Source organism: Anser brachyrhynchus, assembly GCF_964034855.1.
Source record: "Anser brachyrhynchus genome assembly, chromosome: 18".
In the NCBI taxonomy this organism is placed as follows: Eukaryota; Metazoa; Chordata; class Aves; order Anseriformes; family Anatidae; genus Anser; species Anser brachyrhynchus.
In genome coordinates, this window is record NC_137711.1 from 2287436 (window position 1) to 2359524 (window position 72089).

The 72089-nt window shown below is 40.6% G+C and overlaps 3 long non-coding RNA genes across 3 annotated transcripts; 1 reads left to right on the plus strand and 2 right to left on the minus strand.

Moving 5' to 3' along the window:
* Positions 1–12267: 12267 nt before the first annotated feature.
* On the minus strand, positions 12268–13762 carry LOC308179980. The gene is made up of 2 exons (XR_013940699.1): positions 13652–13762; positions 12268–13005 (listed from the first exon to the last, which is right to left on the minus strand). It is a non-coding gene; the product is annotated as an uncharacterized lncRNA (long non-coding RNA).
* A 12952-nt stretch (positions 13763–26714) lies between these two features.
* Positions 26715–29103, minus strand: LOC308179846. The gene is made up of 2 exons (XR_013940630.1): positions 28978–29103; positions 26715–27298 (listed from the first exon to the last, which is right to left on the minus strand). It is a non-coding gene; the product is annotated as an uncharacterized lncRNA (long non-coding RNA).
* A 94-nt stretch (positions 29104–29197) lies between these two features.
* On the plus strand, positions 29198–53762 carry LOC308179843. The gene is made up of 2 exons (XR_013940625.1): positions 29198–29339; positions 52052–53762. It is a non-coding gene; the product is annotated as an uncharacterized lncRNA (long non-coding RNA).
* The last annotated feature ends 18327 nt before the right edge of the window (positions 53763–72089 follow it).

Below are 72089 nucleotides of genomic sequence, written 5' to 3' on the forward strand. Positions count from 1 at the left end.
GGCGGTGAGCAGAGGACTTGGAGCCAGGCACTGGAAACACGTCCACAGCGTGCCCGGTATGATTGATGAAGCAGTTGTTGATTTGGACAGATTCTGCTCAGGGGGAGGTGGCAAATCAAGGAATTTATCATAGAAAGCTGTAAAGCAGGACATTAAAACAGACATTGGGTTTAAATATACAACAAAAAAGAGGTTAATTTGTTTTCATCTGCTGGTTACATTCCAAAAGGTGAAGTTTGTTTTTTCCTCTTGAACTAGCTTTAGAGAGGAGATACGCACCATATGCCACCGGTTGCTCTTGCAGACAGAGCTGAAGCAAGATGTTTGCCAGAGGTTTGAACTCTGGTGAGCATGGCCTTTACCTCCCAACATTCATTTCCAGCTGTTTATTTGAATGTGACTTCAGGCTGGTGAAAACGTGCTGGATTAACAGGCCTTAAAAAGTAAAGGCTTTTGAGCCAGGCAGCAGGTAAAGCAGAGGCAGCTGTCTCTCTGGCATCCTAAGGTGGTAAATATTTGGAGGCCAGTGGGTGACCATGGTTTGTAACACAGCTGAGGCTTTTTTGCCTGGCTTTTGTTGTAGGAACTTGCACTCAGTGCACATGCCCATGTAAGACAGCAAAATATTTCCACATTCAAAGATTTGTGCAACTCAAGGCCAGAGGGAGTGTGGTGTTAATGTAGTTAAGCCTCTGACACCTATACAGGCCAAACAATTTAGCCTGATGGCTTCTTCAGTAAAGGTATTTGTTCAGTCTCTGGTAGCAGCAGAGCCCTGAGTACATAAAAACGTGCCTGAAGGAGACCAGGCCCCCTGTAAAACCATGCCTTGTTTTTAAACTATTGGGATCCTTGACATCTTCATGAGTTCAAAAGCTCCTGAGATGTGGTCACTCCGATGCTGGTGGGGATGCAGTCAAACTTGTCAAAGGCTGCCTGCTTGAAGAGGAAGCCAAATCTGAACAGGACAATACCGCAAAACATAGCACGGACGTGTGCAGCAAGGCTGGGTCTGTCACTCTCTATCAGTCAATATGTACAATCGCTCAACTGCCCCTTTACTGCTTTGTGTTTTCTAATATGTCCCACTCTGAATTCCACCAATAGGCATAAAACGTCCCATCATACCAGTCACAGAGACAATTATATAAGAAAGTTTTGTTTTGTTCTCTCCCTCTCTCTTGATTGCAGTTTAGAGAAACAAAGAGGTCCATTCATTCAATTTGCAGCTGAGTCTCTCAGGTTATGTAAATTGTTAAATCATCCATGGTCTTTCTTTTTAACCATATTGCGAGCAGTGAATTTCCATACCCAGTTTAAACTTCAATTGATCTACCCCAGCAAACACAGAGTGAGATTCATTTTTTCCCCCTTCCTTTCTTCTTGTTAAGCAATATGTTATATTTCTACTGAGAATAATAAAAAGAAATCTAAAGTCTTTCATGAAAACTAAGTGGAATAAAACATTGTGATATAATTAGGAGATGCCTGTGGACTTCCTTTGAGTTTTATTCATTTACATCAAGGCTTAACCTAAAGCAGAGTGTTCAAAGCACAGCCAAGCTTCCATTCTTACTTTCTTGATTTTTTTTTAATTATTACAATTTTTACCTTATAATTTAAATTAAATAGAAGTTTCAGATTACAATATCCCTGTGAAAACTGCTTCTTCTGCTCAATTATTGATGCTTACATTGATTTGTTAAGATTGTTGTAGGATTTCTCTTCAGCAGGAAATTATAGTAACATTAGAATTACTCTTCCTCACTTAACGGAGGCATTTTGTTTTAGTTTGCGCACACCTCAGTTCCCCCACAACTTCCTGTAGCTCAGTTTCAAAAAGGAAAAAAACATTACAAAATCTGTCCAAGGCAGGACATTTATACTTAGTTTTTGGCCAAGGAGCATAACTTTTTGCACAGGATCAGCAAGCTTTCCTGTCCTCCTGGCTAAGCAAAGCCACAGTCCTCTGCACTGCTGTCCCTGCTGAGACCCTACCCTTTGACTTCTAAAGGCCTGGCCAAGAAGTAGGCCAAATAGCTCTGCACTGAGGCTTCTGTTCAGGAAAGAACACGTATCTAGTGTAAGCTAATAAAAGAACGTTTTTGAATAGCACAATAGTTATAGATAAGTTTCATTTCAACTAGCTTTAGATAGAGATTTCTTCTGGTTAAAACAATCAAAGTGTCTACCTGCACAGATGAAAAAGGCAACAGCTAAAAAATAGGAAGTAAGGTACAGAGTTAGGCAGACAACCGATGGGAAGTATATAAACACCTAGACTGAAAAACAGAGTAGAAAATAATCCCATTAATGCCCATGCACCTTTTGCCTTTGGTGAGACAGAAGCACTGAAGTCTGAATGTGTTAAAACGAGGACTCTGGCACTGCATACTCTGGGTGGGCTTGAGAAGTCTGGTATCCATTAGGGCCCAACATTCTGCCGAACCAAAAGATTAATTCTCTTGCAGGGACCTGGGCAAACCAATAGCAGCAGAAAGTTAATCAAGCAGTGATCCTCCCAATCCACTTAATCACAGCCAGCTGCTACTTAAAGCCCACGAAGAGCAACATCCCCAGGGCAGCCCTTCTGGGGGAGGGGGGAAACACAGTGGGGAGAGCACCCTGGACTGGAGAAGGGCATTAGAAAGCTAATAAAATAAAAGTTAATTCCCTCAATCAAGGACCTAGAGAATAGTTCTGGGAAGTTCTAAAGCTTCCAATATTAATTTCTTCCCACCTTCCCAGCTGCTTATCCCTGGAAGGCATTTGATTTGTACTAAAATATTTGCTCATAACCCAAGTTTCCTCCTGGAGCGTATGCAGACTGTGCAATGCCTGAGACTTGGCTGTGGTTTTTTTCCCTCTTTCATTCCAAGTGTCTCTAAAATCTTAAAAACACGCACCACGCCAATACGGTTTACATTGGCTGGATAATCTTGTCTTCATTTTCTTTTGAGGTATGTATGGTCTCTTGGCCATGTCATCCTCTTAATATAAAATTTTGCCTGTTTTAACAAATGTGTTATTCCCCATTTGAACTTTATTGGACTGGAACATTTTGAGGGGTTCTGACAGGATTTTAGGTGTTTAAGCTTCCATATAGGAAATCCCTAAGTACATCGTAGAGGCCTCTTTGCAAAACACTTGAACACTTCGTGTGATGTAAGAAAATGCTTTTCTTCCTGAATTCACATTGGGGAATCTGAGATACTGATGGATTAAGTGACCTGATAAAATCACCTGGCGTGTCTGTGACAGAGTTTAATTCACCATCTCTTAGTACAGGGTTGAAGCCAGTGCACTGAGGAGGCCCCGTATCCCAGTCAAAGATCGTGACACTTAATGGTGGAGTCAAGAGAGCATTTTACGGTCTAAGCTTGTGGAAAGTCATTTCATTAAGAAGAAAACTGCATTAAAATTTCAGTTTGGTCAAACAAGAATGTAGGAAACCAATGCACTGAAAACAGGATCTGGATACTGTCTACCTGACTATTAAGATCGTTTTTTGAGTGATGTATATGTAATATGGTAACAAAAACAACAGATCTCGGCAGTGGTAAAATTGGTTTGTCCAGAAGCTGGAACTTTACTGGACAAGTGTAAAGTCCTGCATCCACAAGAGCTCTCACGCCAGAAACAGCTGATGTTCCTCTGTCCTGGAGGACACATATGGGCATCTGATGGTGTTGGCATGGACACAAGCACCTCCAGTAGGAATGGACCAAGTGACTTGATAAAATGACCTGGGGTGCACTGTCTTCAGGATCTCCGTGTGGATGGGAATCCTGTGTCAGCATGGCAAAGCCTGGGGCAAATTACAGCTGTTGGCAAATTTCCTGTGTAATTACAGTATGAAACAAAACCCCACTCGGTTCACCATTTTAACTTGAGTCTGCTATAACTGGGTTGTTTTTTGTAAGGAAAGAAAGTTGTCATCAGAAGGAGCTCCATTTAGTTTCACTGGTTTCCCTCTTTTTCACGAATCTGCACAACATTTTTAAAATGCAAAGTATTGGTCAGCAGTTTCATAATGTCGGTTATTATCTTTGCCATGGCAAATACATTCCATAATGCTTCCCCTAATATTTAGTTTTCTAAAAAGTTTTCCACCAGAGAAATATTCCTGCATAATAAAAACACAGCATACTGGACATACCACAGACTTTCACTTTTTTTCTTAGAACAGGAAATGTCAAAATTTTAAACAAATATTTGTGTGTATATATATATATATATATACACCTACAAATGCACAAACACACATATGAAATCTCAGTGTACCCTGATAAGAAAAAAACAACTAAAAAAAAACCATCAGCATCCTGTTAAAAAAACATTGCTCTTTTGAAGGTACATAGCTCACCTTATAAAAATCAATGGGAATTTGTGTTCTATTCTAAAGACATTTCCATCACTTCTGATTTTTTTTGGTAAGCCATCAGCAAATATTCCCACTCTTCTGTTGGCAAAATAATTTAACTAGAACAGTCTTTGGAGGTATGGGGGTCTCCACTAATTTCTGCAATTTTCTGTAATATAACTTGACTGACCTTCTTAAATTAATGCAGATAGAATGTGGCTAAAGAAAAATCTATTTAAAGTTGGGATTTCTGTGTATTGTTTTTGTGTTTAGCAATTGCCGTCTAATAAGTGTACTTTCAAATTATTTTGTTTTGTTGCCACTGGTTACGTTGCTGCCCTCCCCAGCTGTGTGCACTGCAGCAGTTCTGTGCTCCAGATGTGTTGTGCTCAGCATCCCCTGCAAGCTCACTCTCAGAGGGGCTCATTTCCAGCAGTTGGACACCAGTGAGGGACAGCACGGTGAAAAGGCAGTCTGGATTTCTGAGGAGAAGTTCTGTCATCAGTCACCAAACACCAGGATTCCCCCCCATCATTAAAAGCCAAATGGAAGAGAACAGTTTCAAGGAGCTGAATAGAGTTTTCATACATCATTAATGGGATGATTTAGGTTGAGGAACATTAAGGAGATCGAGCGATGCTCAGGAGAGACCTCAAACATTAACGGATGCAGCTTAATTTAAAACTCCCTTCCTATGGCCATTTCAAAAGTGATTTATTATCATCAGACACCTGAAAGTGTCTGCAAGGCATTGCATTCCTGTAGCCAGATTCAGAAAAGCCATTAAGCACATGCTCAAATAAACTCATTAACCCAGCACTGCCTAACTCTTTGAGCAGGGGAATCATTAACGAATCCCTCATGCTATTTTAAACCTGGCTGTATTTTCTGTAGCAATACTCAGTCCAGCCCTCGTGTTATCCATTTTCTGCCTCCATCTTCTTGCATATACCCCTGTAATTAGTAAACGACTCCAACCCAAAGTGGTGAAGAAAGTTTGTGGACTATTTTAAAAATAGTGTCCTTTGCTAGAATTACTAGAGTTAATAATGACAGTTAGGCTGGGAGAGGTAGCAGAAGAAACTCGCACATCAGGTAGGGGACAAGCCCTGGCTGCAGTATGTGTCTGGTGCTCGGTCAGGGAGGTGCCAGCACAGACAAGGACCCCCGGGAGCCCCAGTGTGGGGCCCTGAGCTCTCAGCCAAGGAGGGCAGCCCCATCCCTCGTGGGGATGACATCGTTCTGCAGTGTGAGAGCTCCATGAGATCAGATGGAAAAGTTTAACACTACCCTCGCAAGGTTTTGGTGCATGAAGGATGGAAAAAAAAAAACCCTGAAGAACATCCTTAAAATGTAAAACATCTTGCTCTTTTAATAATCCCATGCGGTATGTTTTCACTTTAGCAATAATTGTATTTTCTTTTTGCGTATTTTATTTAACAACATTGCAGGGCGCAGCTAATCTGTTCCATCTGGTGAGGGAGCTAACAATGTGCTGAGCACAGAAACCACTGCCTTTATCAGGCTGCCGTGGTTTGCAGAAGCAATCTAACACCCCGAATTATTCCCCGGGAGAGCTCGCACTCTCACCTACTGTGGACACTGCCCTCATTGCTGCTATCAGTAACCATACTGTAAGTGCAGGTGTAACAGAGGTTCAGAAGTGTTCGGTTATAACACATCAGTGTAACAGCAATTGCATGGAGATAGATGAAAGTCCTACAATGAAAAAGAAAAAAAAAGAAAGTGGCTTTTCTAAAGCTGATGTGACGATTTCTAGTGGCACGTTTATACTTTATATTACAATTTTCAAATCAAACAAAGCATCCTAACCAGATTAAGAGGTGTGACAGCTAACGTTTAACAGTCACGCTGTAGCATCTTCCTTAATCCATCCGGTGCGTGATGCTAAACAGGGAAAGAAATACAGCAGCAGAAAAAATCCTCTGCTCTACTGCACATTTTGATTCATCTCAGAGCAACTCTCCTATGGCAAGATCCCTCCCGGCTACCTCCACTGTGCAAAGGATGGTGTCGAAGTGTCTGGTCACTCTGCAGTCTACAGACAGGGAGTGAGCCCAGCTTGGTGCCGTGCTGGGATGGGCTGGATCCTCCTGGGCAGGTGCTTTGAGCCTGCAGAGGGGGCGTGGTGCCCACCAAGCCCACCCGGCCAGCCCTGCCTTGGCAGAGCCAGCCCAGGTTGCTCTGGTCCTTCTGCAGTGTCAGCGAGAGAAAGCAGCTGTCAAACAACCTGTTCAATTAGCTTAAAAGCTGCTTTCTATTTCCTGAGTGGCACAAACCAGTCCAGGTGCGAATCCAGCTTTCATGAGCATGCCTCCAAACTTCTTCGAGCCCTGCGAAGCTCCGTGGAAAAAGTAGAAGTCGCTGATGAAATGCAGCACTTTCTGGAAAGGATCATCCCCCACTGTTTACTGTGCAGTGACACAGGGGCTTAGCACAAATATGTGGAGATAAAATCTGGGACGGTGAAAGCCAGACAAACAGGAGAGATGGAGCTGCCCCAGCTGACGGGCAGCCCTCCGAGCTGAACAGTTGCGGGCAGGCTCAGGCTTCAGATCGCAGCTTTTAGCTGACAATGATGCAAAACCGAGCCTGGACTGTTGTGTGCCTCAGGAGAATCTGGGGGTGGAAAAGGAGCAGAAAAATCAAATATTTACAGGAGAAAAGAGGAGACTCTTATAGTAGCAACTTAATTTTAAATCATCCAGCAGCTTGAATGCACGCAGCAGACAGTATTATTGCGCCAAGTCCAGGGAGGGGGGGCTGTTGTGGAAGAGTGCTAGTGAGGCATTCGTGTTCAGTGTTATTTCATTTTTGATATTGTTTGGCAGTTTATTCCTAGACTATCTCATCTGCATACATAGTATAGATATGTCACTCTTCTTTTTCCCTGGCATATCTAAAGTATCATGTTTGATTTCCTCTTCTTTATCATTTTTTGTGTAACTGCAGAATTCCCACACTTCACATCAGAAGCAGCTTGAATTAAAAAATAAATATATAAATAATAAGGAGAAAAAAAAAAAAAAAGATTGAAAAGAAAACAACCATAAATGGAAGCCACAGCTTTGGACACTCAAGTTCTCGGTCTCTGCTGACGCCGACAGAGCTGCACACATTTATTTGGATCGAGGACACACTGCTTGGTGTGTAGTGTTTGTTTCTCCACCAAAAGCCTTTCTGATGTTCCAGTGTGGACCATTTTGAGGGGAGCAGTGAGGTGGTGATATAGCCAGTGCCAAAGACTCAACTTTCCAGTTGAGCAACAAATTCTGATGACTGGAGCACAGGAAAGAGAAGGCCCCCTTTCACCCCCAGATACACATCTGGCCTTGGGCAACCTTGCTCCTACAGAAGAACGGCCATTCTGTCCTATATACTGAGGCAGATCAAGGGGGAGAGATTCCTCATATATAGAGAGATCCTTCTGAACATACAAGGGAAAAAAGTGCCAACTTGGGCAAATGCAGGAGAGAAGTATGGTTTTCTTCAACAAGCTAAATAAAATGGTGAAAAAAAATGTATTGCTGGGCATGCCTGCAACCATGACAAAATCCACCTACTCTCTCCCTACCCGGCCCCCCGAGAGAAGAAATTGATTTCATATCACATTTCACACTTCATTTATTCTGCCTCCCCCAGAGAAAGGCCCCCACACAATGACACAAAAGACATCAGTTTTATTTACTGCCCATCTACTTGTGTCTTTGTGTCCCGTTGAGTTGCAGGAAAGCAAACCAGTGTGGGAACCTGGAGGATTGAGATTGTTCAATGAAGCTTGCCCAGTGGATGCTAGCACAGTAAATCATGCCTGACAGACTATTGTTGTAAGGGGGGCTTTTGTTTTGTTTTGTTTTTCTGGAGTGGTGTTGGTTTTTCCCTAGGATGGCTTTGTAGTCCTGGAGCAAGGGTGGGTGCTGGGGCTGGGAGAGGGGCACGGGAGGCATGTGCACTGCAGCGTGGGGGGGAAGCCCTGGCACAGGGCCCGCCGCATGACAAAGTGCTTTGAATGTTCACATTCCCCTTTTTGTTTTCCTTTCTGATTATCCTCTGGCTCTAAATATGCTAATGAGTTTGGCATCTCCTTCAGTATGACTCAGTAGGGCAAGAGCTAAGATAGCTCATGGGCCTCCAGCTCACCCAGAAACCTTTACAAAGGAGCTTATGAAGGGTTTCATCCCTGTTCCTCCCTGGGTGTTCCTGTATGTGGCCCACTGCCCTGGGCTCCCCCATGTCTCATGCACACATCTTTTAGGGTGAAACTTGGACCTCATACTTAAACATTTGAAAGATCTGGGCTTGATAACACCAGACTGGTACATCACGTCTGAAAGAAAAAGAGTTACCCATAGAAAGAAATGCTCTAAGAAATCATTTGACACCTAGGAAGAGACAGATTGTAACTCCTTTTGTTGTATGTCAGGTCTTCCTGAAGTTATACAATGACAGCGGAGAATAATTATCCTTCACAAAGTTAATATACTTACACTTACGAAGGCAGAAAAAGCATCTCTCAGAAGAGAGCTGGCATACATTTGTGTCCTGCAGATCTTATTCCGCTTTGAGTGGTTCTCATACATGTCAGGCCATTCATTGCTACATAGAAGTTCAAATAGTAGAAAATTTTTAAATAGCAAAAATATCAGGTATATATGTTCATAATAAAATCACAATAGTTAAAAAAAAAAAAAACCTAGGACAGAAAAATATTACGAGGTCTTGTGCAGCAATGTTCCAGAGGTGGATGCATCTTTGGAGATTTAAAATGGCTGTTTAGCAGTGCAAAAAGCAGGTTACAGAATGACCAATAACTATTAAATACAGGGAATAAACACCATTAACTGGCGGAATAAAAGAAACTAAATAAATGTGCCCTTCCTGTGTGGGATCATTATCTATGACCATAAGTGTTGCACTAATTGTACTGGTGCTGAAGTAAAGGAATTTAGCATTGCTCCCACAGGGGATGGGGCAGCAAACACTCCTGGAAAATAACTGTGTGTAGCAGTGGGAGAGGATGAAGGAAGGGTCAATTAAATAATGGTCAGACACCATTAAAGATGGTCAGACACCAAAAAACATTATGAAGAAAAACTGTGGAATGTCCATCCTCGGACTTATTCAAAATTCAGCTGGAGATGACCCAGAGAAACCCGATTTAGCTTTGAAGCTGCACGTGACCGATGATGGCTGTGCCTGAAGGTGCAGGCAGAGCAGACAGACTCTCCCAACCAATATAATCCAACAGTTCTGTGGTCTCTCTAGGTTTGACTGAATGGGCTTCTTTCATGGGCTGTCTTTCTCAGACCTGTATATCACCATTTGAACATTAGAGTGAGGTTCATGAAACTGTTTTGCTAGGTCCCAGTACCTTCCTTGTAGAAATGTCTGAATCAGCCTGCAAAAAATTTCAAAATCTTTGCTGAGAGTGAGGGATGAATGACTGGCTCTTAGCAGGAATGTTTAATGCATACGATCAGAATTAATCTGCTTCCCAGCCTATGAACTCAGATCCCTAAGATATAGCTGAATTCAACTGGAAATCCCAGATGGAAATTCCTCTGTTTTTTTCCTAAACACCTAGCTCTGGTTGCATGGTTTGAAACAACATCGTCCTTTATGACAGAACAAGCTGAAACCCTACTTCCAGAGTGCCTGGCTGCCCTGGACAGGTTGGTCCCTTGGCTTCCCATGCCCACTGAGTCTGCTCGATTCCACTCTTCATCTAGATTACGAAATGTACTTTCACCCCACAGTGAAAGCTTTCCTTTTTAAGTCGCCAGACTCACAAAACCAACCCGTTTCTGTGAATGGGCTCTATTTTGATGAATCAGCATTTCCCAGCAGTAAGCTTTCCATCTGAAAATTCCTGGCCATCCTGAGCCAGACGTCTGATCCCAATATTTTTTCTGTTCTTCAGAGCCCATGGGGAACTCCGAGGCAGTGGCTTGCCCATTTCCCCCCAGCCAGAACAATTCAGCAGTGACACAAAACAGAGTGCCCAGCAAACACAGCCCATTGCAGCTGTCACCTACTGTCACTTCTTTTTATTCTCTCACATAAAGGCAAATTCTTCTGAGCAGGGAAAACATTGGAGATTTAGAAACAACTGTTATGAGGTAATGCCTGGAAACACACTTACAGGGCAGGATTCCTCCTGCAAGTTTTTTGTTCAAGCAAAAAAAGCCTAGCTGACAATACCATGCTTAGCACTTGGGTCGACAGGCATGGAAAGTCAGTGATCCTGTGAAACTGCAAGGTGCCAAACATGCCACTTAGACAACCCATTGTCTTTTTGGCCTGAAAGAAAAAGGTCTGCCACTTGAAGCGTGGACAGAAGCAATGCTCCACCAGCCAGCTGAGCACACCCTTTACAGTGCCTTCTCAGTTTGAAGGGTCCAAGGTCTTGGCTTTCTTTTGCTCTTCACTGTCTTTGTCTGCATCCCATCTGATATAGGTTTTTCTTGCCTGCTCTCTTGGCTTGGATCTCTTCGCTTCAGCTGTGTGTCCTTCCTCTAGGCCTGATGCCAAAGTCACAGATGTGCAAGATGGGAGAGGAAGACCAGGACATGGAGAAGCTTGTGATTGAATTTATCAACAAGCACTTGACATCCCCATGGTGCTGTTTATTTCACTAAAATCCCACCTGTGCACTGGAGATCTTTCAGCCAAGCCCAGCTGGGAGTAAAGCTAACGGCTGAGGAGAGCTGTGCAGGCTTTTACACCTTTCAAGTGCTCTTCTGTAACTACAGCCTGACATAAACAAATGTATTTGTTTCCCTTTCTTTTTTATGATCTTCTACGTGAGACAGTCACAAGATATTTGAAGCTGATGGGTAGTAGAAGGGGTCTGCATTGTCTGCCCAATAAACTGAAGAAGCTCAAGAGAGATTAGGAGATCATGAAGACCAAGATGGTAAAGCTTTGATAGCATGGATGTGCTTTTTCACGTGGCATTTTGTGTCCTCTTGGGACTTCTTCCAATGTCAAATCACCTCCAAGCATGCAGATCTTATCTCTCGGGTGAAACTGAGCAAATATTTAGGTACATGAAATGCACATGAAGATAAACTAAATAAACTGCTGATTTTCAGCTGATGACAGTTAGAGTTTCTGCAGATGTCTAAACAATCCACCTGTGTCCTTTCCAAAGTAAGTCATTTTCAGGATTTCCCATGTTCATGATGGAAAAGAAAAGCAACAGATTTCATAGCAAGTTGGTACTCGCAAAAAGAAGCCTAAATTTTCTTTTTGTTTTTGACAGGAAAATTTCTCTGTCTAGAGAACCAATGGTACAGCCTGCCTCCTGCAGTTTTTCTGGTAGAGCATCACCAAATCCAAGGAGATACCCAAGAGCTTTGCTTTCTCAAGGAAACATTTGTTAGTGGCAGAAGACCAGGCCTGAAGTAAATAGCACCTAAGTCTTAACAGACATTTAAAGGCCATGTTCTGCTAGTAGTTATGGTAGTAGAAATGTAAAACAATGACATTAAATAGATTTGTATGATTTTTTTTTACTTGTTTGTAGTAGTGTGACAAATACAAGAGTTTTCCAATATAAATTAGACACTGCCCATAAAACTAATACTTACTTAAGGATATTTCTTTGTATCATAATACTTGCCAGAAAAGCCACCAGTTTTTCCAGGTATGTCCTTTTACAGCTATGGATGATAGGGCATTGCCTTTAGGAAGTAGCATGAAGGAAAACTTATGGAGTAATATCAGTGAGGAACAGAGAAAAATAATGAGTTATAAAAAAATAAAGACAAAAAGAAATGAAGCCTCTGTGGTGGGCTGTGCAAAATATTTCCAACCTTCTTTCTTGAACAGGAAGAAAATAGCTTTTCAATCAGCTGAAATCGTTTATGAATATCTATAAACAAAATTTGTTTTGTTTCCTCCTGCTTTTCCTAATTTTTATTTTTTTTTAAAAAGTTTAAAATGTCAACTAAAAGATAAGTTAAACTATTCGCAATCTCCATATTACTTCTATTTTCAGCAACAACAAGAATTATGGCTTTGTGACAACAGATCAGTAATTTCATGGGGAAAAAATAAAAAGCACAGGCAAAACATTCTGACCATCTTTGGCATGAACAAGCATAGACCATGCTCGGAGTCTCACTGTGGGAACAACTGTCTTGGACAAACCATATCTGTCTGCAGTCATCAGTATCCTTCTTGTCAAAACAAATGTGTTTATCTCCTTTGTAAATGCTTTGAAACATGCTGTATAAGAAATTTTATACACAAGGCTAAAATCACACAAATCTAATCACATTTTTACTGAAACAGAAAGACAAGAAAAATGTACGTCAAAAAAAAAAAATTTGTTCAGCTGGATTTTTTGAAGGGGGAGAAAAACAAAGCATTTGGTAGCAATTAATATGCCCCCTACATTTGCAGTTTTAATTCCTGTGCAGATGCGTAGTGTTGTTATTCTAATAACTTCCTGTGGTGCTCTCTTTCTCTGTAAACCTCAACGCCAATTAAAATGTGATCCATCACCGAATGCTTCCGAAACAAAGGGGAATGTCCAACTTTCTGATACAGCCATGAAAAATCCCAGTCAGTCAAAAGAAGGCCCAGAAAAAAAAAGCATTCAAGTCTTCCCATTTCTGTAAGAAAGAGTGGAAGAAAATGTTCTTTTGTGTAAGTCTTGTAATAGAAACAGACTGAGGGATTTAAACTATACTAGGAGAGGCCAGCCAGACTTCCACTCAGCAAAAAGGTTGATTAATAAATGCATCCAGATTCTTGTGCTGAAATGACAATGTCTGGATATTCACCCTCTGGGGGAAACGTCCAGGATTGGATGGTACAAGCAGATGTATCTATGGTTTCGCGAATAGCTGAAGGCAGCTTTCAGGCAGGAGCAAGTGAATGCCTTCCTTTCTTTGTCTGCAATGAGGAGAGGCAATGTTGTAATTGTGCAGAGATACACAATCGTGCCGCCAAATTGAGGCTCCGAGCCTTACAGTAAATAAAAGGTGGGCAGCTCGTTGGTGGCTCACCAGCTTATTAAAAAGGTCTGATTTGCTTTTTCTTTCCACCCTCGATGTTGCAGCTTCCTCTGTAATGCAAATCAGCATCAAACAGAGGGCCTGAGCACTCCTGTTTGTATGCAGGACACAACTTTGCCACCAAGGACAGTTTTTTTCATGGTTCACATTTCCGGGCAGCATCCCAACATACCCTATGGTCAACATTAAGTAGGATTTGCTCAATGGGCCTAAACTGGCTTCTCCTGGGGAATGCTGAGACCTTTCTTGTCCTCTTTACTACTCTAAGAGCACACAAGTCACCACCTCATGATGGACACTCAGGACCTTGAGAGGCACTTGGTGTTCTCCAGCAGCACTCTCACTGACTGCTGTATCAGTGCTGCACCCATGTAGTATGGAGCTTGCTAAGGTTTAGCTTTAAGTTATACCAGCTGTAAAAATCTTTTGCTGGTTCTCCAGGAGGAGTCTCAGCAGCTGTGGAGAACATGGGGGAGCTCTCTCTAACTCTGTGGTGAAAACAAGCTTGCAGGACATTGTGCTCCCAGCTGTCCTTACACCATCATATTTAGTTGCATGTATAAACAGCAGGGAAATGTAAGTTTAGGGTGCATGATATTTCAGGACTATACTCAGAAACCTGGAGCTTGTCTCTAAAATAAAAGACAAAGAATCAATTTGCAATGGAAACACATTCTCATTCACACCTGAGCTTTTCAGCTTAATCCCGGGACTTTAATTCAGAGGTTATGGCAGAATGAACATCTCCCCTTTGCATAGCTGCTGAGTGCATGCTCTGCCCCCCATTCAGAGGCAGGACTGTAATAAAGAGATGCAAATGATTTGCCTTTCTCAGTGTGAAACTAAGAAGTCACCACAGCCAAATTGCAAAGGACCAGACAGATGTCCTCCTGGAGTTCAAGGGAGAGGAGGGACTGCAGAAGGAAAGGACGGTTTTTGTTGATTTGTTTATACCTTCCCTGAGCCTATTTTCTCTGGGCGAGGATCCTTGCCAAGTCTGTTTACGAAGTTCAGCCCGGGGATCGTGAGAATTGCAGCTCGCGTGCAGCCCGCGGTCCGGTGCTCCGCATCCGCCCTGCCCCAGATGTGCTCTTCTTCCTTCTGCTCTGCACTGGACCTTTAATCCCATTTCAGGGGAGGGAGGCAAAGATGAGAGGGACACAGGAAGAATACATAGTAGTGAAAATATGTGCTAGTAAAGTATGCTAAAATCCTAGTGTCTTAATTGCTACCTGTCATTCAGATTCCTACAATGTATTTCTTATCCTTTACATATTTATTCATGTGAAAATTCATATAATTTACAGAGTTGAATAGTAAACTCTTTCTGAGGGCCATGGACATGAATCTAGATTACTATTTTGCCTTAAAAGCACTGTTTTTCTGGCTGTGATACCTGTTTCTATGTTTCACTGTCATGTTGCTGGCATCAAACTCTAGTTCACGAACCAGATCTGGAAGCAACATAAAATGATGCAACTCTGAGGACCTCACAAGAAATAGGCTACTTAATCCTGTTTAAATCTGCCATATATATGCTCATTAGCTGGTTAGCCAGGAGTGTGAGAAGCCTAAATTGTCTTTCAGGAAAGTCTTTGAAATTAATGGCTTAATTTTAATGTAATCCAGGCATGAATTATTGGGAGACCAAACTCATGATCTCTTTGCAGGAAAAACCACGTCATCTTTCTCCTTTGTGATTTAAATATACTTTTTAGTGTAAAAGTTAATTTAGAAACAAGAATGGCATTCCTTAATCATCCCAATGTGTTTGCATATGCTGTTCTCTTGGACCTGGTGGAGGCTTTTTCCTTGATCTGATTCATTGGGGTAGGTCCTCTGCTATTTATCAAGAGCTGCAGACTTTAAAATCTCTGATGAGGAAAATCTTAAAGGCATCAAGGCTCCTAGCAGTCTCAAGGATGACTTAAGTGGCTAAATATGCATGTGACTAAGATGACAGTGATGAAAGCAGTATTTAATGTTAATGATTGTGTTTATTTTTGATATTGTACCATTATTGAAGAGTAGAGCACAACCGTTACTCAGCTATACCACCCTATGTCTCCACAGGCATTCAGGCACATGGAGATTTCCTCTCAACGGATGACAGTAGTGGAGCTGAGCACCCAGTTGCTGCATGGGGCTTCCCAGAGACCAGCAGAAACCAACCCAACATCGTAGTGCTCACAGCTATGGGGATGAGACCCACCTGGCAGCACCCAAGGCATTTATGGCATGTCTTCAGCAGAAGCATCAGTATATTGTTGAGGAAATGAAACAGGGGACAACTGACGGTAACAGAAAGACAGGATGCTTGGTGGTTTCCTATCATTTTCCCTTCCTGATCTCTTCTTCCCACTGAATTAAGCAGGTGCTTAGCTCCTGTTAACACTTAGCCATCACTGACTCGGATTGAAACACAAAGCAACACAAAACAAGAAACAGCAACCCCCAGGTCTGATACTCTCTGCAAGAAGTAGTGGGGCAAACACTAGGGAAAAATAAATTACTCCAGTCTGTACTGGCAGGAGCTTTTTGAAAAAGCACATCTGAAAACTCTTACACTATCTATATCACGCAATCTATGTGGTTATAGAAATAGAATAGAAACAAAACAATTCTTACATATACAAAGAGCTCCTCCTTCAGCCTTACATCAATCAACATCTTAGATCTGGATATCTATTCCTGTAACACTATTTTGAAGCAATGCTAGTGCAATTGTTCTCAATCAGACATGTCTTCCCTGTTTTTATCATATTCTTTTCTTCATGTTATTATAGGTAAAAAGAAATGGTGGTTCTGGTCGCCTCTAAGAGTAGTGGAGCATTTGTGTATATAGATAGAAGAAGGAATTTATATTCATTCTTGTTCGTTCACAACAAATTTTTTAACAGAAACATCATATCATAGTCTCCCACATGTGGGTTAGGAGATTCATTGTGCAAAAACAAATCCCGAATTTATTGTGTTAGGGTGCATGATATGGAAATGTCATCAGCAGAAGATGAGAAAAATGCTAGCAGTTTGTGTAACATTTTTGCCCTAGTTATCCTTCGGTGTCATGTCTTCTATTCCTTTCTAGAACTGACATCCAGGTTTACTAAGGAAGTACCCTATTAAATCCTCTTTCTTAGAGGAAAATGGTGTGCTTGCCTCAGATTCTGTAGCCTGTACAAGATGGAGCTTCAAACACAAGAATTGATTTTCCTCCTGTCATAGGACAAGTTGAGAACAGCAACTTCTTCCATGCAAATAGTAGGAGGGCTTCTAAAATGTGTTTCTTGAGGAATCAGTCCAAATCCATCACATGGGGCTTACAAATAAGTTGATTTTTTTCAACATCTGATCATGAATCACTCAGAAGTCATTCTCAAGCATATTCATCAGTACACAGAAGAGCAAAATTTCTTGCCCCAGACAAAAAGGAAAATGCTTTCTGTTTAAGGAGATAAAGCAGAGCTTCAGGGATTTGCAACAAGTCCCTTCTGAAATCTCCCCCAACGTCCTGTAAAATCACCCTTCCCCAGTAAAAAGCAAAACCAAGGAGATTCTGGGGAGCTGTTGAATTGCCTAATTTAGCCTGGTGTATACACCATGAAAATATAACTAACCTAAGAAAAGGCCTTTCACAGAATCCATTTACAGGCACAACATGAGGTCAAGTTGTAAATTGTTCGGCCGGGTTTGTTTAGCACAGCCTTGATGGATCAGGAATTGCTGACGTTTTCTGCAAGGTCCGTATTTGCTCAGATGGTTCTGGAAAGGTAAGCAGTGATTTCCATTGCAAAGGGAAAGGTTTTAAAGGGTATGGCTGCTTGGGCTTATCCGTCCGAGCGAGGAGCACAGGCATGCATGCGCTGCCTACCCCGAGAACGCTAAGTGAACCTGAAAGCCTCCCAACATCTGGCTGCAGCTTGCCTTTGTTTGCTTTAGGCTTTCCACACAGACGACCACCCTGGCTGAGAGCACAGGGATGAACAGGGCTTCTTCACGCATGGCTGGCGAGATGTGTGGAGTTTGTGTACCAGCCATGTCTTCGGGGATGGGGAGAGAGGCTCCGGCTTCTGAGCTTGTGCGCACGTTATCCTTCCAAAACGTGTTCCTGGCTGTGTGAGGGAGCTGCTCTCATGGTGATTTATCTCCCTCTTTCTCTAGGGGGTCACCTACCCTGATACACTTCAGGGTGCATTAAGGTTACTTAAGGACCCTTCCAGATACACCGTGACCTTCAGATATCAGGGTTCTCCTTGGACATTTCAGCTGGAAATGAACTTTTATGTGCCTAAGCCATTTGCTCGAATTTGGAGGATGGTGCCAGGAAGGAATCGCCTTGTCTCATTTCAGGAGTTCTGCTTCTAGTTTTGGTTGACAAGAGAGACAGGAAGAGAAAAGGAAAAAAAAAATAATAAGTTGTTTCAAAATTAGACTACCAAACACCAGCTGTTTTCTGGAAAGCAGTATCTGTTCCTCTGAGATTTGGTGCTGTTTTTCTGTCATCTCAGGATTCAGATTAATATAAAATTTCATAGTTTGGCAGCTGTTATTATATTTGGTTTGTTGTTTTTTAGAAGAAAGATGTTGAATGGTATTTTGTTTGTTTGTTTGGTATCTTACTGCTCCATGGAAATAGATAATACCAAGGAGTTGTACAAACGATGAAGCCACCTAACTTGTACTAATAACAACAAGGACCTGCCATAGGGGACTTTCCAGATTCTCTTTATGCCATGTAAAACAACATTGTGAGAAGTAGTAGCTTTTATTATACCCTGATACAGGTTGCAGAAGAAAACCTTTCAGAGTCCTAGCACAAGCCTTTCTCAGGTTTAATATAAAAGTAGCAATCTTCAAGATTTGTGCAAGGCTTTACCTACCCCAAGATTTCTACCCCTTCTCCTTAATCTGTTTTAGTTGTTGGGCTAAAAACTATCATCTTGTAAACTTAGTACATATCATGTAAACTTTTTGTATATTTTGAGGTGATTGTAGCCCTAACTGTGTCATGACTTCTTTTCCCATAGACAAATTTCCTGATCTTGCTGGCATCAAGGCTGCCTAGTGAATCGTTGAGAGTTCAAGATGGCATAATACTGAAATATGAATTTATGTTGCTTCCTATTGTGTTCTTTCTGACTGAGATGCAGTTTTCACTGTAATAATGGCATTTTAAGCAGTTTCTATTAATGTTAACGGAGCTCCCTCATGTGGATGAAGAGGAGCTTTTGCTCCGTGCTTCCAGCTCACGGGCAGCTTTTGCTGTCCTTCAGCGGGTCAGCTCTTGCGAGTACTTCCCCATCGGCTGACTGGCTGATAAACAACAGGGAAACAAGAAAAAAAAAGTAGTTGAATTTAATGCTTACCTACCGACCTTTTTTTCATGTTATATTACAACATGCAGCTTTTGTTCAAATATCCTTCAGATCACCTCAGTGTTGGAAAGTCAGCTTATTCCTTTCACTTGGAAGGTCACATTCCTTGATGACAAATGAAATATTCTCATTTTCCAAGGACTTGCTCTGCCATATAATAATTTACACAAGTCTCAATTTGAGATGCTCGACAGTCTGCATGAACTAATATTGCATCATACAACAGAAACCTGTTCTGCTCACAGGTAGAGAGCATAACCCCCGCTTTGAATGTGACATTTCCCTCTGCTTAGGCCTCCTTCATCTGAAATGGTCTCTGCCAAATGCAACGAGTATTTTCAGGGGTGTTACGTGTTGTGCAAGCTCCACGGGAGATAAATAAAATTCACAGGATGCTTTGGGATAGAATTAATTTTTCCATCACAAATACTTTCTTTTCAAACAGAAAAGACACATAATGTCTTAAATTAAAGATAAATGCAAAATCATGGCTTTTTAATGTATGCCCATGCATGAATCCTATTATACACTGCTGAAAGTGAGCTCCATTCACATGTTTGAGAGAAGTCCTGACTTGAAACCGGTCAGGAAGTTCTCATGACAATATGATGGCATTTTCTCAGCAAATATCATGTTCTTTTATAATGAGCGATATAGAAAGGCATGAATCCTTACTTCATTTTGATAAAAAATTAAACCTATCCCTGGAGGATGAAATAAACTATGGTAAAATAAAATTAAAATAAATTAAAATAAATTAAAATATTAAAATAAAATAAAATAAAATAAAATAAAATAAAATAAAATAAAATAAAATAAAATAAAATAAAATAAAATAAAATAAAATAAAATAAAATAAAATAAGATTAAAATAAAATAAAATAAAATAAAATAAAATAAAATAAAATAAAATAAAATAAAATAAAATAAAATAAAATAAAATAAAATAGAAAATTTGTATCCAGGGCCAGAGAGGAAATAGAGCACCCTGAGGTCGTTGCCCCTGTGCATGCCTCTTCCAACAGCTCCGAGGACAACAAGGGTTCGTGCAAACCACTCTGGCAAAAGGCACTTTGGAGGAGCAGGATCCAGGTATGCCAGGTCCCGGTTCGACGCACGGTGGCAGTAAGGGACTGGCTCTGCAAGGGCTGCGAACCCCAGCACAGGGCAGCGCTGCCCTCAGCACAAGGACAAGCGGCCTCCTGAAGAAGAAGAAAAAAAAAAAAAAAAAAAAAGTTTTCCTTTTTACATAAGATCACGGAGCAAAGATGTTCTGTTCTGAGATGTGACTCTGCAGAAAGGCATCCCAGCAATGTCTCTTTTCTCTCCCATGCCCTCAGCGCTGCGGGCCTGGCTGCCGCCTTTCCTTTTTACACCGTACCAGCGCTTGTCGAGCTGGGGGCTACTGCACAGGTTGTTCTGTCTTCAAACTCATCTGAGTAGCCCCAGTGCTGGCAAATCAGCTCTTGTACATTCTCACGGAGTCCCTGTGCTTTCTCTGTATTAAGGACTTGAACTATGAAAGGACAGAGTTATATAATCCATGGGTGTTAAGCTGTATCCTTGGAAATGTTCCTGTCTTACATGAGAATCCACATCACAAGGCTGGGTCACCAGTTTGCACCTGCTCCATCCCCCTAGCTGAAGGACTGCTATATTATGATCTCTGCAGTGCAACAACATCGTCAGGAAATACAGCTCAGCGCTACGGCGTTGCCCCAGTGCTGCTGGTACAGATGAATCCCTGCGAGGCAGCAGGAAGGATGCAGAAATGGGCATGGTGACCAGCAACCCATGACAGGGGCAGGGCATGGCCAACTGCTGTGTTCAAAAAGAACAAAGTCACCACACCCTGCTTTTAAAGGGGAAAAAGAGAGAGAGAGAAAGAGGAAAAAAAGCAGCAGATGACACCAAGGGGAAGGATGCGAGCCCTGCTCTGAGGCAGGTGTTTAAATCCCCGAGGTACGGCCATCTCATCAACGTTTCCTCTTGGTTAGCCTAGATAGTGCTACACAGCGGCTGTGGGATGCTCCCCTGGAGGAATGGAGGGTGAATGCCAGGAGGTGACACCTCCGAACATGGTGTGGTGACGGTGAGATTCACAACATCCACCTTTCTGTGAGGCTCCAACCAAAGGCTGTCTTCCTTTGATACCCATGGGTGGCATTTACCCAGTAACATTTAATTCCTTTAACCTACTATTGCAGAAGGGATGAGTGGAATCAATCAGTTTATTATTCCCTCCATACCATGCTTTAAAGCCTATACAATAGATTCACTTTTTATCCTAATTTCTGCATTGCTTTCACCAACATTTTATGTCAATAAGCTGCCCCGATTTATAATTGCTAATTGAAAATTAATGCAAAATACTTCTGGTAGCTCACACTCCACTTATCTTCCCTTAACCAGTTCTGCCTTGCTTGCATCAGCCACCACATACCCAGAGAAAGAGTGGAAATCCTCACTTTAATCAAAGAGAATAAATAAATAAATAAAATAAGGCATTTTGTTTGTTTGTTTTTACAGTCCAGTGGGATGGGGATACTTTTTTTTCCAAGATCACCAAATGCCTTTCAGTACAGTCCCGATAATTAACGGGTGATTCCAGCTGCCAAAGAACAAATCTTCTGATTCAGAAAGTCAGCCAAAGTCATGGCAATAGTGTAGGAACCTGAAGGTTTCTGTTCTCAGGTGTTTGGTGCCACTTCTCAGTATTTCTCTATCTGATTGCTCAGCCCAGCACGCATTCCAAATCTGTGTGTGCTGTTGTGACCAGAACTGCTGAGTTTGGGCCAAGAGTCTGGGAGAAGCCAGTTGGAGAGGTGAAGGACTCATTCACATTAACTATGTACAGACCACCCTCACTCTCCCCATCAGCAGCATCCACCTCCCAGCCCCTGCTCAGCCAGGAGAGGACACGTGGCCATAGCAAACAGAGCGGACAACTTTGGCTTACTGTGGGACTGAGCTCTCCATGTCCTGTCCTACATGCTCCTCACCCAACAGCCCTTTCAGCCACAGAAAACCCAAGCCCATCTCCTGCCTGCCCTTCACGAAGACACAATATCCTGAAGCCCAAGTGCTGTGCCCGTCAGCTGTCATATAAGACAGCTCGAGGCAACCCTGGCAAAAGGTCACTGGATAAATATGTTTTTCTCTGCTGTTTCCAGGACACAACCCAGGCACCTTTTGAAGTCAGTGCTCTGGCATGTGCTCCACCGCTCCTTAAGGAGTTGGGTTACCCAAAGCCTTGGTGGCTCTTCTAGGAGTGCTGCCAAACTGAAATGGAGCACCACGACCTCAGCTCCTCGTGGTCCCATGATGAGAGAGACAGGTGGCAGATGACGGGAGATACAAGTGCAAATCAGGCAGCCCAGAGCACGTTGAGCACATTTCACAACCCACTTGATTAAGGTTAATGAATACCTGCCTGTTTCCGATCAGGAATCTGCAGCCACAGAAATACCAAAACCCTCCTTTACTTTTCATAATAAGGGTTGGCTGGCTGCCACTGGAGGGAAATGTCAGTAGTTCAGTAAATGAGGAAGACAGATCTACGCACCACCCAGTTACCTAATGGAAACGAGCAAACAAGAAACTGATCTCTGATTAACACACTCATTAGCTCACAGAAAGGACAACCAAGAGCCAGACGGATTTAAATTTTGTCCGAAGACCATCTGTGCATTTGCCTGACTTCCTCCAATTCGGATAATCATTTGGGAGGTGCCAGTTAAACATGAGCCATCACTCAGTGCGAGCAATGATGCTGGCTGTTTAGCCCCTGATTTCACTAGGCATGAAATGGAACTGTCTTGGGTGAGATTTCGTTTGTTCCAACAAAGGAAAGCCAAGCTCGTATTAGCATCTGGTATAAATACTCATGGCACAAGTTTATTTTCTACAATTGTTTCTAGCAATCTGGGAAGTCACATGATTATTTGATATTTATCACATTGTAAGACAAAAATAATTATCTCAATAACAGTATAACTTAACTGATTTTTTTTATTTTATTTAAGAAATACAGTGTAAGTCTCAAAAACTTTGGATTTAAGACCTTGTTTACAGGAATATTTCAGGCACAACATCTGTTAGTCATGGGTAAGCACATCCCCCTTGCATGTATTTCCATTTAGGGCAGCAGAAAGATTTATCTGAAATTAAAAAGCCAAATTTAGCTATAACTGAATAAAAGAGCCAGCTAATATTTTGTGTATTTATGGAAGAAAATAGGGAAATGAGGCTAAAGATTACTTCTGACAGAAACAAACAATAATAACGATAGTGAGTTTGAACTAAATCATCTCTTTCCTAGTGTATACCATTATTTTTATATCACTGTGGTTTAATGAGGCCTGTATCTTACTGTACAACTATATCTGCTTTTTGTATTTTGACTTATATGAGGACCTTTCCCCAATGTCTCTCCCCATGCACTGCTGTGCCCATACATAGTAGAAGACTTGCTAAAATTAATGAAATTAATTTCAGCACAGGGCAAGATCTCATAGAATGGGGCTAGAATGCATTTCTGAAGGTGACCTACTTTGTCCCATTTCCTAGCATGTTTGCAAAGGCTCATAGGACCTATTGGGCAGCATTAGTACTTCCTGATTTCCAACAGATGTGGTTTTGGTTTTTGTTTGTTTGTTTGTTTCATATTATGTGGTTAAACACAGTTTATTGGAAAGAATATGAAAGGAAACATTTTTGATGCCCAATGACAGCTAGACACTTCTCCAGACCACCAACAAAACAAGTTTGTAAGAGAGAAGTAGGTTTTTTGAGTGGGCTGATTGTTTCCACAAGGCTTGCACAGGCCAACTCTTGGCATGCTCTGCCATCAAGGAGAAAAATTAATAGAAATTATCTCATACAGGTGGTAATGAATGGGATAACGAATGAATTAGGGCTACAGCAAATCACGCAAGGAATGGATTCAGGTGTTGCTGGTGGTCCCAAATAAATACCTCAACCCCAAAGAACTCTTCATCTCTTTGAAGTTCAGGTGCAAACCTTAGTAGCCCTGGATTATGGCCAAGACTCCTTGCAATTAGCTGAGATGTAGATTATCTGGACTTTGCTTGGGGTTGGCTGTGAGATAAGAGCTCTTAGTTCCTGCAGTTTTGCTGGGCTTAAAAAATAAAAAAATAAAATGACAAGTGCTGTCAGGCTTTTGTGCAATTGGGTCTTCATACTTTGGTCCCTAATAAAAGACGTTCTTTCTCAGCTCTGTAAACACTCTACTCTTAGCCTTTTATTGTGCTGTAGAAAGAGAAATGTGGCATAAAATGTGCGTAGGCAGGGTATCAGTTTCCTCGTATTGATTTTTGAATAAAAGAATTGTTCATTTAATATTTTTGTTTGATTGCTTTATTAAATGTATTGATTTGCAGCGCAAGCTTAGAGAAGAAATAGGATGCCCATGGCTCACAGCTATTCTTCAGCAAGAATCCCCATTAGATAATACATTATATGAAGAATTACAGCTGCTGAGGCTTAATTGTGATAAATTTATTCCCTCCCTTAGAGTGGATTAAATTTTAAATTTGCAAGTGTTTTAATCCTTTCTTGATAAAACAACTCTGAACTGTCTGGAGTATGGTTATGTTATATATTATGGTAGGAATACATCTGTTTTGCTAAGGTTATGTTATAAATGACAGGAAGAGATTACTGTCAAGTAGTAGATTAATGTTTCAGAAAACTGTATACGCTATTATGGGATATGGAAGTGAAAACAGTCCTGCAACCAAATCAACACAAGTACTTTTAGAAAAGAAAATCAATATTATTACATCTAGTCTTCAGACAAAGTAACAAGTAGAGAAAAGAACGTCTTGGAGACTGTGAGTGCCAGAATTTGGACCTTTAATCAGTTTGCTCTCCCATTATCTCTGCCTTATTGCATATGCTTGTGCTGGGGCACGAGCAGAACCACCCAGATGTCCGTGCAGAGATGGCCCCTCTATGTACAAAAAAGCACAGATGGCACAGTAATTTTCCTGATCCAAACCCATGGATCAGAAAATGAGAGGCTTTGACACAGTAAAGGTGTCGGTGGCTTTGATGTTTGTAGTGGTAAAGCTGACGTCACGTGGGATAATAAAACAGAAAAAGGTAGCTCTTTAAAACAACTTGGTCAGTTTGCAGAGCAGAGTATATGCTGGTGTTTAAAATAGCAGGAAATTTTATTTAGATTGCTAAAGAAACTCTTCCAGTCCTCTGTTCTTACACTCTTCATTAAAATACTGAAGTAGAATTTGAGTTACACTAACACCTACTTCTCTAGTGTTCTTAATTAAAAGCCTTGGGGGAAAGAAGGAAAATAAATAAATAAATATTGCCTGAATCCAAGGATCATCCAGCTTCAGCTTTGCATCTAAATTTTAGCCTTTATGACCTTCATCCAGAATTAAGGGCCTACCAATAGATGGAGGAATTCACAGCTATTTCTGCAATGTACAGAGGTGGGCAGAGAGTGGGCAGAATTAAAAATTACAAGCAGAATTTGTACTTTTGAAAGCCACATTGTTTGGGCATTTTCCACCAATTTATGCTGAAAACAGTTCTCTACATGAATATCTTAAGGCAGATTTTTTTTTTGCTTCTGCTATTTAAAATGCATTTAATTGCTAAAAATGTTTCTAAAATTTTGGATAAGAGAATACTGTTGGAATAAATAGGTAATTCAAGCAGAAGTTTCAAAAATCAGTACTGTATAAAAATACCGAAAACTGAGCCTGTGTTTTATCATGTTTATTGAAGAATGAAATATGTACAAACCACAGTACAGTATTCATTTATAATTAGGTTAATAAATCTAATCAATGGACTTAGGAGACGCAGAGAAGGGAGCAATAAGAGGGGGGTCAATAATAAAATCAAACACTTCAGATGAAGAGTACCTCAACAAGACAAGACTATTCAGTGCCATTCACACAATTATGTCCATTTCTAAGTACCAGGGTACTCCAGCTCCGTTAGGAGGCACCAAGAGCCCCAGCAAGGACACTGACCACGTCCATGGCTTTCACTGAAATGGGTTGCTCAACTTTATTAAGATCTCTTTATTAAGATATCTGGCTGAATTTATTATTTGCAGAATTCTTTATTAAAAAAAATAATAAGAAGAAGAAATTGGGCAAAGGATCCTTAGCTTGAATGTTTCATTGTTTCCTCCGCTTCCCTCCTGCACTTGCAGAGCCCAGTTCAAAACCTACTTCTAACAACACAAGAGCCATTTTTACAACTGCAGGTCACTCAGGGATATCTCAGTGCTTTCTGAGGCTTGTCCCAAGCTCTTTTTCAAGATCGGGTTGCATACATGGGCACTGAACCAGCAAGCCTGTCTTTGGGAGGGGTAAATATTACCCCAGGGCATGGGGGTCCCGCATACCCAAGGCTGATTAGCACAGGGCCAGCCACGGCGGGCTGGTCACAGGCAGCTCCTGTCATCGGCTCCGGGAGCAGAAGGTGGGAGGTTTGCAGGAGCTGCCCGCCAAAACCCTGCTCAAGACACCCCATGTGGCTGCGTTCGAACGCTTCCTTCCACATCGCTATTGTCCGTGTGATCTTTCCCTCAGTTGCCTTGCTGTCGCTAAATCGACACCCAGATTCTGGTTAAAAGGTAGTGAAAATTGTGATTTTGCAGTGGCCGATGTCATTCCGAGCTCAGGGGTCCAGCATTGAAATGTGGAGCAGGACCAGCTGCCACAAGCTGCAGGTGCTTGCTGAGCCTGGAGTCCCTGCAAAGATGACTCATTTTCTTTTCCGCAAAATTTTTGATTTCTAGGGAATGATCTATTCACTTGCCTTTTATACAACCCATAGACAATTTGCTTTGTGTCCTGTCTATTTTTGGTCCATTTGTTTTCTTTCCATCTGTCCCTACCCTAGGACCTGATCTAAAAATAGAAAAGGAGCTAGTGTCCTCTAACAGGGGAGAAGGATCCTGACAAATGTTTCCATAGCTGTAGTAAAACAGTATGCAACCATCAGCCATGGAAGTTATTCACAACAAACTGACTGATTTATTCTTTATTTATCCTGAATAAATGCAGCATATATATAGACAAACATTTGTTTTAGAGCTGCTTCTGACTGCATCGCTAGGGATGGAAAGTTCTTGATGAAAAGCAATAGCCTGGAGAGCACCGCTGAGGTATCATTTTTCTGAAGGTTTCCATTTTCTGGGCATTTGAAAGAGCTGCAGGAGAAATTACTAATGTTACATGCAATGAGCGTGATCCTTGGTTTGAGAGCATAGAATACAGAGCAGTAGATGGATAAACAGCACATGCTTTGTCAATCAGAAATTTTATTCAGTTGCAAATCAGGTGTAACGAATAGCTGAAGACAGTAGCCTGGAGATGGACCTGAACCCTGCAGCGAGCACCCCAAGCACCCTTAGCCAGGGAGTCCTGCAGCAGAGCCTCCCTGCAGAGCACTGAGCACACTGGGGGATGCAGCAGCGAAAAGCCGAACAGCTGTTGCCTATGCTCAGTCTACGCTGTGGATAAACAAAGATTTAATTTTGCAATAATGTTTAAACCAGCATCTTTAGAGTGAACATATGTTTATACTCATTATGCATATGTTTATTAGAGCTGGTCATAATGTTTTGACAGAAAAGTCCAATGAGAAAATACAGTTTTGTCAAAACTGAAATGTTTTGCTGGATTGTTTCAATCTCTTCTTCTCAGTAATAGTAAAATATTTAACTTCAAGGCAGTAAACATTTCACTTTAATTTTCCTATCACAGTAGAATATTAATATTTAGTATAAAGCTTCCTTATTATTGAAGCAAAACATGCCAATGTTTCTGATTAACCACTTTTGGGAATCTTCTCTAGAGATTTTTTTTGAACATCTCATCTTCGGAACTGGAACTATTCGCAAAATTCAGTCTGTCTCCCTCCCAGAGAAGAGCAGCAGTCCAGGCTGTCACTGCAGAGCCTCTACCTGCTGAGCACACAAGACATGGGAACAACCACTCCACGAGATAAAGCTTGAAATTATGCTTCCTGAGTTAAACAGTTTTGCTAGTTCTCATGGTTTTTTCAGAGGCATCCCGCTCTATGTTTTGTTTTTCAAAGCCAGTTCCCAGCATCTATTGATTTATATTAAAGTCAAAGTGAAAAGGAAACAACCATCAACAAGACACAGACATTTTCTGGCCACTGTGGTTTTTGAATGAAAATCTAAAATATGAACCAAGAAGCTCAGAAACCAGAAGTCAAACAAAAGTAGCCCAAATGGCTTTTGAAAAGCCTTATGTTTTTTCCTAAGTCAGTCTCATGATTTTTTCTTGGCTCTGACCAAGTATTTCCAAGGATCAGAGGCTGACAGTATTATAATCTTCCTTCTGTTTCTCTCAATGCGTATGTTATATTCAAGATTTTTCTTTCCCTTTAGGTGCTTCTTTTTCTGCCTTCTGAAGTAGATGTTTTTGACAGCCAAATTCACCTCTTCTACCAGAAAAGCCCATTTTACAGAGACTGTTATGTTCATTTTCTCCAGATCAAAGGGGGGGAAGAAAATACTGCTTTTTGTGCACTGAGTTGTATCATTTTATTAAAACTTGACCCTAACAAAGTGTGGTAAAAGCTGGCTCAGAGCCAGAGATGGATCCCAGGGAGCAAAAGACAGGCAGAGTGAATTAGGAACAGCAAAAGTGAAGGAGCTCTTACAAGGAAAGCGTAGCAAAATTTGAAGATGCTGCAATTGTCTAGCTTAAATTTTAGTAGGAATTGTTGTTCTGAAGTACATAGTAATTTTTTTCTGTTTACTAGATAGAGTTTTTTAGTAAATATAATTCAGAGACTTTCATAAAGTAAGATCTGTCTTTACCTTCCTTTTGTATAGTACCTAGCACCAAAAAAACAGTAGGGCAATCTACCCCATTTACTATACTTTAACAAGTAAGAGAAATGTAAATCAATGCTGCATTATAGTGTTAATTTTGAGAAGTACTCAGTCAGAAGAATAAAGGCAGCCCAGTGCCTCACCCCGCCCCCAGGATCCCAGCACTACAGCCCCCCATAGCAGAACCTCCAGGCAGCAGAGCCCAGACAAAGCAGTATTCAGGGTGTAAGAAAAACTATTTTCTAGAAGCACATAGCCTGAAAAAAGCAGCTGAGAAGAACAGTATCAGAAACCCTGACCACAATAAAAGCATCACACCTTAAAGTCTCTATGAACTGACTAAAGTTATTAAAACACATAAATAAGAAAATTTGCTGATATATCCTTATATTGTCTACAATCACTAATGCATAAAGAGCACAGCACAAAGTCCCTAGAAGACATAACCCACTCTACACTAAGCAAGCCATGGTAAGAAAAAGATCTTAAATATCATTCACGTTCCACACCTGATAGGACATTTGCAGGTGCCTGCACTGAGCATGCAGATGGCACTCAGCTGGAATAGTTCTCCCATAAGAGTATTAAAGCAGGTGAGAAGGCCATAGCATCTTTTTTCTTCAAAGTGGCTGTTGGAGAAGTGGAGGCCTGGAGGTGTTATTCTGTGGATCCAGCACAGAGTAAGTTTTTATGGACTTAATTTCTTTGTTAAAATTTTTAAGCTTTTTACATGTTTATGTTTGGAGAATCTAGAGCTGTTCTTGTTGTTTTGTGGTATAGTTCATGTGTTTGTCTTCTAGGTAATGTGTAATTGGAATAGAAATAACTTTATTGTTTATTATGCAGTTTATGATAGTAAAGTATGTCTAGGCTATGCAGAAAGTGCTTGTTTTGTTTTCTTTGAGGCTGACATTCATTGTCCCTCTTGTGCTGTTGTGAGGTTAAAGTCAGTCATGTACAGCAATTGGTTTAGCTATTGCTGTTTATAATGGATAAGAGTTTATCAAAAAAAAACTTTTTCCTGTTCTTCTGGCTTTTCTAAAGATAAAATAGGGCATTTATTAAGTGTTTCAGTTTATTGACTGTTCCTTGGACTCATCCATAAGCTATAGAACTGGCTAGGAAAAGCCACCCTAACTGCAGAACATGTGAGGAAGCATGTTCCTGGACAGCAACATAAGAGAGCCTTGTGTTATGGCACTGTAGTGTTAACACTTTCATTTTCCACGAAAAGTGAAGAATAGCATGTAGAAAAAAGGTTGATTTTATAAGAGCTAATGGTAATAAAATGCACTGAAGCTTTCAGTATTCTAAGAGCTGGCTGTGTTGATTGTAGATACTGGCTTGAGTCTGGCAGCGTTGTGAAGAGCTGCAGTGCATCAGAACTGGGATTGCAACCTTTGTAAAAGAAAAGATGAGAAGTTTCCATACACGTATCTATGTGCTTTAGACATGACAATGGAATTTCACAGATTTGAAGCCAGTTACCAGCTGTGCAACAAGGGCTGGAAGGCACTCTTAGTAATCTGATAGACTTCAACATAAAGCACTAATTTTCCATTCTTGGGGGTATATGAGTTGAGAGGTACCCTCTAACTTAGTGGTTAAAGAGAAATTTAAGAATGTGTGTGTATATATATATACACATGTGTACTATTTTCAATAGTGGCTGTGATGATAGTAGAACATGTGGTCATGTATCCGTTTAGGGCTTACTTCCAACTATCGTACAAGTTTATTTTTTAATGTGACCTCTTTGTCTTTCTCCTCTTTCCCCACTGCCATATAATACTTGGCTTGAAGACTGTAGTTCTCAATGGGGCTATTTCTACTGTTTGTGGTGGGGTCTGGATCTGACCCAAGGGGAGGGTGTGTAGAATAGAATAGGTCCCCAGTGGATAGAGTAAGAGTGACTTCCTTTCCTAGCAATCAACAAATAGCCACCTCACCTGTTTGTTTTTGCTCTTTCTCTCCTGCAATTCAATAGCTATTGTCAAACCCTAAGCTCTAAGCGTGCGAGCTATGTATGAAACTGTGCAGATGGGTGAAACAGATCTGATATGATCATGTTTTAGCAGCTAGCCAGGTGGACCTCTGAGGCAGAAAGAAGTGCTGAGAAACAACTTCCATGTGATGGTGTCCTACCTGAAAAAGCTTTCCTTCCTTGGGGTAGCCTGGCTCTGCCTGTGATGTGCTTTCTGGGTATGGGGTCCATGTGGGCTGCCCTATGGCTGTCCTGCTTCCTCCCTCTTTAAGTACCTCCTTTGCTAGATCTCAGCTCTAGGGACAGCTCTGGGTTCCTACTTTCATTGTTAGGCACATGGATGGTGCAGTCAAGGTGCAAAACATTTTGCGTGACAATTGGTAGAAGAAACATTAAATTACAGATTTTTTGTTCATTTTATGGGGATACCGTCTGCAAACAAGCAGATCAGAAATTTCTTTTGCAGGCTTCAGCTAGCTTCTTGTTTAATCTGTCATTACTTGAATAAGAGTTATTCTCTTCTGTTTGGGAGAAAAATTACTCTGTCAGGATGGTGTATGGCTTACTGCAGCCAAGCCAACATATTGAATGACAGAGCAATTTGATGAAGTTAACTTAATTGAAATTGTGCATTGATGGCATAGGGAATCCATCTCCAGTGCTGTATGGTTCAATTTGGAAATGATTCTAACAATCAGAGTGTGCTCAGTACTCTGACTGGGTATTTGGTCAGAGTTCTTAACCACCATGATAAATACTTTAAATAGGTACAGCTTGGGAAATGTAAATACTGACACAAGGCTATTTACAAATAGCCTCTGGGTGTCCAGTGACCTGACTGGTATTATAGCAGCCATTACTTCTATTTCATGCTGGAGGACTGCAGGTGGTGTGGAAATAGCAATTTGCTCTGTTGCAAATGTTTTGTATTTTTCAGTTTCAACTTATGTCAGTATTGCTGGTTGTAGCCAGCTGAAGACCCCTTTGAGCAGCAGCTCCTCATTAGTACATGCAAATGTGTTGATAGAGCTGTCTCAGGCGGGGAAAGCCTGTGTTCCCACAGCTGACTTCCACTGAATGTCTTTGAAGATTCTCACAGAATATTTACCCGTATAGGATAAAAACACTATTTTTTCAAAGTGTGTTGAATATTTTTTGTGGCTTTAAACTAAGTATGGGGGAGGTATCTTCTATAATCAGAAGGCTGTGTTGCCTCCAAACTGGGAGAGGCCAAAAACTGCTGGAACACTAGCTGAATGTCTGATCAAATTGGTGTGACTGGTCTCTGAGGACTGAATATGTTCATTATCCAATTTGACAGTACTTTTGTGTCTTTATATGTTTGTCAAAGAAGGCAGATCTGAGAAATTTTATAACAGCTTTGCTGGCAAGGCATTTCATCTGTTAGAAAATTCATGTAGCTACTAATCTGTGCATTCAAAATATTTCAACATACAGTTTACTCAAATTTCAGAGAAAAGTCTTTAACAGATTGTTATTTACAGTCTGTAAGATCAGCACTGTCATAAACAACCTTGGATTCTCTTTTGTGTGAACAACATTAATGATTCACAAGGGGACAAACATGGATCACTTCAGCAGTCTTGATGCAGGTTCCAGGAGTCTCAATTTTTCTAATAAAACCTATACTTATATATGCTTATAACTATATATAGGTTTCTATATGCATAACATCACAGAACATATCTTTCCTTGCTTTATCCTGTCAGAAACTCAAGTCCTCTTGTCTTATTTGCAAGCTCAACATTTGGTTTTATTTTGACTTGTAAACTGTTTGAAGCAAGACAAATGACAAGGCAGCTGAGGAATTTGAAGGTAGTCAACTGCTCACATTTCATTTAAAGGTCAGGATCCAATTAGCTATGCTAATGTGCTAGCCTGTGCCCTCCTCTGACCAGGCTGCAAGTTGCTGACACCAGATGATTCTCCTCTACAGAGGATGAGGCCTCTGAAGGTTCCTGGTCTCAGTGCAGAACAGTGAGAAATAAGATGAGGTACTTCAAATATTTTCTCCTACCCATTCTTCCTGCTCCTAATCCACATCAGGGTGGGTGATTTCCTAGAGCCAGGTGTGCCAGGAAACTTTGAAAAGTTTAACAGCACCTTTACAGAAAGGATCTTTTGCCACTCCAGCAATGAACAGTGACCCTAACACGACTCACCAGCAAATGTGAATGAATGCCAATAAGAAGTACAGGACAGCCTGAAATGAGCTGACCTCTTCTGTCTTGAGTGTCTGTGCCTGTGAAGTGTCTTGGACACTACGTGTCCCTCACTCCAAAGGCAGAAAGTTGCAATTAGAAGTAAAAGCAGTAGCAGCTGAAGACTTATCTGGCTTCCTATGATATAAATTAGAATGTGTGTGTGTGCAGGGGCTCTGGCTTTAGCCTGTTTGGAATGAAGTACTAATTTGTTTCAGGTTTTTGGATGGCTTTGGCAAGAAATGGGCACTTGGTGGATATATACCAATAGCAGACTCAATGACCAGTGCTTTTTACTTCTGGAGGTGTTCTTTAGAGCTGTCAGGTTTATGCTCAAAGTATCTCACTACAAAGAAGCATATATTTACTGTAGGATAGAGATGCAGAACTATTTATGTAGATGGCATGTTCCTGGAAGGAAGTCAGTAGTGAGACTGGATCAAGAGGGCTCCTTCAGATTAAAAGAAATAACTCATCTCATTTCTGCATGAGTCTTTTAATTTCTGTTAATTTAATCCCTGTCAAAAATCAAGTCACTAAAGAACACTGTGTAAAAGGTTATATAGCTTTTCTAAAATTAATTGACTGCTTGTATATTCAGCTAACATGTCTGAAATCAAATTAGAAGCCTTTAAAAAACAATCTTTGTATACCAAGGTGCAGACTATAGCTTTTCTTCTACAGCAAGTCTGCTGCAAAGGAACCTGGAGCACTCTTCCACATCTCTAATTTAGAGATTTGAGGCCTTGCTCTTAGAGGTGCTCTCTGCTGTTATTGCCAAAAACAATGAATTTGTCCAAATAACCTCTCATTCACCCCACTTTTAACCACCTGTTTTAGAAGGTTTTGGCATTTTATGAATCTGTGTAGACCATGCCAGGACAATAAGAACCTAAAGTTCCTGGAACACTACTGGTTCTCACTGATTTTCTGTCCTGGCCAGTTGTATAAGAACTGGATATATTTTGAAAAATGGTATAAAGAATGCTGAGGAATGAGTAACACTTCATATAATTTGCAGAAAAGTTGAATTAATGTGACTGATCATCAATTTGGTTTTCTCCCAGTTACGTAAAAATGACTGCAGTGATTTTCATCCTATATGATGTGAAGACCTCAGCTCAGCATGAAAAAATTTCAAGAGCTGCTTCTTCAACTCATGTTTCCCTCTTTTCTGTTATGACATCTAAAAAATTAGCATATGTACATGACTGCTCCGCAGTTATTTCTGATCATCTGGTTTAAACTTGATGGAACTGACCAATTTCTTTTTCAGAGCTGGTTAACAAAAAAAAATTATTTTCAGTGTGGTTCAGAAATGTAAGAATATTCAAGAACCAAATGAATCCAGTCTGCCTATTAACTTTTTCCCCAGTTACTTTTGCAGTTGTGGGAAACAATCATTGATTTTACATACCTGGTCTAAAACCTCAATATCTTTAAATACAGGAATTGTACTGCATCTGTGTATGGGTGTATTTCGAGTACTGTAAGGTGCCCTTATGGTGCTGCAGTCCCTTCATCTGCATTCTCTTGGGAATGATTGCTTTACATTGTGGAGCTCTTCTCTGGAGCAGAGACCGGTATTTGTACACTTCTTGGGTGGCTGATTGGAGTCTATTCTCAGTTTATTGAAGTGCCAGAGTCCTGGATTTCCAGATGCACAAGACAGTAAGGAAAAAAATATATAGAAAATTTCTCTGAAAATTTCTGATGGCAAAGCTTCAGTCTTCATAAATTGTATGTAAATTGTGCAGCTGGAGTGGTAGATGGTGAAAGGATTGTGTTAAAGGCTATTTTCACTGAGTGTGGAATTGTTAGATTATGCTGATGGACATGTTGTTGTTTGAGAGGTGAAATCTGGAGAATCACTACCTCAGTACAGAAAATGACCAGTGACGCACAAACCATTGAAGGATGCTGTTAGCCAGTCTCTAATAATGAGCTATTGGCAAGTTACATTGTCTTTTGGCCAGGATACTCCATCCTGATGATAAAAGCATCTAATAGCAGAATTACAGCCTTAGCAAACAGGTGAAGGCTAGAGAACACTTTTGAAAGCGAGTATAACTCTTCATTAAATTAAGAACAAATATTCTCTCCTAAAAATAATAGAATAAAGGGTTTAGAGAATGAAGAGTTTGTTTTGCTTACGCCTATTCCATGGCCTTATTTCAGTCATTCAACACAAAACAAATTCACTTTGAGAGTATGGACTTATGGATGATTCATTTTAATTTTGTTTGGAGAGTACAAAGAACTTGTAATTGTGTGGGGAATCTGGGTAAACCTCAGGTCTGGCTGAAGCAGTCAGTCCGGGTAAATGTGACTTAGGTGAAACTCAGGTCTTTTGCAACTCTGTTCCTGATACCACTCAGTGGCATATTGGATTTACCCCTCCAGCTTTTATAAATCTGTTGGTCTAATTTTAGAAAAGGTACAGTTTGCTTTGAGATGTGTGGATGACTTAGACTAAAAGTGCATAATGCGTACTATGGTAACTCATCCAACAATAGTAAAAATAGATATTCAGTTTAAAAAAAAGCACCCATAGCTAAAAGTCATAACAGCAAGCTAAAGTATTAGCTTATAAAAAATGGGGTCTTCTGCTACTGAAACTTTGATCAAACAAGGCTTTACTATTTTTTAGCAGTACCTGAAGTCACCATACTTGAAAAGCTATTTTCTGTTTTTTCTGAAACTTTTTTACTTTCAGAAGCATACAGGAGGACTCAGACAAAGGTTCTTTCAGAACAAGAGTACTTAATTGTTTCTGCTTTATAGCAGCAGTCTGCGTAAAATGGAGAAGGAAATGAGAACATGAGCAGTGGTAGATGGAAACATGAATGAGGACATAGCAGAAACCTGGTGACCTGTGTTCACTGCAAATTTGCTTGGTTTACCTTGAATCATTATCTTTCATAGATTGCGCTGTGTAGAGAAAGAGATTCAAGGTCAAACTTCTATGGAGGTGACATCTATTTTTAAACTGCACAGATGGCACGAGCCCCCTCGCTAGAGCGCTTCTCCCTGCGTGTAAGTTCAGGATGTGTTGTAGTATAACCCTAGCAGCGCACTAATCTGGTCAGCATGCTGCATGTTTGTACTAAGCTTTGTACCCCCAGCAGGCCAGTCCCTGACATGCTGGGAAGTGAGGTCCCTTGGGTCTGGAAACTTCACCTGCTGTCAAGGACAAATGTGCTTGTTTGTATACACTCAGGGTAATGAAGCTCCATTGTTTAAAAAATAAAAAAAAATTTACACTCCACGCACACTGTTTTTAAAGTATATTGGTTGGTAGCTCCATTTCTCTCTAATTTAAAACCATTTTCTGGAATTCACACCAAATATATCCGATCCCAATTAATATGTGCGTTACTTTTTGTGCTGGCATACTGCAGTTACAGTTAATTCTGCTGCTTTCCTGCTTCTGGAATCTATAGGAAGCAATAATTCTTTCCATTAACTAAGGAGCTATGCTTTTTTAGGGTATGTCTGGACTGTCAATCTGCCTTGGACTCTGTTGGCAAATGCAAGCCAAGTGTGGCTTGAGAGCTCTTCAGCTGCATTAGCCTAGTACTGTGCCTTAAGCTAATATGGCTTGCTAAAATGGATGGTTTGGTCAATCTGACAGTTTCCTGTGTTTTCCTTTCTTAAATTTTCCTTCTGTGCACTGCTTGAAAAGCCTGGTGTCTTGGATTCAACCCAGAACCCAAAGGCTTTCCTGATGCCCTACATGGAGTGTGCTGTGCCTCAGCACTTGTCTGCACAGCATAGGTGTGCTTAGGTCATGATAGGGTGAACAGTCTGGCTTTGACTAAGTTCAAAGTGTTACATTAATAATTACATAATTATATTGAAGATTTCCATAATAACCTGCTGCTTAAGACTGGGCAAAAGACAAATGTTTCTAAAACTGTTATTGTTGTATCTTTCCCTAAGACCTTCCCAAATGAAAGCTTTCTCCCTTGCATAAGCTTTTGAGTAAACATGAAATAAATTCAGCTCGCGCTTGGTTTTAAACTGTTCATTTTTCTTGTGCTCCCTGGAAACTGTTAAAGGTTTTTAATTTTTCTTTAACTTCCTCTTTCCTTTTCCTCCCTTTCAGCCAGTGTCAGTTCTATAGCCTGTTTAGTTACAGCTGTCCCTCAAAGCTGCTGCATGAAATGTGCTGGATGGGGCATTATTGATTTTGCAGCATTGGCTATGAGTGATGTTGGATAATGTAATGCCACTGCTGAAGAGAAGAGTTTCTTTAACCCTTTACATGTTTACTCTGTGCCTGCTCAAGAAAAGGTGTTAAATGTGAGAATTGCTTTCTGGGGCACTGTAAGAGAACACCCTGTATGGTTCGCTGGTGTATTTAAAGAGCTCTTCATGCTCTGTGGACAGTACATGGTGCTTGTCAGTGATTAGCAGCGTATAGTGTTACAGGTGGGATTTCACTGAAGGAGATTCTACAGCAGGATAAAGGGAAGCTTTTATCTGTGTAATATGGGGAAACATGGCTTGCTTTCATTAAAATGTTTCTATTTTTAAATGGCATTTCATTTCTTACAATTAATGTAAGACATCTGAAGAGCATTTGAATATTATTCAGGTCCTGTTCTGACACTTGTAGTCAGTTATTTCAATTACTAGCACACTTATGGTTTCATCAGTGGTTGATGAGTGCTAAATGTCATACTAGTATCATTTGCACTACTGTGAACTACTGTAAGTGCAGCACAGATGTTGCAGAGAAAAACTGGTATAAAACCAAGGTGGAAATGTAATGACAGGCAGCACAAAATCAATTGATAAAGGGTAGATTCGTGGAAACAGCAAAGATTCTTAAGAGTTGGAACTTGCAGCCTCATTATCTGTTTTGATTAGTTGTATAGGTAGCCTGCCCTGCTGCTTCTGGTCTTGTCTCAGACCAACTGATCATCCTAAAACTGTTTAGCTGCTATCCTGGTAGATGTGCAATGTTTTCACCAGGTTGAAATGGGCCTCATATGGCAATGTCCCTAAAACTTTGATGTTGGGACTAATCCTAACCTACTTTGGTTTGTAGAAACTTGTCTGGAAATGTGAAAACAGCAGGATTTCTTCTGCTGGAAGGCAAAATGTTTGAACAGTTTAGAAACAAACTGCTCAATTTAGTCTATCCTTCCCTGTGCTCCCTTTATGCAGCCAGTTGTTTGTCTTCATCCCAATATGAGTGCTAATCTGTCATATGGGGGCCCAGTAGGAATTCTCTTTGGATGGGAAGGATGACAGGAAGGAATACAGAAAGCTGAGGGAGAGTTGTTTTTAGTGGCAGTGCGCTCTGCTAGCATTGGGGGGGGCTGAGGATGATGGCTGTTATCCTGGGAGAACGGTTCCAAAATGGGGTCAGAAAAACTTAAGCACCTCATAAAACCTGTTATTTTTTCTGATGTCTGCATTCTGTATCTATAAAATGGATGGCTCAATTGAAGAGTTCCTCAAATTTTACTGGGTTCAGTGTTAAACTCTGCCAAAAAACACTGCATGGAGAATTCTTGTATTAAGCACAGTTAACCTCGGAAAGCATTTTGTTCTAGGGTAAAACTAGAGCAGGGCTTTCAGCTTAACACTGGCATCTAATATATCTGCAAAGCTGTATTTAAATGTTCAATTTTAATTTCAAATTAGATGTAGGTAACACCAAATTTCTCCACCTGGTAAGTAGGCTATGCATATATAGGGTTCCTTTGAAAATGATTTTCTTCAGTAGGTCAGAAGAGGTCAGCCTGGGACTAAGGGAGTTTGTAGAGTTAGCATTGAGTAAGTCGTCAGTCTGCCTAGCTGGGATGTGGCTAGAAAGTGAATTTAACTCTCACCATAAATTACTTGTCTTGAATATCTTGATGGCAGAAATGTTTAGCTTTAGAAACTGGTGATCATGGTGGTATTCATAAAGTAATTATAAAATATGAATATTCTTTGGAGTCCCAAACCCTGAGTTTTTTTCTAACAACATTCTTGATACTTCTGTTGATATGTCAGTGTCTTGAATAGGATATCTGGTTTACAATTTGCTTGAAACCATTAGTTTTCAGCCTGCCAACTCACTTAGCCAAAAGTGCATTGGTTTCCATCAGACTGGCTTTCCAGCTAGAAATGCCATTGGGTAACTTTTGCACATTAAAACTAGAAGGAAAACTAAAGTGCTGTATGCAGACTGACATTTTGTATACACTATCTTCCTTTTTCAATTTAGCTTTTTTCCATGCCATAAAAATCCCTGAAATACATGGACACAGCAAGGATGGAGTCATTGGAATATCATGAGCCAGAGATGTTTTCAGTGAATGCAAAACATATGAGACTGCTTTAGCTGGTGCATGTAAGTGAGTGTGTCAATACTTGCAAGCTATAGAAGTTTTCTTGCAGTACCTGGTCTTATAAGTTCTTGGACCTTTATCACAGAAGCTGAAGGTCTGAAATTCAAGGATGGAATGAGCTAGAGCATTATAATGTGGGATTGATGGGGCAGTTGCTTGAAAAAAGGACTCTGCAGATAAGTATGAGTTGTATTTCTTTTGCAGTGCTGTCTCAAGCATGAGGCTCAAACAGAATTAACTTCACTAAAGCTTAAAAGAAATCAAGTTAATGTGATGTTAATCAGGATTTCTGTTTTCCGCATGTGTAAAGGACCATCTTGCTTAGCACTGGTTTATCTCATAGTGGGGAAAATCTGCTGGAACACTTTAGTGTAGGTATTGCTGTTTATGTGAAGTGATGTCAGGGGCTGAAGGTTGATTTTTACCAAATTTAAATGTCCTTTAAGAATGCTTAAGTTCTCTGAAAACTTAAGAGAACTTAAACAGTTCTCCGAAAATGTGACAGGCGCTTGGCTTCCATTCTTGTGTAGAACAGCTGTACGAGCAGTAAGAATATTTGCCTCATTCAACTGTAAAGAATTTCTCAGGGAAAACTGGTTATAGGTACCTTCTAAAATGTTTGCTTATGGTGTCAACTAATATTAGCTGTAGAATTAAATTCTGTTGTTGACCCTTCCTCCAACTGTCACTTTTATTGTAAAAACTCATTCCAGGGATTATTTCATAATTTCATGACTTCCAAGAATAGTATCACTTGGACACTTTATGCTCTAGACAAGTATTTGAATATGTCCCGGGGGGGAGGGGGAGGATCATTAAATTATTTTTTAGTTTCATAGAGGTCTAAATTTGTTGGACTGAAGAAATAAAGGAGTTGCCCATTGAGCCCCTTCCAGCATTAACAGCGTTGTAGAGCTGGTTACTTTCTTTGAACATCTGGATCTGAACTTAAGACCTCATAAGTAGCAACTGTCTAAACTGCACTACAAGTTCTGAGCAAGGAGGATTTATCTTGCTTTAGTGCAAATGAAAGGAGAGGCTATTGCTACTCAACAGTTAATGAACCAGTAAAACATCTTTAAAACCAATATAACTGATTCTTTTCTGTGTAGTTAGCTTTGGCCAGTGATGCTCTCCAGCTGTGGAGGGGCTTGAGCTATAGCCTTACTTGATTGTGTTGTGTTCTTCCTCCACTATCTCAATGTGGAAGGTTGACAGGAGAGATTAAGGTCGATTATTTATGGTAAAAATGGTAAGACATGTTTATGTAAATGAGTTTGTCAGCTGTTAATAGCCTGATGCACAGTAGCTTGTGGAGGTGGGAGTGAGACCAGGATTCTTGTGCCTGGTGCTGGAGTGGGTAAGGTGCAGCCCTGTTCTGCTCCATTTGGAAATGGGAAAGGTAAGGCTATACTGGCTGGCAGAAGTTTTATGGGCAAATGCAGGTTGATCATGATTAAAGATGCCTTCCAGCAACATCTGGTGGTTGCAGATGGGCTTGTCTGACCCACAACCCTCCACCTGTTTGTCTTGTTTCTGCAAAAAGTGATTGTGCCTGGAGGTGGGTTAGCAGAAGTGAGCTGATTCTCTACAGACATCAGGCTGTTAGCTTAATCAAACAAAGTGGTTTTAGCAAATATTCACTTATGAAAATGCACTTACAGTACATGTAGTATGTATGCTTACTGCCACAGTCTCAGACCACTGCAGGTCCTCTGTGTATGTACACAAGAGTTTCACTTCTTGCTCTTCCTCAAATGCAATTTGGGCCTCTGAGGCTTTCTCATGTCACTGTTTTGCCATCTGTGGTGTCTGGCAGAAAGTGCAGGACGACCTTGCTGCTGCTGCTTAAGGAGGCTTTGAGCTTTACAGCATCTTTCATCTGAGCTCTCCAATCACATTACAAAGATGACAAAGCCTCGTGACACCAGGCGGTGTTTAGCGCACAGCCATTCCTTTCTGAAGGTCATGAAAATAACCAGAGTATTAGTAGCTCCTTGGTAGCTATAACCATCATTAACATGCAAGGGGATGTTATTCCATAGGCTAATAAAAGTGTCATTAAGTTAAAGACTTGACAACTTGGTTTCCTGCTCTTCCTACTGTTATAATCCCTGGCTGGGGATGTTTTCTTAGCACATAGCAAACTATGGAAAAGCTGTGGTTTCCAGTCTCTTTTGTGCTTTTGTTCTGAATACTGATGGATTACTTGGTCCCTGCATTCAGACCAGATGATTTTGTGGGAAAGAGATCAGGCACTGCAGGATATCTGCACTGTGATGAGAGCCTGAACACCAGGACTGCCTGGCCTGTCCAAGGTGTGGTCTTGGACTGCACAGGTGTTAGGGGAAAAAATGCAGTTTCAGAGCATCATATAGAGCTGCAATGTAAATGGCAGGGGGCTGTAAAGCTGCAGGCTCCTGACTGTGCAGCTTCACTTGAGGGCCAGGCTGGAATATGATGAACATTCCTCTCCAAGCAGATAGCTGTAATAATAACAGAGGCAGCAAAGGTTGAGTTTGGCACGCTGAGCTGGTGTATAATATAAATGTTCTCTTCTTTCGATATCTTTGTGCCAAAGGACTGAACAAAGTGTCCATTAATTTAATATTTCTTGCATATATTTTTGCTTCAATTTCATTTTTCTCTCCTATTTTGATAAAAGCCAGAGATTCCATGTTATATTATGAATATGGATTTGTAGCCAGCAGCTATGTGGAAAAATCAATACATTTCCAGTTCACTCCCAGGTGTTTCTACTAACTGGGAGGGCAGTGTCTGCTGCCAGGAATGTATTATGCTGCCTGCTGATTAAAATGGATCAGGGTAAAATGGCTAAAAACTATTGCAGGTTTAAGGAAGTTGTGTTCACTGGGGTTATATATTGCCTGAATTAAGCCTCAGTTAAATCAAAGATGAGCTCAAATGGGGAATGCAAGATATGCTACTTCAGAGCTAATTAAAATATACAGTTCTATTAAAATTGTTGCACACCTTTAACAAATCTATGTAAATCAAGTCAGACACTTTGTGACAGATCAGTGAAAAATGACCTACCCTAAAGTGATACTCATTGCTCAGCTACTTGTCTGCAACTGAGTCCTCTAATGGAAAACATGTGAAATGTATTTACTGAAGGAGCAATGTAAAGTGATAGCTAAAAGTGTATAACAGACAAAGCTGAAAAGAATATAGAAATAAAAATGAGTTTTTTTAAAGCTGTAAACAGTCTCTGATCAAAAAAAATCCCTGGCAATCGTGCAAAAAAGAAAGTGATAATGCTTGTCTGCATTGCAATTGCAGATTTCATTTTGGACATGATGAGTTGGGATGCTTCTCTCTAAATCTGAGCCAGAGGCTGTGCATAGTTAGATTTAAAATAGCAGTCTGAAAGCATCTAGAACTCTCCTTTGCTGCATGCTGTCACATCTTGGAAAACATGCTGGTTAATTAAGAGACTGCAAATGAAATGTTTGCTAAGTGAAATTGAAGACAGTTGTAGTAGCAAGTTGCTTGGAGTTGTATCAACATTATTTGAGATAATTTGGGTTATGATTCGTTAGTAGGTATAGAAATGTATATAAAAATATAGATGTAGAAAGCTCATGTTTCATGGATGAAAAAATATTAGTCTTATATTATTTTCCCAAGAGATTTCATTCAACTGCCAATGTCATCAACAGGATTCCATCATCCCTGGGTATGATTAGAAAAGTTCTGGCTGAAATCATTGGGAGACAAATTAATTTCTGTGCCCTAAGCATCTTATGGTTGGGAGATGCCTATCTAAGACTTGACAATGTAACACCCAGACCCATCTGAGAATGCTATCCACAGCCTGTGGGATTTTCTCTGAAAAAGAATATTTTAAAACAAATTCATGCTGTTTACATGTATGAATACTCACTGTGGTTCCTCCATGGTACAACAAATGTGTTCCTTGTTCAGCAAAGCTATATAGCATGTGTGTTGAAGTCTTACTGCTCCTGTGAGATTCTGCTAGGTATAAATGCCCTCTCCATAAGTTAAGAATGTATTTTGACTACTGTTGGGCTTTAAATTAAACAAAACCTCCTTGGTAATGAGCTTTCTGGCTCAGATTGGATTTTAAATAACTTCTAAAAAAATTAAATGTGAAGTGTTGATTGTTCAAAACTGTACTTTATGGACCAATTTATGCTATTTGATCTCAGTAGCTTTGGATGTAGCAAGACATCTGTACAACCACAAGGGCTATATAAGCTTTGTTCTAGGCTGTGAACAGCATTATATTGGCAAAGCTATCAATTTATGCTGCAGCAAATGGGATCAGAATGTAGCCTAGTCACTGAAATTGATAGAGCTGTGAAGATTTATGCTACCTGTCTGCCTGTCCCCATAGAGCTGGTCTCTTTTTCATTGCTATAGGTTGCACAGCACTTCTGCAAGTGAATGTAATTCACTGTGTGCTCTGGATTTGAGATCTAAGCTAATGACTTGTTCTGACACTATCTCTTGCTGAGCTCAGTTTTGTGAATTCCCTGTTGTTTTTTCTATTCATCTTGAATAAACCAAAGGTTATAGACTAGAAACAGAAAAAAGCTTGAAGGGGAGAAAAAGCAAGAGATCCTGCAGAATTTCTGCTGACAGTACTTAAGGGGAGCTTTAGCAGTGTTTGATAGCTCCCCTGATTTATGGGGTGGCCAGCATCTTAGAAAACTTCCCTCCTCTGTTTGAAAACACTTGTTCAGAGTACTTAAATGAAAAAAAAGTTGAGGTTTGGCACAATGTTTTATCAGACTTCATTGACTTAGAACCTACAGGAATGTCATACTCATTTTAGAATTTTGTACTTTTATATTTAAAATTTGATATTTTTTGTATTGTGTTGAAAGATGTGATGAATAAGCAGATTTTTCTTATATGGCTAGTTATAAGGTACTTCTAAACCTTGTCTTAATCTTTGGTTTTGTTTTCTTTTTTTTGGAAGAGGCCTGCAAGCTCTAAAATGCAGGAGAAATGTCTCTTATGAGAAGTCATTCTGCTGGCATCGGTGGGCATCCTCATCAGATTTACTGCTACCAAATTGTTAGATCAGAACCAAAATAACAATCTATGGGAAAATGTCAAGACAAGTGTGACATTCATCTAGAGGTTGCAGCATGGTTAGGAAATGTGTAAGTGCTGAGTAGGGCTAGAAGAGGGAAAGTGGTTTAGTTTCACTTTTCTTCTAGAAGAAAAATTACAAATGCTTGCAGTCTTTTCTAACCTGTTAAAACTGCAGTCTTGTGTGTGGTCACAGTAGCTGATAGAAAATGGAGTTGTGTGGATTTGTTACAGTAGGAAAAGAAGGAATGCTGCCAAACAGATGCCCAGGAACTCTTTCTGACTGTGCCAGAGAAGCTGGTGCCCCGGGGAGTGGGGTCAAATGCAAAGGGTAAATTCCAAAGGTCAAACCCAAGTAAGGCTGGAGGAGCTTGATGGGCAGAGAACAATCCACACCAGGCTGGAGGCTGTGGGGACTTCTCACACCCTGTCAATCAAGCTGCCCTTTCCTTTTATACTCCATAGAGGCTGTGAAGATAGTGAAAGGAAAATGCAGGCAGAGATTGACAAAGCAGAGAGCAGTTGCACGATGCCAGTGTGTTCTCACTACGTACATGGCTCCTTTAAATTTATGCTTTTGCTTAGCACATATTAGAGCTGCATATTAACTCTTCTACGCAATATTCCTTGTTCTGGTATTCCTGTGTAAGACATCTGTTTATTTTATCACAACTATTACAACTTCCTTTATAAAGCAATGCTTAGAAGGGAATTGATCAGTCAGCACTTTGTAGTTACTGTTTCATTTTTGCTTTGCATTTGAAAAATGTTCAAAATGAAGTGTGTGAGATTATAGAAATTATCTGGCAATGCTTTCTGTATTTGTTTAGCTAATGAAAAGGGTTGAGTGGTGACTTAAATGTAGTCATTTTCCCTTTCAGGAAGAATTTTGATACTTAAAAGCATCTTAATCTACCAGGGGATATATAGTATTGCATTGGAAACTGAAGCCATACAAATTGAAATTAGAGACTGGGCACAACTTTAATGCAGCTTATCGATTATATTCTGGAACAAATTGCCAAGGGCAATGAAGATATTCAAAGGCTTGAATCTATTACCCTAAAAGCAGAATGTGTATTAGCAAAACACTAGCTTATGCTTAGCCAACCCAAGTATATTCAGCACAATAGATGACTGAAATTAGTCTTCTGGTATAGAGAAGAACAAACTGAATACTCTAATATGCTTTTTTGATTATAAATTCTACAGCTATTACTAAGCAAACATTACCTGAGTCAACATTGGCAGGCATGTTTTGAAATGCTCTTGTATTTTTTTCCTTGGTTCTGCATCTCCTTAGTTGCAGCTGTTCTACCTTTTTTAAATATATGCATGTTATGTACAAGTGAAGGAGACATTTCTTGGTGTATTTCACTGGCTGACAAAGAACATGACAGCATGAACTGATTATGCAGAAGATGAAAATTATTTGGAAATCAGGTTTTAGCTGGAGTAAGAATCTCACTACGGAAATTGCATGTTCTGCTTGGTTCTTAAATGTATGTGTGATCATTGTAATAAGGTATAGCGGTTCTGTGACTAAAGATTATTCAATTTTATCAGCTTCATCACAGCTATTTACTGCGATGTTCTGGAAAAGGATTAGTACTTTAAGTGACTTCTTGAATTCCACTGTTTTCTTCAACCCCAAAATCATTGAACAGCAGTTACTGTTAATCACTTTCAATAACTAACACTCATGTGTTTAATTTTTAAAAAATGTAACAGGGTTACAGAGCATTTATCAGGGAAAATCTGCAGATTCTTTTATAGTCAATATGTTGGATTTGAGTCCTTACTGTCTTTGGCTCATGACACAATTTGAAATATTAAGTGAGATCTGAAATAATTGCTGTGCTGGACCCTTTCTTGCAGGGCTAAATTCTGCCATATTAAGAACATTTGGTGCTACCTTATAATTCAAGATCTCAATACATGCTCACTTCAGGGGGAGTTGAACTCTTACCCTGAAACTTCAGAGTTCATAAAGTCATAAAATCCTTTCTCTTTTTCTCTAGCATCAAAATAAAAAAAAATGAATTTTCTATTGAACTAAGAACAAGTTTAATGTGCTCTGTCACGGTGAAAGTGTTCTGTTGTGGATGAGATCCTGTCTGTAAAATAACACTGCATAAGGGGCAGTATTGTGGCCTGTACTGCATACACAGTACTTCACCCACAAAGGGAAAAAGTCAGCCAAGCCTTAACTAAGAACTGAAATCAAGCTGCAAGCAAAGCAAGTAAACCCTCTGCCATTCAGCACAGCACCCACTCATGCCTGACCAGTTGAAGTGTTTAATCCTGTTAGAACTTCTTCAGTACAGAAGGTGGGGAAGGATGCTCAGTGCTAGAAATGGTAAATTCGGATTTGTCATTGCTATTGTGGTCGGCATCTGATACTTTGCAGCTGGGAGCACAGTGAATGCTTCAGCACCTGAGTGGTTGTGGGCAGTGTCCCCATCATTGATGCCTTCATTCCTGAGAAGATATTTGAAAATATTTCACATTTGGAGCCTAGGATAGGAGCTGCTCCTGTTCCACTTTCATCACCTCTCTGATCTATGCTTGTTACCCTGAGGTAATCCTGAAGTTTGGCACTAGAGAGAATATTCCATGCTCAACCTCTAGGAATTGCCCATGAAGCCAAGTTGCTCTCATTTTAAGGACAGGTTTTCTGTGTAGCAAATCAGAACAGAATTGTTTCCCTATAGCTTTTTATTTTTTGTCCATGTGATTAAACAAACCAAATCACAGAATGGCTGAAGTTGAAAGGGGCCTCTGAAGATCACCTAGTCCAACTCCACTGTCAAGCAGGATCACCTAGTGCATGTTGTGCAGGATGGCATCCAGTTGGGGTTTGAATATCTCTGGAGAAGGAGACTCCACTGCCTCTCTGGGCAAACCGCTTGTGCTCTCTCACTCCCCAAGTAGAGAAGTGCCTCCTCTTATTGAGCTGGAACCTCCTGTGCTCCAGGTTGTGCCTGCTGCCTCTTGTCCTGTTGCTGGGCACAACTGAAAAGAGCCCAGCTCCATCCTCTTGACACCCTCCCCTCAGGTATTTATACACATTGATGAGGTCTCCCCTAGTCTTCTCTTTTTCAGGCTAAACAGGCCCAGTCCTCTCAGACTGTCCTTATATGACAGGTGCCCCAGTCATCTAATCTTCGTAGCCCTCCTGGATTTTCTCCAGTAGTTTTATGTCCCCCTTGTGCTGGGGAGCCCATATTTGCTCTGCAGTATAGAAACAAATGGCCAGTTTAGGAACGTCACTGAGAATGATCCTTACAATACTGTAGCTGTTTCCATATGAAGAGATGTTGACGCACCTCACTATGTAGGGCAATGATTCTGTGCTTCTCTATTACATAAGGAACCAAGACATGTGGAGATGCAATTCTGCTCTGGCTTCTCTGCTGCTCTGGTCCATGGTCTTGGCTGTGTCACTGGTGCTGGGCTCGTGTTTCACTTGGAGTTGCTTTGACTTTTTAGACTTCAAAGTATGCCTTGTTATGTGTGTCTGCACTACAGTGTGTTGGTGCTGGATCTCTGCAGTTAGGTGTTTCTGGAACAGGTGCCTCCATAAATTATTGTGCTGCTGTTATATAACATGGCAAAAACTGGGCAGAGCAGCTGTCTGCTGCTTTCCCCGGCTCCTTCCAGTCTTTTCCTTCTGCTCTTGAGGATGATTTCTGAACTGGCAACTGCAACTTTCTGGCTTGCCTTGGCCACTGTCAGTGCTTGGCCCTGTTCTGACCTGAGGATTAACCAGATCTAATTATTCACAACCGAGTCCAGGATCAGTCCACTACACATGATTTAAAGGCAGCTTTCGAAAGCATTTGTCTGCTTGAAGAATCCCAGAACATGCTTCTAATGCATGCTGTTGTTAAATAACAGCCTGACAGAAGGCAAAGTCAGAAGAAAAATCTTCTGTAGTTATTGCTACTTTGTGTTGTACTCAAGGAGGTGTCATCACAAAGTAGGCCTTAATTTCCTATTATTTCATTGCAAATTATTTGTAATTAGTCTTCCTTGGAAAATCAGGCTTAATGAACTGGAGGGAAATGCCTTTTTATGGCTGGAACTTAATAGGAAGATGGGAAGTTCTAGAGCACTGAGAAAGCTGAAAGCCCCGGATGTCAGTAAACAGATGTTCTGTGTTGGTCAGCTACTGCCAGGCCAAGGCCATAATCCTTTATTAGTGATTTAATTTGTCTATGGATCTCTAGCTTGCTGTGAATGTTAATTTAAAGAGCTTGTTTTCAGGGATTCTTTTCACACTTCTCAGCTGGGGCTTGCTGCTGTTTGAAACCAGCAGGGGGGAATTGGGGAGCAGCAGCTGCACCCTTGGCCAGCTGAGACATTCACTGCTCCAGGTGGAGCTGTGGGCAGCAGGGGCTGCAGACGTGTGTCCTCCATGGCAATTGTCTTCTTCCCTCTTTGGCTGATGAAGGAGAGAAGCAGCACAGTGCTTCCATTTCTCCTCCACCTCTGTTTCCCTGAGCTCTTTTATATGCACAGACTTCCTTTGTGCTTTTTTTACCTTTTAGTTCTACCTGGAAGTTCATAGAAGTGAAACAGAAACAGGCTTCTTGCATGTCTGGATAAGTGAATTTGAATTCCTGGTAGTTACATAACCAAAGGCTGGATTTCTTTTGTGTGCAGTCTGCAGGCAGCTGATTTCACCATTTTCTTGTGATCAGCATGACTTTGACACTGATCCGGCTCACTTGTGTATGGCAAGGTGTGGTTTCAGGCTCTTACAGAATTAAGAACTATTGCTCAAGCAAGCATGCTGTGAAGGTAGGAGGGCATCCACACCTGGCACCTACAATTTCAGTCTGTTTAGAGCATGTACTCAGTGTGTTGGAATATAGTGGAATGCTATGGGAGGTAAGTCAAAGCTTTCCTTCCCCATTAATCCTGATTACTGAGTATGCACTTAATGTCATTCCCTTCAATTTTTTAAAAGTATGGGTACAGCAGAGTCCATCCAGGACTACTTTTTCTACAATATATAATGGAATCATTTTTTTAACAGGGGAGTCCTGCGGAAAAGGGTTCTTGCCTTTGAAAAAAGGTTTGGGTGCTTTATTTCTGTTAATGGCATCATTTTAAAAGGAGGTATTAAAGCTAGTTAATATGCTTGTAATTTGAGGGGTTTTAGGTGCTGATAATCACTGGCCAAACTGTTTCTTCCCATCATTCCAATGATAGCTTTTTCCTCTCCCTTTTGAAAAATGTGGAAACAGTACCTGGGGAGGAAAAAAAAACTATGCAATCCAATGCATGCATGAGCAAAACCTAAGGTTTCCAGGCAAATCTAGTGGATCATATGATGTAGATAATAGGCATCTGTCTCTTCTGAAGTATATTTTATGATAATAATGCTACAGGGGCAGATAGTGGCACTGCAGGAAAAGACGAGTGCAAACCTGCAAATTGGATTTGTAAAAGAGAAGTTATGCTTGCTACAGTCCATGCACACATCTTTACTAGACATGCTGCAAGCAGCCCAGCTGTAGAAGCACAACACCCAGCATAGGCTTAGCGATGGTACCCAGATATGTTGCTAAAAACAGCCAGGGATTAAGCTGGGGTCCTTTATCTCAAAGGCACCTCCAGAGCCTGGCTAAGGGCTGGATGAACAGTACTAATAACTCACTTCCAGTCTCTGATTTGTTGTTTTTGTATTCCCCTTTTACTTCAGTAATGTTTTTAATGTTTTTATTTTTTGCATTTTCTGAATGAATCTGAAACTTCTCTAAGAATAGCTAAATAGTAAACTTTTCTGAAATCTTATTGATTCTGTATGGGCCAAGATTCTGTCAGGTTTTACCTGACCACGTTAGCTCTGATCAAGGCCAATGCTTTCTCAACTCATCCTGTTCTAGGTTTAAATAATGGATTTGGAGATAAAGTAAATCATTAACACAGATGTCTTCCTAGTTCCTTTCTGTTGGTGGGGTTATTTGCCTTTCCTGGTCAAGTTTCAGCAGGACTGGTGTTCATTTGTGATAAACAGGGAATTTACCGCCTCTGTTTTGTGCTGGAAATCCGGTGAGATGTAATTTGTAATGACTGGGATTCCTGTATTTCCTGGGGTTGATTTGGCAGGAAACACCATCATTTACTGCCTCTTTGTGTTGATCTTTCTCTGAAAACCTGAATGAATGGACTGGAACATGAAAGTGCAAAATATGACTTCAGGATTAATAAACCAACTTTGTATTACTAATGTGCTGTCTTCTTACCTACAGTGTTCACTTTCTTTAATTGCAAGTTAATTATTAGTTTGTGAGGCTCTTTAGTGAAATGCTGTTTTTCCTTTTAGCTATAATGCAAGAAGCAGATGAGTCTCAGTCCCTCCAGCTGTTAGAGCTTTAGTAATTTATGAAACCTGATGTGTCCTTTGCCTGTTATCTTCATGCTAGCTTAAAGGTCATGGAAATCAAGAGAGACCTAGGGTTGTACAGAGAGAAGGGAAGATAAAAATGGATGGATTCTCCCTAAGAATTATGTCCAGACAGAAAAAGTTTTTAGCCAGTGGTCCAGGGTGCTACCCTGTGGTCTGTGAGATCCTGCCAGTCCCCATTCTAGCCTTGCATAGAAAATAGATTTGGAAATGATGGATCAGGTAGAAAGTTCTTCCCTGTCTCCATTTCCAGTGGTTAAGTGACCTCTGTGTCTCTGCCAGGGCCACCTGTCCCATTGCAGGACAAGGCACCTGTCCTTAGGCAAAATTTTCTTGCTCTTGAACTTTTGAATATTTTCTGTAAACAATTTGGGAACTTTATTTGTAAATGTTGTTAGATCTGGTTCTGAATATGAAGGCTGACATAATAGGTGACTAGTTCCCCTCCCACTCCTTCCTGCTTTGTTGTGATCTTGTTTTTACAGTTTACCATCCCCATGGCAGTTACTGGAATGCTGAATGGCAGGGGATGTCCAAAGGTTCTCTAACTCTGTGCAGTTAATTGAGAATATAATAAATTGTATCTGAGAATGTTCCATTAGGGAATCATAATGGTACTATGAATGTCAGTGGGAAGGGGGAAAAGAATCTGTGCTGTGATGTAAGAAACAGCAGTTGGCAGCAAACCCTTCTGAGCAGGGGAAATCTAAGTAAGAGCCACTTATTAACCTTGTGCTACTTTCTTGAGTGTTTCCCAGAACATCTCCTTGGTGCTTCTGACTTTCTGCCAGGACACCAGCTGTGATCACTGTCCAGCCTCCTCTCCCTTTGTGAAGTGTTACCATGATGCTCCCCAAAACCACCCCCTGCCCTGGAGGCTGCCTGCTGACAGGGCCTCTCTGCAATGACAGGCTCAGCTGAGAATTTCACTGCAATTAGGAGTTATAAATGCAAGCACATGCATGAGTGCATATGTGAAAATAATTTTTCCTTTGCACTTTATTTACCTGGAGTTAAGTGGTTTTTGTCCTTTGTTAGTTTGAGAAATTTGTCACTCTGTTAGCCTGCAGTAATGGCTCAAGACAGATCTTCAGCTGATGGAGGCTGGGCAGCTTTATGGAAACTGGCAGGGTGAGGCAGGCTGATTCACACTAGCAAGTGGACCATAAATTTATAGAGAATCTCTTCAAATAAAAACAATGATCTTTTTTCCTTTTGGCCTGTAAGACAAAAATGGAAGCACTGTTTCATTAAATTGTCATGGGGGCTTGCAAGTTTGTCTTTATAGAAGTCTGCTCAAAACGATATATTTTTTTCTGCTTTTTCTCTCTAGATGTTATACTCCTCTGGAGGCAACCTGCTGAGGAAGTGCTGTTATAAACTGTCCAGTACATGAAGTTATATTTGCAGAGATGATTCCACACTAAATATAGCCCATGAATTTCACCTTTGACTCCTAGCACCTTTGTATTTGAAAATCAGGCTGTTTAACTTCATGGGGGTGACACCTAGGGTCTCTGGTTCCAGGGTGATTATATATGATTGCAATAACCAGAGGGCTGAGTAACTTTGTTCTAGCAACATTGTTAATATTAACATTAATTGCTCATTCCTACGAAACTGTGAAGGCATCCATGCTCACCCTATAGTGACTCATTATCTGTGTAATGCTGTTCTTGGGAACAACACAATAGGGAAGCTTCTATTTTCTTTTAATAGCAGATTTTAGTTTACTAGAAGTTGTGATCATAGTCAAACTATAGGAGAGTCATCTTCCCTGCCAGTGTTGGTGGTATTTCTCTTCATGCACAGACAGTTTAAAAATCTCACACTGCAAGAGATTAAATGCACCAGGAAGTGCCTCAATAGTTTATTTTCTTAACCTTTTCCCCTTTGTAGCCAAGCATTTGATTACAAATGTAGATTGCAAACCTGCTGTGAACACCAGCCCAGCCTCCTTGTAGCTTGCAGGCATGCAAGGTCTCCTCCTGCCCCTGGGCACTGGAGCCTTGTACCTGTCTGCTTGGCATCAGGCAGCACGTGGGCATGCCTTGGAGCGGTCTGGCATTGCACAGTTGATGTGACCACTGGGGCATGTCACCTGGATGGAGAAAGCAAAACACAATTCAGGCTAGACAGCTAATTTCTAGATATCAGAAAGATGATTAATTTTTTATGTAGGTCCTGCCTCTAGGAAGGCACCTCCAGAGGACAAATCAGTCTCTTCTGGGTGGTTATAGATCCATATGTTCTGAAGAAAAGTATCTTTTTAAATATTGAATCTCTTTTAGAAGGACCAGACAGATAGACAAAGCTATTTGCATTGCTGTTTGCCAGGGCAACAGTTTAGGACTCACTTTCAACATGAACTTCATCTTATGGCCTGGAAAATGATGTATACTGCCTGCCAAGAAGTTCGTGAAAGACTTGTGAAGCTGAGCTGGTGTGGAATGAGCCATGAATTTCACTTGTAATGGATAGGTCAGGTAGTGAAGACTATCATCCCTTTCGTTTTCTTAAAGTTGTGGCCAGGGGACAGGGCAAGAGCTGAAATTGATAAATCTTCTTCAATGGCACCTGATGCAAAGAAAATGGGCTAAGTAGCAGATGCATGTACAAGACCTCCATCATGGCTGTATTAGAGATTAATAAATCAGTAATTAGGTCACTAGTGACACTAAGGTAAAAGCTGGAGAGTGTTAAAATAAGTCAAAACTTTACCTCCTACTGGAATTAGCAGAGGCTTTGTCCCCTAGCCTACTAACAACTCCTACCAGCCTGGCAGCCAGTGTTCTCTCTTGGAATAGGAATGCTTATGGACACCCCTTTTCAGTGTTGAATTAGTAAATGTACAAATAAAAATAGTAATTATTAAACTTCTGTGCTTCAACCACTGATTTGAAGTCAACTGATTCTGACAAAGTAATTATTTGGCTTACCCAGTCCCTTCTACTTCCAACTCTTATTCAGCCCTTGATGGTATCAAATAATTTCCTGAATGAAACAGCAATTCTGCCTCAATAAAATATTTATGGTTGTGTCAAGTGTTTCCTGACTTCTGCTTTGAGCTTGCTTTTGCTTATTTGAGATTCATGTTTCTCCATTGCTCTGGGATGAAGAAACAAAAGCTCCACTTGTTAATGACAGAGACATGAGCTACTTAACTTGGGGGTGTCTGAAATGGCCTTTTAGTTACCTTTAGCGCTCTTCCTCAGGCAACATCTCTTTGAAAGAGCTAATCCTCAATAGTCCATTTTCCTGGTGAATGAACCTCTTAAGAAATTCTAAAAAAAAAAAAAAAAAGGCAGATAAACAGATTTAAAATGAGTGTTTTAAGGTTATTTTTATTTTTTTTACCAAAAGTCTTGAGTCCTTGAGTCTCTTATCAAGTTACAGGTAATCTCTCCCCTTCCTCCAGATGAAATGAAGTTATAGCTGTGGATTTTTATCTCCTATCTTAAGATTCTGCTTTACCAACCATAAGTCCAGTGCTGAACTATAATAACTCAGGATATAAATGTAAACATGAAATCTGAGACAGTCAGAGCTGTTTCTTTGGGTTTTATTATTATTAATTTAATAACAGGCTTGTGGCCAACTGGCATTTATGACTTTTGTTGTTGTTTATGTAACCTAAAATGGAATTAACCCTCAATAGATGTTTTCTTAATGCTTCTTTCATAACTGATGCCAGACAGACAAGGTGACTAAATCTAATACGCCATAAAAGTTAAACTCAGCCAGCAGATGCTTATTTTCCATTTTGTTGTTTACCTGTCAGAATAAGACTCCAAATAGGAAGCAGCTCGTACTGCTCTCTTTGGGGAGGCTGCATGTTCCTTTCCAAATAGCTTTTGATTTGGTTTGGAATATAAATTTGTCTGACCAAATGAATGCATCACAGCTGTTATTACTGCTTTGTTTTTTTAAAAAATCTTGCTACCTCATTAGAAACTTACTGAGACTCTTCAATGGGTAGTAGTTTGTCAGATTTTAAACTAATGGAAGACTCAATCTGCCCAAGGATCATACTAGCTATTATTTATCACTTAAGAAAATTGGGGCAGATTCTATTATAGTGGAGCAGTTATTTCCTCTGTAACTTGAGGAAACCTTCAGGAAGGGGGTAGGAATGAGTCAGGAACTTTGGGGAATTTTCCTTTCAGAGCATCCTGCTTTTGTGCAGGAATACATAGTGAAAGCTGCTAATTAGGAGAATTTTTTTTGGAACTGGCAGAAATTTTACTGTGTTTGTTGGGGAGATGAGGTTGGTAATGCCTTGTGGTGCTGGATGTGTTACAGCCAGGATTGTCTTACAGCAGTGCAACCTGGTGGCTTTGTGAGCCTAACCAACAGAAATTTGAAGGAAGGGGATAAACGGCATTGTATTCTCAGAAAAACTTATTGCATTTCCCCAGTGTGATGACTGAATTTGGTGTAAATGAGTCTCCAAGGTTTGTGTTCAATTTCCCTAATGGACAGATATCCCTTCCTTATCTGTGACTTGAGGTTTGTATAGCATTTCACATTTAGGGCTGTTATCTCTTTTTTTTCTTTTTAGCCTTGATTAACTGTTACAATCAGGTGCATGTCTGCCCTTGCTGAATTAAGTTGGTTGTGTTTACAAAGCCATGATTCTTGGAAGGGTCTGGCAGCAGTTCTGAAATCGTTTCTTTTCTATCAGATATGTAGAGCCTGATTTTCCTCCTTTTTGTATCACACAGATAATTCATATCATACCTTTGTTCTTGCCTTGGATTTGGGTGTGAAACGAAGCCTCTTGCACCTTTTGATTTTGGGCAGTGAGTCTAGATTTCTCTTATCTAAGCAGAGTGCCCTGGCCACTTACCTCATCCAAAATGCATGAGCAGAGCTGAAGGCCACAAAAAGCATTAACTTGTAAGTGTATTTCGGCAAGGTCAATTTAGCTACCAAGATATCTTTTATTTTTCCTAGAAAAGAAAATGAAATAAAACCACCCTTTGCTCCTCCTGTAGATGCAGGGGGAAGAAAGGCACTTTGAAGAAAAGTAATTTTTGGTGATTATACTTTATGTAACTTGGTTTAATGATTCTGGTTGCCGCTAGTCCTGCACTGGAGAGTTCACAAGGGTGGCTATGTAAGAGGAAGCTCAACTGTTAAACTGCCACAACATGAGGGATGGCTCAAAAATTAAACTCACAAGCCTATGGAGCTTCACTTGGTTTAAGAGATCTGCTGCAGTTAGGAAGGCTCAGAGAAGTCAAATGGCACAGGATAAGTATAAACCCAGCTCCCCAGTCACACTTGCCCATTTCAAGTATGTGGCTCCCTGTCTTGTAAAGTGTTGTAAACATCTGGGTTACTTGTTAAACTGGGATGAAATCAAATGGTGGGGAAGTGGAGGGATGTGGTGATTGTGCCTGACCCAGCTGCCAGATGGTTAGATAACGGGCAGCAGTGTGTGGCCCTGCCTTGTGGTGGTGGTGGTTGGCAAGCAGGCTCTTGCTCATGCTCTTTCTGAGCCTGAGCAGCAGGTTACAGCTGGAACTTGTTTGTTGAGCTGTCTTTAAAAAAGTTATCCATATGAATAATATACAGGGGAGATGGAACAAAATGCAATGCATTTACCAGTGTTTGCTTTCTCATTCCTCCTTTCCCAAATTTTACTCTGTCTAGCACATGAAGCTTTATCACAGCCCATAAGTTTTCCATGGATTGTAATTCTTTCACTCCTCCAGATTGCTTATCTGTTGTCACCTTTTCCCTCCACCCTCTCAATCTCAGTTTTGTCTTCCTTTTTGTTGTTTTTTCCTCCTCTTCTGAGCAATTCCACCATCCACAGTTTGTTTTCATTGCAGCATATAGAATTGCTTTCTTGCTTGGGCAAATTAATATTTGCTGACATACATGATTCTCTTCCAAGGAGCTCATTGGTTTGGGCAAGAGTGCTTGCATTCAGCTCCCTTTACTGTGCTTGAAGTCTCTTCTAGCTGCCTTTTATTTTATTAGTTTGATTTTAATAAAAATGAAAGATAAATAGGAATCCAGCCATGTATCTTCTAAAGCAATTTTCTTGCTGATAGTTCAGTACTGAACAGTATTCAAACTTTGGCTTATTTTTCTACATTAATCCCAAAATGGCAGAGAGTTCTGGCTCTGTACAGTATCTTAGCAGGCAGCTGGAGGCCTGTATAAGTATGCAATGCCTGAGTCATGGTACCATTCTTGCTTTCATAGGTGGAATTATGATTATTTTTATTGGGAGTGTGACTGTGATTATTTACCTCCACTTTGGGTTTTTAAATGCAGTGCAGCTGTCTTGTTCTCGCTGAACAAACAAAAAGGCAGCAACTGTCCCAAAGAGCTTAGGAGCTGGAAATAATGCCAAGGTGACAGATGGCTGTGGGCAGATGTGGGAGCAAACAGACACAAGTTAAATGCTCTTCTTACAGTAACTCTCCAGCAATACACATTCTCTTTGAGAGAGCAAAAGATGATGGCTTACCAAGCCAGAAACTGTAACAAATTCAGATGCATATAGCATAAGCGATTTTTTTTTGCTTTGTATTTGTGGATTTCTTATAACAGGAGCCAAAATACCTGCTGCTGCCTTCTGAATGTAATCTCAGGTGAACAGACACTTGATGCGCTGTGTCTGCTGAAAGGGTCTGTGAGTAAATATTAGTATGAGGTAAGAAATACAAGCTGAAACTCAGTCTGGATAGGGAAAAAGCAGTGAAGCATCTGCTCGTGTGAGACTGAAAACCCAAGGCCTGATCCTGCAAACCTGACTCACCTGGGGCCAGGTTCCTGTGGATGCCCTTGGATTCAGTGGGATTTTGTAGGACTGTCACTTTGGCTTCAAATTCAGGGAAGGTGCAAGTGCTTCTGATGTGACCACTGTCAGCTCCATGAACAAACACCGCTGGCGCTGCTCAGAGCTTTATCAGGGAGGGACATTGGAGTCTTTTGGTACCAGGGGGCTCATAAATTTAGGGAGTGTTACAGCAACAAAACACCTGTCTGTACAGGGTATAATACAGATGCGAGGTAATTTTCCAACTTGTACATCTCTTTGGGAGTTAACTCTTTCCTATGTGCACAAGCAGGCAGTGGAAGAGGTGCCATCACCTTGTGACTGGAGGGTAGTGCTGCCATTATGGGCTGGTTTAAGTAGTTCCCATTGCAATGGGGAGAAAAAACTCTTTCAAATATTACACTGCAAACTTTCAAATTCAGCACCAAAAGAAAGCTCTTGTTTCTCCTGCCCATCGCTCTGTGCCAGGAGAACAGTTTGTCTGGACTCTGAGATAAGTATCAAAGATAAAATGTTTTTTCATAGTTGTTGTCTTGCACTGTATGTCTGCAGATACACAGGTATTTGAGGCTTGATCCTGCTCTAGGCTGAGGTAATGTTTATCAAAAAATGTAAGGGGGTCAGTGGGGGATCTCAGTTGATTTCAGTGAGTGGAGGGGCTGCCTTTTAAACACAGGTGCTGGCTCTTCTGCCAGTCACACCACTGGCTGGCATTAAAGAGCTCAGAGGGTAACCTGGCAGGGATGTTTCCTCCTCCACCATGGGGAGGGTGAGTGCCCCATGAAGCAGTGGTATTTTGGTTTGATAGATAAAGGGGGAGAGTGATGAATTTCCTCAGCCAGTAATGGCTCTTCAGAGTCTGAATGATATTTTCCAGTAAACAATTCTAATCTTTAAACATTAAAAAGTTAAATAATGTAAGGCCAGGTTTTGGAGAATCTGAATCTTCCATTTATCTAAAAAAAAAATAAATTGTAACATAATGTATCCAGACACATTTCTAATAATATTCCTTTTGAACAATGTACAATGTGTTCTGTTTGAAATACCTGGGAACATCAAATTGGGTCCTGTGAGTCTCATAAAAATACAACTGATAAAAATGGTGATCTAAGAGAACACCATTAGCAAAAGACATGGCTTTGATAAAGCAAAAGAGACATTTGGCTTTAATGGTAATTGCAAAACCAGCCTCCTATTAAAAACATTTCCATCTAAATTGTCACAATTTACTTTGTAGTATGCTGAATAAAATAATTAGAAATGTCTCTACAGTGCTGGGCTTTTTGTTATGGGAAGGTATACTGATTTGCTGCCAGGCTCCAGTTAACAGAAATCAGCAGCAAATCATGCCACTATTATTGCATTAGGAATCTTGTATTAATATTTTCCAACTTGGACCAATCAGAAGTAGTACCATTGTTAGTCAGATAAACAACCTACTTATTTAAATAAGGACTGCGACTTCTGGACACTTGGGAAAAACATGCAAAGCCTGGAAACTGATGTGAAACTTCCACTGAGTGTGCATATAAATATGTAAAGGCAGAGCCATTGGGTTTGGCCCTTTTGTGTTAAAACATTTGCTCTGTCTTGGACTTCATACTGACCATTTGTGTGTTCCATTTTTTTCATTTAAAGAAAGGTGGGGAACAATGGGTCCCCAAAGTATTTCAGATTATTTGGCTTGGATGTCTGACTTAGAAAATCCTGGACTAAAGTCTTTTCAGTGCTAGTATTTTTTTTCCTCCAGAACTTCTACCTCACTTTCAGTTTCAGAGCAGGATGGGGAAGGTGCTTGGCAGAGCTATGAGCTTCAAAATAAATCCTAGGGCTTCAAAGAACTGGTGTAAAAGGCAATGACCTCACTTCCATGCCAAGGCAGGTGGTATGAACTGCTTGGTATTTCTCCCTTAATGGTTTTTTTTGAAATTGTTACTGTATTATGTTATGAATAGGTTAAGGCCTCTACTTTTGAGTAAAGCCTTTTGTCCTGAAGCACTTCCATGGGGTGAGGTTGATCGCTGCACCCTCTCCTGAGCTGCTCTTTGCTTGGTGGCAATGAGGGGAGGAGAAGAGTTGCCTGTAGGATGCCTGCCTGTTGCCCCTGGCCTGGGGCTTCTTGCCCCTTGCAGAGGCTAAACTTGCCCTGGGGTCCTACTAAAATGCTTTAAGAACCTCAAGGTCTAAGTCCCTGATGCCTGGCATGTAGCTGGCCAGGCTCAGGTGGTGATTTCTGTTCTGTATTCCCCAGGTTGCTTAACAAGCAGGTGCCTTTGTCCTGGTTGGGCATCTTTGAAGATGAAAAGCTGTTTTCAGCATCCTATTTCACTGCTGTTTTACAGAAGCCCATCCAAAGACAAATCGAGCCAGCAGAAAGGCTCCGTTTCTTTTAAAGCAGATATGTAGGGAGCAGTAAATGAGCTTTTATGGGAAATAAAAACCTTTTGTTGTTTCATGGGTACCCAATACCAGAGGGAAGGAGTAGCTGTGTGATACTTGAGAGAGAGTGTGGCTTCAGCAGGCCTCCTTTCTATCAGAGGAATTGGTCTTTTACTTATCCGTATAGTAAGTATTAATCCAACCTCTCAGCAAGACACTGCTGTGGTTTTGACTAGTCCCCAGTAACTTCAGAAATAAAACAGTCTGTTTGGCACAAAAATCACATCTGCCAGCTCCTTTTGACAGATCACAATACAGTAAGTAAATTCCCCATGGTCAGTAATGCTGCCATGTCAGATGTGTGCGATTCCAGCAAGTTTGTCTTTGTTAAGTTTCCTGAAGAAATTGGACTTTGTAGCTGCAGAGCAAAAAAGAATCTCTTTTTAGTGCTTTTTCACACCTTTTTGTCATGTTTGGGGACTTAATTTTCAATTTTGTTTTTCTAGTGGGAGGTGGGAGAGAGCAGAGGGGAGCAAGAAAATGAATCCAATTTGGCAAGCTTATTTTCTTTCTATCCTGCAGCCAAAGCAGGAAGGAAATGTCTTGCAGTTGGCCGCTGTCCCTTCTGGATGTGTCTTACTGTTTAAAGTAAAATGTGATGACTTTGGCCACCCAGGGTTCAATGCCAAATTTAAGATGCTCTCACTGCGAGGCAAAAACAGGTGTGATATGGTGATGTTTTCAAAGGGATGAGGGGATGAGAGGATAAATAAAGCAAGTTTTCTGCTAACTGAATATAATATTCTGAGTGACAGTGAGGTCCAGAAAATGTGTATCATGTGGGGTGATTGAGGATTTAGTGAGATTACCCTTAATCTTCATCAGTCAATAAAAAAAAGAGAATAGATTCTTTCTTAGAAATACAATGACATGTAGTATGTTTGCTAGAGCTGGAAAATTGGCACAATGCATTTCATGTCATAATAACATCTAAATCCTCATAAGTTTAGGCACTAAAGTCTATCTGCTTTGTGCTAGTGCATCCATAGCTAAATGCATAGCTAAATTCTGTAATGCTCTGAAACTTCATATCTGAAGGCTCAAACTCCTCTGGTGACAGAAATAAGCGTTGTTCTGTGGAGATGCTTTGGGTTCTTCCAGTTCTCATTGAAAAAGAAAACTTTAAATAGATACAAGCTTTATTCTGATAATGAGTTGCTGGCTTATTCTTTTGTCACCTCACTTTCTTACCTGTGTTTTAAGTAAGAAAAAAAATCCAAAAGTATCAGGAGAGGTCCCACTTGCACTCTTTTTTGAGTTAGAAGATACTGAATGTGGTCTAGCACTGAGGATGCTGAACAACGCTGGAGAGACCTGGATTAAATTTCTTATTCTGTCAGCACTTTGAGGTCTCCAGAAAAAAAAATGTTATACTAGAGCTAGGCAATAACAACAATTTGTCTCTGTCTCAGTTCCCCACTTCAAAATTGGATAAAATTACTTCCATATCTTACAACACTTTTTAATACATTAGAGGTTGGAAGGTTATAAAATAGTTTGCTGTGGATGTATGGGACCTCTAGGATAAAACATTAGTTCTGCAGGGATTTCTAATTAGCAAGTAACATAGAAAACCTTGGCTGCTTTTATGGTGAGCAATAATCAAAAGAATCGTTCATGTGAATGTTGCTGATCACCCCAGCCTGCGTGGCTGTGGAAATCAGTTCTAATACATGTATGGGTTAAGGTGTTTATGTAGAACCTACCGATGTGCCACAGAAGGAATGTTCTCTGTTAGATCAGATGAAGAACAGTTAGTCATGCACATGGATTTAGTGTGTGGGCCTCAAAGAATGGGCAGAGTTTCTTCACAGAAAAGGGTAGAGTTGTATCAAACAAAGCTCATGCTGACTCCAAGGAAAACTGCCTTGGTCAAGCAAACCCTAAGCCTGTGGGGTTTTGCTTGTGAGAAGAGTCCCATCACAGTTGGTAAGCTGTCTTGAGACTAAAAGTATGCTATGAGCCATTTGGTTTGGTGTTAAGAATGATGCCCCATTCCTTTGAAGCGAGCAGATGTGTGCAGTCATTCTCTGACAGCCTTGACAGCTTTCAGGGCAGTATCTTGAAGACTCAAGTCTGCATCTCAAATGTAACTTGTATGTAAGCTTATGGTATAATCTTAAACTTTTGTATTCCTGTATCACTTCTGTGAACCAATCACGGGTGAAGCTGAAGGATAGATGGTGTATAAATAGCCCATCAAAATAATAGTCCTTGGGATGACAAACGTGAGCCCCTGCAGAGTCTGCAGTCTGACTGTAAAATGAGGCAAGGTGGGAGCAGGCCCACATGTGCATCCTCCTTCGTATGCTCACCAGGCCCATAGGGTGTTCAAGAAAATAGGTAAGTAAACTCCTCAAACTGCAGGATGTAATTACAGGCAAGGTGTGTCTCTTGGGGTTACTCTTTCATAACAGATTTTGAACCGGTATTTATTTTTTCAAGTTTGACTAAAGAATGCAACACACGCAGATTTAGCAACCTTTTGCTTAGGTGACAAACTTTAGCTTCTGTGCTCTGGAGTAGAAGCTCTGGTCTTGCAGATAGATCTTTCTTATTTTTCTGGTACTTCAATTCAGGAATTATGCTGTTCTGGTAAATGTCAACTATTTTTCAGTCACAAAAGTTTGTTGATGAGTATTCCATAATAAATCATTCTCTAAACAACCGAATACCCTGTCTGAAGACTGGCTGCTACAAGCAGTTTGAGCAGCATTTGGCACCAGAATTTTGTGAAATTGTCAGTTTCCACCTTTTTGAGTGTTCACAAAAGTTTGCAAAGTTTAGAGAGTGACATTTCTTGCTTTTCAGCCAGCAAGAGAGGCTATTTTGTGGTTAAAAAGATAAATTTAGTGTGAGCAAAATCTTATGGTATTAGTGATTTGCCACACATGGAAATACATTAGATTGCAATGTTATTTTCACCTTACTAGAAAACCCATCTGTCTTCAGTCCCATTAAAAAAAAATATCAGATGGAAATGCTATAGAGAACAACAATTCTTCCAGGAAAATGTCAGCAAATCCATCACCTTCCTTATTACTATCATGTAAATACTGATCAATTCAGGATTTATATAGTACAAAATAAAAAGTATATGGAAAGAAAATGAAAGAATTGCAAACATTATACGTTTCCTATTTTGCTACAACCTGATGAACATTTGTGATCCATGCTACTAGAAGAAAAACTTTTACTCTTTAGCTGCAGTTCTGCTCATAGAAATTTCCATGGCTTCATTAAGTTCAGTTGAAATATTTGAGCTTACATCAGCTGGAGACTTGGCGTTAACTTTGTGAAAGTGTGTATGCACTCGCAATAACCTACTTGTATCCTACTTGTGTAAATGGCTGTGAATAAACATCCATTCGTTGTTTGACTATCTTTCATTGGATTTGTCTGTGGTGCTGCAAAATTCAGGAATGCATTGAGAGATTTTTTTGATCTTGAAGCCTTATTGATGCAGCTGAAACACCCCCATACACTGGAAGAAATGCTAGAGATATCTAAGGATGAGCTGTTTTCTGCTGGGTGTGTAAAGCTTGCCATCTGTCTGGCCTGAGAGGTACAGTGCAAAGTGCAGTAGTGTAAATGTGTATCTGCTGACTCCTCAGCTTTACAGATGATTTCTGATGTCGATGCTGGTTTTTCTCCCTTGCAATCACAGCTGCATACCACTCCATTGTCAGATGCTTTTTGGCAATTAAGCAAGCTGTTACTGTTCACAGCAAGTCCTGGCTCCCCAGTTTTATTTAGAAACCTTTACCTTAAAATGGTTAATTGGCTTCTTTCAATCCCTGTAGGTTGGTTTTTCAAGTTTTCTAATTTACATTGCCATGACTGGGCAGCAATAAATCAAAGCCCAGCTGCAGCTACTGATCTCCTATAACCCTTTTTTCTCTTAGTTGTAATTTCAACTATAAGCTCAACAATAAGCCCATCTCTTAATCTCAGCATGAACAAATGGAAAATGGTCAAATGACGCACAATTTTAAGCTTCTTGCTGTATAAATTAGACAGAGTGCGTCAGTTCACTGGAATACTCTGACCTTTTCTCCTTAAAAATACTGGGGAGGGGGAAGATCTGGGTTGAGCTCTAGGATAAGTCTTCTCTATTTACAGTGCACAACTGCCTAAGCATATAGTACCAATATGTACAGAAGCTGGTGCTTTAAATATATGGGGAAATGGAAGCCAGGGCATATAGAGAAGCAGAGTGCCAATAAAAGCTGGACTGTTACTAGCTTTCAGCAGCTAAATTTACTATAGTATTTGTATAGGATAGTATTTCCTATCCTAAGTTTAGGGAATAGGGATATGCCAACTACCTGAGGGATTTAGAACTGAATTCCTAATCATTTTCATCAGAGCATTGTCCTCCTTTATTTCAGCTGTGATGTGGTGAGCCAAATTTGGCCCTGGTCCCCCCCGATGCAGGAGGCTGTTGAAGCCAAGTGAAGGCAGAGCTTGGCTGCGTGTGCTGCGGGAAGGGAAGCCAGGAGCGGCACTGACATGTGGCCATGGGAGCCTGTCGGCACCCCCTGCTCACCGCAACCAGTGCTTGAGCAAGTCCACTGCACTGCTGCGGGATAGCTCGAGCATTAATCTTGCTCGATGCAACCTGCGGCTGTATGCGTGGAGCCAAGTGAGGTTACAAATGGATTTATTACGAAAATCCCGTTGCTTTGGCAGCGTTATGGGGATGGGTTTTTTGCCATCAGCGCTTACATTGTTATTGCAGTTCTGTTGTATCGGTTGGATTGGGTTTCAAATTTTTCATAATGGTGATCAAGTCATACAAAACACCCAATGTGCTTTATAAACTCAGCAGGTGGGTGATTTTTTTGTATATGGGCATAGTTCTCTATATGCAATAGACAACATTTGGAAAGGATTTTTAATTGCATGTCACCTGATGCTCAATTTAAAAGAATTATGGCTATAAAAGAAGCTTTCTCAGAGTTTCCAAAGATTCACATTATGTACTCATTACTTTTTAGAGAAAGCCTGTCTTGCAAAGTAAGTGCAACCAGTGCTTATTTGCTGTTCTGTTCTCAGCAGTTTCTGTGCCAGCCCTGCGGGGCCAAGCTCTGAGCTCGCCAGTGGGTTGTTTCTTGCTGTCTTTTGCTTCAGCATGGCTGTAGGTGTTTATGTGGAATTAGTTACTTCACTATTAGTGTCTGCTTTTCTTGGCCTAAAAGAAAAGGTTCAGAAATGTGGAGAGATAAAGGAAAGGGAGGAGAAAATAGGACCTGTCTTCAAGGACAAGGCTCGATTTTTATTTTTTTTACCTTTCAGAGCTACCCACAACCTGAGGCGTGTGAGCTAAAACCACCAGAAAATGCAATTTTTTCGAAGCATTTTATATCAGTTATGTTCTCAGTATTTCTCTGAGATAAGGACGGAATCACTTGGTGAGATTGAAATGAAACTGCCAGCAAATGTTTTCACACCTGGTCTCAGTCAGTCCAGCAATGGTGGTTTGTGATGTTAACAGCTCCTCCACCAAGGCTGTTCTGCCTCTTTTCTGCAGGACAGTGCCCCTTCAAATATCGGTGCTCATGGTCACTAACCAAGACGATACAGAGGCATAGCTCTGCCATGGGCCCCAGTGCTCCTTATTTCAGTGAAACCAGGAGAATTGTTTCCAAAAAGCCAAGAAAACGGGCTGTCACCCCTGGTCACTTTCTCCCCAGCAGCAAGGACTTGCTGTGGGACGCGTTAACATAAGGCCAGGCACTTTGCAGATTTTAAAATGAGTTTCTAACAGTGAAATTCACAGGGAGCAAAGCTGCTGGAAAAATGCATTGGAAGGGGGGAAAACTGATGGAAAATCTCAAAGTGAGGCTCTAGATTATTAAAGATGCAGGACTGCTATGAGGGAAACTTCTCAGACTAAATCCAGCATGAAGTGCCCATGTGTGCTTGGGGTCCGGCTGCCCTACCACTTCTTGAGATGAGTGGGATTTGGCTCCAGGCTGCTTCGGGACTCTCTGCCATCCCCTAAACATAACTATGTGCATACAGTGTGCCCATATTTATCAACATCGTGTTTTCATTTTTTCCTTACACACCTTTCTTAATTCACCTACTTTGTTGTGGGTAGTAGAGCCATAGGACTTTGCCATCTGATACACACAGTACATGAGCTCATTTTAAGAAGGCTCAAACCTGCTGTTTAATGCATTATTGAAAGCTGTTCTTTATTTTTAAACTTTCCAGGAAGTTAAAAATAGACCTGATCCTTTTCATTCTATTATAAATAAAGAGCAGATCAGAATTATGCATTGAATACTGTATAATCCATTGGTTAGGGATTACATCTGGTGAATACATCAGAGTTAACTGAATCAGGTCTATTTAAGTTTCTTCAAAAAAAAAAAATCTAAATTGATTCTTGGCTATTTCTATACTGTCAGGATTAACAAGGTGGTCATGATACTCTTGCTTAGCCTAAGTGTACCTGATCATCTTTGGATTAAAATACATAGCTCAAAGCCAGTATCTGCACAACGAGCAGAAATATGAGAATGGAGTCTCAGTGGAAATGCCTTGAATTTGTTCTATTTGTGGGTCTATATTTTCTCAGAATATTATCTGGGTGAGAAAGGAACGTTCCACAAAGAATACTTAAAAAAATAAATAAATAAAATAAAAAAATCTGTTGCTTTGAACTGAATAGCATTTGGGAACAGAACCCTCTACCCCATCTGTTATTGGAGCACTCTGCCTTAAAACCTTGTATTTTGCTGGACGAGAACAGGGACAGTACAACCTCTGAGAAGTAGAGCAAACTTTAGAGATCTCTGAAAGTGACCTGGCCCAGCATGAAGGTGCCTGTGAGCTTCCTGGGTACCAAAATCATTTTTTCAGTTTCTGTGAAAATGGCTGTGCTGCTAGGTATTCAAGCCTTAAACAACATTAAGCTGCATAAATGCAAGGAAAAATCCAATCAGTGCTTAATTTATTGCAATGAATTTTCAGAGAGCCACAGGGGGTGGCATGTGATGCTGTGAATAATTAGTCATTACAGGTGGGATTTTCAAAAGTGCTTGGGGCTAGCTCAGCCCCACTGATGCCAGGAAGATGGATGGATGAATGCTCTAGAAAATCTTGTTGAAATATCAATGATTAGAGCTAACCAAGGACTGTTTTTTATATATGCCCTTGTCTGTGGTCTCCTTTACTGGAATTTTGGGAACTGAGAAAATAAGCATCTTGTGGGGAAAATTTTTATTCAAAAGATAATTCCTCATATCCTGGTTTGAGTTTTTCTTCCAAAGGAGTCTAAGAAATCATGGAAGAAGAAAAATGGAGGGAAAAAATCAGCTAGTTTCACCAAGTCTGTCAGTAACTGATAAATTGAGATAAAATATTGTGGTGATCGTTCTCTGCTTGCTCAAAAAAATACCTCTTGCGTACAAAAATACTATGGACACAATTGTTTTTTCTTGTGCCATGAATATTAAAGGGAGGTGAACTCTCAGCTCACATGTTTTGTAATCCATCTTGTGTGCTTTTGCAGTTTTCTGCACCTTAAAAATGCCCAGCTCTGTAAGAATAAACTCTTATTGAAAGGCATTTTTTGGATGTAGACCTACAAATAAATTGTTCTAAGACAGCTACAGAGCAAATTTGTAATGAATGCTACTTTTCCAGATAAATTATTCCTGTGTGTATATGTTGTTAAAAGAATGGGCTGAGCATGCTATCCACCCAGAGATTCATCTTGAACGCGGTGGAGCAGAGACAGTAACTTTGCTCGTACTCTTTGCAGGTCTCCTGCAGAACCATTGCCCGCTAACTGGGGGAGCTGTTAGGGCCAGCTCTAGCATGCATTGCAGCCTCATATCCCGTACTCTGCTGAATGTGATCTCCATATGTGAGGTGTAAAATATTTTGCGTGTGGTCAGAATTGGTGTCTGCTCCTTAGGCTCCAGCTTTTTCCACCCGTAAAATGGAATACTTACCCAGAGAATGGAAAGGTTCAGAGAAGGGGGGAACTTTTTGTTGCTAGAAACTTTCCTGCAAGGTGTTCCATATCCTATTGCTTATGAACCTTCTGATCTATATTTACAAATGGCCTTAGAAAGGCAGGTAAGCAAAAATAGTGTTGGATGAAAGGAATATTGCCAGCCACCTGGCTCACCGGCTTAGTATTGCATTCAAGTCTTTCAACCTTGCTAGAGCCTCCATGAGGGGTGTTACAGCTCAGGGGATTAGAAGGAATGAAAAGCACTAATTCAGCTTTCCTCACGGAGAGTAGGTTACATCCACCGCTGCCATCAGTTGCAATATGATTTTCTGTTTTCTAATAAAGAGAGGAGTTGGCTGGGGAAGCGGACATGCTAGCTGTGCAAAGACAGCGGTGGCTGGCTACCTCTCAGAGCTCACGCTGTATTTTTGGAAAGAAATTCTGGAACAGCCGATGGAAAAACGACAAGCTAAGAACAGTGGCCACCATTTAAAAGTAATCTGGAGATGTGTTTGTTCTCAAATCACTTCTCAGGCTTGCAGATGGCGAAGTTAAAAGGAAAGGTTTCTGTGTGGGGGGTTTTGTTAACACAGGTATGCTAGTTTTATAAATGGTTGTCAGAGCTGACCATGTTGACAGGCAAGGTAGGCGATTGCTTAAGGAAACGAGATCTTCAGCACCTTGGAGATCTAAGCAGATCGTCAAGGGGTCAGGGTTCCTGCTCGTGCTCAACAGTAGTAGCAGGAAAAAATCCTGTCTTAAATTGGCCCCAGTTCCCCACACAGCAGCTGCTGACTGCCTCTTGTTCTTGAGGTGACAAAATTCAACTTTCCTGCTGCTGTGCGGAAACCTTGAGCCAGGCTCTGCTGCAGCTCTGTTTTGCCTCTTGGGGGAAAGGCAAGAAGCAGCAGAAAATAATTTGTAAATAGGCTGGGTTATCAGGGACTCCTGCTGCAATATAAGAGAATTAGAGTGAAGGTTTAGTAAGGGGAATGCTTCTGGCCCATCCTCTGTTTAAGCTAAGTGTTAAACTATTTCAGTCCTTGCTGTCTTGAGCTTCTGCCCATGTGATTTCTGGTCTGTAGCAATTTTTTTCCTGTGCATGTGTAGCACCGCCACTGGATGACACCATTCTCATTTCTGGAGATACCATCTATTGCAATGAGCCACAGATTGCCACACTGTGAAGTATTTGATTTGGATTGTTTTTTTAAGATTCTTATGTCTTGACCTATGTGAATTTTTCACTTTAAAACAGCTGATTAATGCTCATGCTACAGCAATTTTAAGTTCCCAGAAGCAGCATAACCTATCAGCCTCCAGCAAATCTAAGCAATCCCAGCTGGAGAAGATTAGGAAAGGTCTATGTTGAGATGTGTGTAGGCTCTAACTGCTGTGCATTGCTCTGGTTTGTAGAGCAGAATTCAGCTCTTTTGTGGGAGAGAAATTTCTGTTGCAGTGCTCTAAGCAAAGGAGAAACACCACCAGGTTTATTTAGATGTGAAAGGCCGACTTATGTTCAGCATCCTGTGTGCTAAGTGAGCAGCTGAAGACACTGAGAACAGACTAGACCAAAGTCAATGAGCAGCAGCAGTTGGAAAATGCATTTTCAGTAATATTTTTTTCCTGACATTTTCCTGACATACTGCAAGTACCTACTCACAGCACTGGTTCTGCACTGATTGAAAAATTCCTGTGTGAAAAATGTCTTTATGTTCAAGTTTCTCTTCTTGCCTAACCTTGAGATGAATCGAAAGGTTTGATGGAAATTTGCTCGGTTATGGCTGAATTAATAAAAACTAGAGCTGCTTCAAGTTTATATGCAGGTATTTTATGATGGCTTTTGGAGCAACCATTCATTACATGTATGCAGAAGTTGTGTTGAAATTGATGCCTCTGACTCCAAACCTTCTTTGGCAGGTACAATCAGCTGTAAAACAACAACAGCAACAAAAATAGTCATAAACATGATTTCCCCTAATGTAACAACAGCGAACTGTTCTGGTTGTCTTTCGGTATTTTCACATTTTTCTAAATATATGCTGAGAAGAAAGCACAATGCAATAGAGCACTTACTGTCATGAAGTGAAGGCAGAGAAGAGAAGCAAAGAAAAGTACATTTGAGCTTACAGAGCTTTCTTTTGCACAAAAAAGTCAAGAAGTTGCTTGTACAGAAAGATAACTCTCAAGCAAGTTGTATGTGGAAATATGGGTGTGTACAAGTGGGCTTCATCACTTACTAAGCTGTAAATGATTAGGTCTGTAATGTTAAGTGGAAACATATAACAGAAAAACTGCTTAAAAATAAGCTTTCCAATCTAGAGATCCAGGATTTTATATTTACAGGTTTTTTATGGATGCCATTTTTCCTTTCCAATACAGTCTGTCATTGGTAGAGAAATTAGACATCTATTCTACTTCTCAAAGATTTGTTAATCTCTAACAGGTGCTTTCCAGGCATATGCATACCTATCCCTTTGTTAGGATGCTCTGGATCTGCTTTTGGGACTCTTTCCCTGTCTGCTCTTAAAACTCAAGGCCAAAAAATTTGTATTTGTCTGCCTACTGTTAGGTACCTAAATCGGTTTCATGTGTCACGTGTAGAATAAGAATACAAAAGCATGCTTGTAAATGGTTGTAAAGCGAAACTTGCTCTCTATGAAGAGAACTATTTACAGAATGCAGCAGCTCAAAGTCTGGCCGGACTTACAAGATGGGTTTATGGATGCCACCTCCAAACTCTTCCCTCTGTGACTTCTATGGATCTTGGAGAAAGAAACAAAATGGTTACTTTTTCCCATTGAGCTGAACTTGCTGTTTTAATTCTGTTGCTTGTGTGGCCACCAGCTCCATGTGGGAGCAGTTGCCATTGAGTTGTGTGTACAAATGAGCCCCTCTGCTTATCATTTGCTACTGATTCCCTCAGCTGTTTCAGAAGTCTGCTCTTCAGCTAATCAGAAGCCTCTGTGTATGACAGGTGATTTTTCAGCAAGGCTTTTCTTTTATTCATAATTTTTCCTCCTTACAAGTCAAATGTTCAGTTCTGCGACTTATGGTCATCTTGATATTTAATATTTCTAATGTTCGCTGTTCATACAAATACTGCTGCAGGGGTGCAGGAATTGGATGTACAAGAGAAGTTTGGGTAGAGGAAACCTGGTTAAGGCCATAAAATTAGTTTTGTGGCAGAAAGGGGAACCAGAATTTGACTCCTACAAAACCTCGTTTGAATAATACTGCATCTGTCTTCTCAGCTTAGGAACTGTGTGAATTAATCCAAATTAATAATGTCCCACCAACAGACCTAAAATAAGATTTATTTACATTAAAAATGAGAAACTGAAGCTTCTACTTATAACTGGGAATGTATGGCCTTTTTCAGATTGTAGGGAAAAGGTATTATCCCATTGAAGCAGTGACATTTTGTGTACTTTATTGCTTTGTTTGGTCTGGAAGGTCATTGAAGTCTCATACCAGCAGAGATCATGACATCTTTTAGAGTAAGAAATTAACTGGGAGAGCCTAAATGGTTTGTCCAAAACTACAGATCAAGCCTATAGAGAGGTCAGTGCACCTGTGATAAAGCTGCTGAAAGGACCCTGTTCATAGGTGAAAAGAGGACCCTCTCTTCTTTGCAGGGAGTCAGGGTGAGGAAATTGGAAACTAGGCACTGATGGAAAAAAATAACTGCCAGGTTGGAGATAAGTGAATAAAAATACACTGCCAGAAAGCAAGGACAGCTGTGGTGTTACACCCACTGGCAAGTGTGGAAAAACAAGGCTGTAAAATAAATATACACATGGGGAAAGGTTAGGCAGGCCCTACTTTCCACCCTACTGTTACTGTAACCCATATAACACACCACCTTGTTTTCAGTTGTGGACACAAGAACAGCAAGCTGTTTGGTGTTAGCTAATGGAAAGGATGGATGGCAGTTTGGGTCACTCAAAATTCACTGCTTTGGTCTTACTGTCTCTGCAGAGCTGTGATCCTCAGCTATAGGACAGAGGAACTGTAACAAATACCACAAGAAAAGTTTGCAGTTAATTGCAAAGCTGTATTTCAGGGAATAAATCTGCTTCTAGTGCTGAGAATTGGCTTCATTTTGTAATGACTGTCTGTGTAAATACCTAGCTGAAAAAGGGTTTTAAAGGT